General features: G+C 34.9%; 2 protein-coding genes and 1 non-coding gene across 3 annotated transcripts; all 3 read left to right on the top strand.

Moving 5' to 3' along the window:
- The first annotated feature begins 31,427 nt into the window (after positions 1 to 31,427).
- LOC114411248 lies at positions 31,428 to 34,411 on the top strand. The gene is made up of 6 exons (XM_028374987.1): positions 31,428 to 31,591; positions 31,650 to 31,678; positions 31,730 to 32,178; positions 33,759 to 33,892; positions 33,968 to 34,159; positions 34,247 to 34,411. Exons 1-6 carry the CDS (start codon positions 31,448 to 31,450, stop codon positions 34,409 to 34,411), a joined length of 1,113 nt encoding a protein of 370 aa, XP_028230788.1. The 5' UTR covers positions 31,428 to 31,447.
- Positions 34,412 to 41,648: 7,237 nt separating this feature from the next.
- Positions 41,649 to 41,755, top strand: LOC114413859. Its single transcript, XR_003667004.1, has one exon. It is a non-coding gene; the product is annotated as a small nucleolar RNA R71 (small nucleolar RNA).
- Positions 41,756 to 49,248: 7,493 nt separating this feature from the next.
- On the top strand, positions 49,249 to 52,377 carry LOC114412440 (probable receptor-like protein kinase At2g23200). Its single transcript, XM_028376340.1, has one exon. The coding sequence runs from the start codon at positions 49,421 to 49,423 to the stop codon at positions 51,935 to 51,937; it is 2,517 nt and encodes an 838-aa protein (XP_028232141.1). The 5' UTR covers positions 49,249 to 49,420; the 3' UTR covers positions 51,938 to 52,377.
- Positions 52,378 to 68,832: the final 16,455 nt, after the last annotated feature.

Genomic DNA, 68,832 nt, shown 5'->3' with positions numbered 1-68,832 from the left:
AAAATCACAGTCAATACTTCAAAGATATCAGTCCAATAAAAAAAAGGTCATGTAGAGAGGCATCAAGATATCAGTCCCATGAAAGAAAGGTCATGTAGAGAGGCATAACATAAGTTACAAATATACCAGTAATGCATACAACAACAATTTCAAATTAGTTTTCGAATGAAACATATAAATACTTGAGTTCGAGGCTTCGGCACAATTGACTTTCTAGCAATGACCGCAGGACCAGTTTGAATTTCGAAACAACAATGACCACAGAATCAACAATGGCTAAAATCGCTCCCAATGGAATCTGAAAATACTATGGCAACATAATTTAGTGTTTAGCAAATTAATTTGAATGCAACAGGAGATAATCAGGATATTCAAGAAAACCTATAGAATGATGTAACAAATTCATCAAATGAAAGGTAAAATATCCATTCATAATTCTCATAATTTCAAAATCAATTTGAACCAAAATCAATTTTGCCTCGCTCATCCAAACTTACACTTAATGAATGTTCTGTTAGTTTGTTCTTATTGACAAGGATATTACATATGCTATTGCTGTTATAATCCAAACTTGCATTCTTCAATCAGGTACACATGAAAATAACATTGTTATGGATTCATCATTAAACTGCATATTTTGTTGTCATAAGAGGAGTTATTGAACTGGTGTTGTATCTATGTTCACAGAAAGCTCATGTTCAACAATTTTTGGCTACTGAAGATGCACTAAACAAGGCTGCAGAAGCAAGGGATATGTGTGTAAAACTTATGAAACGTTTGCATGGAGACACTGATGTTTCATCACGCTCACTTGGTATTGGAAGTAACTCCCAAAATGTTGGAAGTCTCAGGCAACTTGAGGTATTATTATGAAAAAGTTACAGTGCATTAGGTTCTTTTTTAAGTGAGTTATAAATTTTTTGAATCTATTGTCACCTTTGCTCATGATTCTATCACTTGCAAGCTTTCTTTGAATAATTAACCAATAGTTAGATTACATACATTTATGGTGGGAAGAATTAGCAATCATTGACAGCTCATTAGAGAAATCAGAAATGTTGGGCCTGGAGTATTGATGGATATTGTTTTGGCAGCATAACTTATGCTAGGAAGAATTGATGGTTAATATTAAACCACTGGAAATTCTTTTTCTGATCGAGTCTTACAAATCAAATACTTAGAATATGAGTAAAGCTTACCCTTTCAGGAATAAAGATACCAAATAGATGGGTGTTAAGTGGGTAACTGTGTTAGCTGTATGACTGGTTAGTCATTATTGTCTCTCTTTGGGTTCCTAACTTTTATTATTTTGTTTTTGATAAAATTTTGTTTCCATACATTCAAATGTTATCTTAAGCTTCATTGAGCCATGAAGTACTCTTTTGGTAAAATGTATATGTATATTGTTGAGCTATTAGTGCTTAACATGTGTGTGTACACAATTGATTTGTTTATATGGCATTTTTCCCCCTGCAAATGAGAAATACAATCAGCTGGGAAAACATTTACCACACGAAATGATATTTTGTAAATGGATTACTAGACCATAATTCATTTAAAAAAAAAGTTTAGCTATCAGCAAAACCTTCAACGACTTCAAACCTTCTACAACATGTAACAAAAGCACAATGAAATCCCATCAGCAGAGATGCAGACTTTAGATTACAAGTTGTTTCACTTTATCAGCATAGATCCCTAACGGAACTTAGCTATACAATGGGGGGAAATTATAAAAGATTTCAACACTTCGGGTTAAGAGAATAGAATCATAACAACAAATGCATTTATTTTCTATCAAAGTTAAGTTTTTTAGTCTTTGCTGATCAAAAAAAAGTTTTTGGTCTTTTTTCTCATCTCAGAAAATTGGGTACTTAATTTCAAACACAAGAACCAAAAAATTGCCTCCTAACAAGAGATGAGACACATAAAAATAATAAAAAAGCAAAATAAAAACAAATTAGTAAATTAGTATAGTTTAAAAAAAATTAAAAACAATCCAGACTTGGCTAAAATAATTATGAAAAAAATCGTTAAATTTAAAATCACTCATTTGCTTCAAATACTTCTCAGGTTGGAGTTCAAAATAAAGGAGAAGCCATACAAAAAATAACACAAACAAACAACACCCTTTAGCATAAATATGCTTCATACCCACCATTTTCCCAAACTTTAAATGACATAAAACTGAAACAGAAGGGGGAAATAATAATAAAATACCAAAAAAAAAAATTGAAACAAAACTCCTTATACATTCTATTTTGGAAACCATATCAACATCAGGGGTTGGATGTTCTACAAAATGAAAAGATCATGATCTATCGCTGTGATTCCACACTGGAACAAGCTTCTTCCAAAGCTGGAAACTAGTAATCAGATTTCTTTTTCAGCTCAACAAAAAACTCGTTAACTTAATTGGACTCACCAAACAACAACAAAAAAGGCAAAAAAACACTATTCTGGAAAATTCAATGCAATTTTTCTTAAAACTGGCAAGTAAGTCAAGCATGTTAAAAAGCTAAGAGGTTTCCAATTATTTTGGTTTAGTTTATCTAACATTGGCAACCTTCTCTGTCATGCACAGAAGCACGGAAAAGAACAACCTAGCTTCGAGGACTAGGAACCTCCATAAGAAAGAAGGATAAGGAAGAAAACTTGTATTATTTTTCTACTGCCTCTATTACATACTAAGCATCCCTTATATAGAGGCACTAGCCAAGGGTGCCGCTACGAAAATAGAAGGTGCTAGAATGCGAAAAAAAAATAACAGAAAAGTGGAAAATGACGACAATGCAGTGCTGCACGATGGGAAGCAACATGCCAACAACATATTTCCTATGAACCAGTATCCTCCTGACAACTCAGCACCTTCTAACAGATTCTGTTAAAGGGAATCCACCAAGGGTTTGTGCCTTTAGTGGTGCTTTTGCTGGTTTGTTTTGTCCCTCCTAACATTCTCCCATTAGAATTCTAAGGGAGTAAAAAAATAAAAGTAAGCTTTATTATATAAATTAACTTCAAATTACCACTTTTACTTCTAAAAACTGAATTTATTTTTGTCCAATAACAAGTTCAATTTCTCTTGATTAACTCAAATAGCTTTTACACAAATCATTTAACAATTTTCTTCAAAACTCTTTTAAAATTAAATTCCCCACCTTCTTTTCTTTCCTACCCAAATTGATATATTTTAATATATCTTAAGATATCTTACACATTATATTTAAATTACAACTTATTAAATTCCAATTTCTTTCATCCACACCAAACCTCCCCCCATCTCATATCCAACTTTTAAGAAAATTCCTTAACTGATTCAAGTTGAATTAGAAAAGGAAAAGGTCAAAGAAGATTGGCCTTCCCCCACCTCTTGAGAATGATACCCAACACCGAATAAACACGGGTATAACTCAAAAGCTATTTTTTTAATGTCTTTCAGATAAAAGCATCTGTCATAAATTGGATAAAGAATATTCCTAGTCTCCTTTTATTTCCTTGTTGACCAAATCGCCGTCAGTTTTTATTCATCAAAATTGTCTCACTTTTATAGTAAAAACCTTGCATAGTAAAAGATATTTAATGTCCCATTTTCTGTTGTTAGACTGGAAGTCGAAAAAGGAAAGAGAGAAAAAAAATGTTTTGGATTTATATTGTTTACTTTCCTCACATAGACCAATTTTCTTGTGTAGCTTAAGTGATAAAAACTGAAATTTATGAAGTACCAATAATACAAAACAAAACGTAAATCTTTTTCCTAGCCAAATTATTCATAAAAACATCACATCTTTTAACGTTTCACTTATGGACAAATGGAAATGGGAGTTATTTCAAAGGCCGGGGGAATTGTGGGCAAGGTTACTTGATTCAAAGTATGGTGGATGGAGAAGATTAAATGAAGAACTGAGACCTTCTAAAGAATGCACGTGGTGGAGGGATTTGAAGTAATTGTGTCAACATCCACAGCAGGGGAAACTTTTGAATAATTCAATAATATAACAGGTTGGGTGTGGCGACCAAGCTAAATTTTGGGAGGATTCATGGACAGGAGGTGGGAATCAACTAATGGAGAAGTACCCTAGGCTATACACCATATCGGAACAGCAAAACCAATTAATTCAGAACATGGGAACTCACAAAGATACTGGCTGGGAATGGGATTTTAAGTGGCGGAGACCATTCTTTGACAATGAGATTCAGATGGCAGTTTCATTTATCCAAGAAGTGGAGGGACTCAGAATCAGACCTTCAATTGGTGACTAGTGGGTGTGGGAATCTGACCCAACTGGTCAGTACTCAACTAAGAGCGCATACAATGTGCTGAACAGCAGGTACCTATGGAGGCCCAGGGGGAAGAGTTCAAGGAACTTTGGAAGCTCAAGGTTCCATCTAAAGCGGTTGTGTTTGCTTGGAGACTACTCAAGGACAGGCTACCAACTAGAGACAACCTGAGGAAGAAGCAAATAGACCTGCAGGATTACACTTGTCCCTTTTGTAAAGGAGTGGAAGAGAGCGCAACACATATGTTTTTTCACTGCAGGAAAATAATTCCAGTTTGGTGGGAATCATTGTCTTGGGTGAATTTGGTGAATGTCTTCCCATTTCACCCAAGACAACATTTTATTCAGCATGTGTCTTATATCATGGAAGGAATGGTTGCATCTAGATGGAAAGGCTGGTGGATAGCACTGACTTGGATCATATGGAAGCACAAAAATGATATAGTTTTCTCCAATAGCAGTTTCAATGCAAACAGATTGATGGAGGATGCATTGTTTTTGGTATGGACTTGGATGAAACACTTAGAGAAGGATTTCACCACTCAATACAATCAGTGGTCTTCAAATCTGACACAAGGTTTTAGATGTAGCAATCATTAGGAGTGCAGGGAAATCACTTGTAATAGGGCCTGCTATGTGCCCCATCCTGGGGTGGACCAAATAGCTGGCTGATTTCAAATTTATCACACTTGTAATCTTATTCCTGTACCTTTTTAGTACCTCCGGTACTCACTTAATATAATTATATATTTATTTTGGCTGATAAAAAAAAAATCAAATCATGAACTCTATACCAACTGACTAAAATTGTAAACTACCATAATAAACAATTCAATTGTGCTTCTCATTTTTTCCCATGTGGTTAGGGGAAGACTCTAATCTTCAACAGAAATACAATCAGCTATTTCTCATTAATAGAGAGCAATCTCGGAATCCTAGATTTAACACTAGTTTTAACCACTGGTCTTCCAATATCTCGGAATCCTTTGGTTAATCTGTGTGGGGTAGCCTTTCTAGTTGGGTCAGCTTGGGTTTTTTGGAGGGCAAAACCAGAGGTGCTTTGTATTTTCTTTTATCCAATACCCCTTGTACTGTTTTGATTATACTAATAATATATATACTTTTTGCCTTCCAAAAAAAAATATTGGGTTGTTACGTGTTATACAGTTATGTTTTATGTTGTGGATAGTTATTGACTTATTGTAGTACAGTTTTTAGGGGTCTGTTACTGTAGACGAATTTAGATAGGATACGGCTTGTTGTTTGTTATTCATAAAGGATTGGAAGACTCCTTGTTAGGGGGAAACCCTGTGAAGTTTTGTGTGCACTTGTTATCTGGCCTATAAACCAGATTATTTCAGTATTATTCAAATAAATTCTGTGTTGATCCCTTGAGTCCAACATCCATGAAACTGGCTTAATATTCTGGTTTTGTTATAAAGCAACACAAATATTTTATATTTGCTTCATTGGGGAAGATTCTAAAATTTGATGTTCCCAGTAAAATCAAAATTCAGAAAACTTGGGGATTTTAGAAACACTTGTCCATCTAAGTTTTATTGTTGTTGTTGTTATTATGACTAAATTTGGGCTTGGTATTAAAGACTTGTCCAAGTTTAATGAGGCCTTGCTTGGTAAATGGGGTTGGGAGTTCGCAAATAACCAGGATCAGCTTTGGGTAGAATATTAATGTCCAAATATGGAGGGTGGAATGCATTATGCTATGGCAGAAACAGAGTTGACTTCTCTCCTTGGTGGAAGGATCTAAGATATGTTTTCCAGCAGCATCATAGAAACAACATCTTCAATAACTTGAGGTGGAAGGTGGGTGATGGGGCCAGAATCAAGTTCTGGAAAGACAAGTGGAGGGAGGATGATTTAAGTCTCCAAGACAAATACCCAACCTTGTATCAAGTGAGCACTCAGCAGAATTATACTATCAACTCAATGGGCCTCTTAGTTGGTAACAGATGGGAGTGGAAGATCTAATGGAGGAGACATTTCTTTGATCATGAAATTGATATGGTGGCAGCATTCATGGTTGACATTGATGTTGTTCAGATCCAATCTTCAAGTACGGACTTTCTCATCTGGAGGGTTGATCCTGGTGGATCTTACTCCACAAAGTCAACCTACAATCTCCTGAAAGATGAGGGCAATTCTGTTACTGAAGACAACGCTTCCAAGATTATTTGGAGACTGAAAATTCCCCCCAGAGCAAGTGCTTTCTCTTGGAGAATCTTCAAGAACAGACTAACTACTAGGGTTAATCTAAGGAGGAGACATGTGGAGCTGCCCTCTTATAATTGTCCTCTTTGTGATCAGGAAGAGGAAACTGCTAGTCATATCATGTACTCTTGCAGAAAAACTAGGAATCTTTGGTGGGAAAGTTTGAGATGGGTCAATAGAGTGGGTCCTTTCCCTATTGAGCCTAAATGCCATTTTCTGCAATTCTCTCAATGGAGTGGGAAAAGCAATGTAGACAAGCGATGGGAAGCTTTTTGGATAGCTCTATCCATGACTATTTGGAAGCATAGAAATGCCTTGGTGTTTAACAACCAGAATTTCAGCACCGAAAAAGTCATGGACGAAGCTTTATTTCACACTTGGTCTTGGATAAATTGCATGGAGAAAGATTTCCATACACATTTTAATCAATGGTCTACTAGCTTAACGGAAGAAATGTCCTAGGGGTTTTCTTTTGCTTTGTGGGTATCCACCTACTGTGCTATTATCTTATGTAGTTGGGTTTGGCAGGTTTCTGCCTTTGTATCTTTTGATATACTTCAGTACACCTAGTATTGATCAATTATTAATAATATCAGATTTTTGCTGTGCAAAAAAAAATAAAATTGGGGCCAGCTAGTTCGCAGTTTGTCCTAGAACAAAACTTCTCTGACCACTGTCCAGTATTATTTAAATCTAAAAATGTACATTGGGGGGCAAAACCATTCAGAGTACTCAATTGTTGGCTCAAGGATAAGTCTTTTGGGAAGATAGTGAAGGAATGTTGGACTCAAACACAGCTGAGTGGTTGGGGTGGTTTGGCACTCAAAGAGAAGATAAAACGTCTTAAGGAAAGGTCGAAGTCATGGAACAAAGAGCAGCTCGAAGATACATTTAAGAGGGTCCAGCAGCTAGAGGCAGAGCTTAATAAATTGGAATCTGAAGCAGCAGATAGGCAGATGACTCCCCAAGAAATTACAATTAGAAAGAGGCTACAACAAGATCTATGGGGAGGAGGAACAGATCAGAAGAAAATAGCATGGGTCAAATGGGACACAATTTGTCTCCCAAAACAAAAGGGTGGACTGGAAATAAAAGACATCAGCCTGTTCAACAAAGCATTGCTGGGAAAGTGGTGGTGGAATTTGATGCAGCAAAATTCAGAAATATGAGCTAAAATACTGGATTCAAAATATGGTGGAAGGACTTACAGTCGGTGATACATGAACAAAAGATGAATACTGTGTTGCAAACTGAAACAGAATGGAAGCTGGGCTGTGGGGATAAATTCAGATTTTGGGAGGACAGATGGCTACGAGGAAGGGAAGCATTAATGAGGAAATATCCCAGGCCGTATCAAGTCTCCTGCCAACAGCAAAGACTCATTCAGCAAGCGGGGAGACAAACCGAAACAGTTTGGGAATGGAATCTTGAGTGGAGAAGACCCCTATTCGACAATGAAGTAGATGCATCCTTTGATTTATGGATGACATATCACAGATACAAATCCAAAATCAGATCACTGATTGCTGGATATGGAAACCAGAAACTACAGGACAGTACTCTACTAAAAGCGCATATTACCTGTTGCAAGAAGCCACAGTAGGGGACACCCTGGATGAGGCACTAGAGGATCTATGGAAGCTAAAAATCCCAACAAAAGCTCAAATTTTTGCATGGAGACTGATCAAAGACAAACTACCAACCAAAGCTAATCTGAGAAGAAGACAAATCCAGATGAATGACACAATCTGTCCTTTTTGCAGAAGTAAGGAGGAGGAAGCCTCTCACCTATTTTTTGATTGGCCAAAGACACAACCCTTATGGTGGGAATCCCTCTCCTGGATTCAAACCATGGGATTTTTTTCTATTAATCCAAGACAACATTTCATGCAGCAAGCAATTGGAACAAATGGTGGAAAGCAGTATTCTAGATGGAAGTGCTGGTGGGTGGCCCTAACCTGCTCTATTTGGCAGCATAGAAATCGAAACGTGTTCCTAAATGAACCTTTTAATGGAAGCAAGTTGCTGGAAGATGCAATATTTCTAATCTGGTCATGGCTTAGAGGGTTTGAGAAAGATTTTGTTGACTCATATACCTACTGGTCTAGTAATCTACCAGTAGCTTTACGTACATAGGATAGAAATGATGGGTATTTCACTGTAGTTATATATCGGGTCTGCAATCTGGATCTTCACACTAGTGGATCCAGCAGCATACCTAGCATTAATATTGTACTTATAGTACCTTTGGTACTTTCATTCATTTATAATATAATATATTTTGGCTGATAAAAAAAAAACTTATATATCAAACAAATTTATATGGAAGGCATTTGGAAAATTTGTGACATACCAAACAAGTGCCCCAAACTCTAAAATAATTGCAAGAAGTGTCAGTAACTTGTTATGAACCTGCTTAATGCAAAATAATGAGATAGTGAGCCAAGCAGGATCCTTATCACTAGTTATCTCTACTGGTGCTCCAAGCATTCGATAGATTTAACAGAGACAAACTTCAACATGTTTCCTAAGTAAACTACAAATGAAAAAGAGACCAAGCTTACCTCGAACCCAAACAGTGACAATGGCAGTGAGATCAAACAAAATGGCATGAAACTTTAAGCTTTCCTCGTACCTCAATCAACAATACTGCAACTGAAGACGTATTATTATTATTATTATTATTATTATTATTATTATTATTATTATTATTATTATTATTATCATCAATAAAACATGAACACCCAAGGAAACTTAGCATACACGAATTTGACCTACGTACCTCGCGGAGAAAGCTTTGACCTTTGAGCACCCACGAGTGTTTCAGCACCCTAGTAGCAACAGTGTATGTAGGGTTTTCTTCGAGCCAGGACAATGTGGGTTCTGTGGGGTTTGAGCGACGACAATATGGGTTTTCCGACAGTGTAGGGGGTTCTGTGGGTTCCAACGAGGACAATGTGGGTTTTCCGGCAGTGTAGGGGGTTCTGTGGGTTCGACTGACGACAATGTGGGTGTCGAGGGAGCGATTTCCGACAGATTTCAGGCAAGAGGAGAAAGAGAAGAGCAATTTCAGGCAGGAGGATGACAAAGAGAAGAGGGAAGGCAAGGTTTTCGAGTGCGCACGACTTGTGAAATCTCAATTTTTATTAACTTATAAACATAACAACATCGATTTTTTATGGATAACCGATGTTAACTGAATATAGTTAACATCAGTTTTTACAAAACCGATGTTAACATCAAATACATTACATCGGTTTTTTAAGAAACCGATGTTAAAATCAACTCCTTAACATCGGTTTCCTCAAAACCGATGTTAACTCTATGAAGTTAACATCGATTTTGCCCAAACCGATGTTACCATATTCATCTTAACATCATGTTAACATCGATTTTTTAAATAACCGATGTTAACATGAATTAGTTAACATCGGTTTTGCTAAAACCGATGTTAAGTAACTCCATTTAATTACAAAAATGTCACCGCGCTTTCGTTAACATCGGTTTTAGCTATAACCAATGTTAATAGGGCGATGTAGAAAGCTTTTTTTTTTAATAGTGATTAATTGAACTGTTGGACAATAGTTTAGTGAACCTATTAAATGAACAGTTTTGAGAGTTCTACTCAAATTATTAGAAAAATTAACGGAATCCTCGTGGCAGCAACATGTAGTTGTACAGAAAAAAAAAAAAACAATAGTTGTAAGCAAAGGCAAGTTATAATGGGTATGTGTTACGTTAATTCCTTGTGGAATTGAACATGGGATAATATGACTTCGAGACTATGATTCTATATATACCATTTTTGAGTGTAATATTTTTGTTCTTAAATTTGATTCGAGGTTGAAGGTTAGTTGTAATTTGTATCCGAAGTGAAGCATGAAATAAATAAAACCATAATAAGGTTTAATTTTAACTCTTTGGAGATGGTATATATATTTAACTAAAGGAGTCTTCATAAGTTTGAGATTATTAGAAAATTTATCAGAATCGTGACAGAGCTCTTGGTTATGTTTAATATCAACTTAAAATTCAGTGCAGGTTAGTTTTCTAAAATTTGTTGCGAAACCAGTTCCGAAAAAAGAATTGTTAAATCATGTAGTTCTGTTAACAATTCAATTCGAACTTTTACAACTGAACTAAAACAATAGTTGGGTTTGGTTTGTTTTATCTGTTTTTTATTTCAGTTCAAGTGAATTGTTTTCTTCTAATTCAAATTAGTTTTCATATAGTTCAACATTTTTTAACACACTGAACGCGAGTTATTATCGTGGTGTTATAAACCCCCCTTACGGTAATGTGGGTTTCAAGATCACGGGTAAATCCAAAGTTTCTGAGGATTGCTTAAAATCGCCCGAAATAGTCACGGACATTTTCCCGACGTAATGGCCAACCGCAGGAAACTTAATCAGATATGTCTTTTGGAATCGATCGTAGATTTCTGTTTTATATAGATATGGCAAAAAAATTCGTATCCGTAGGTACTCGCTCAAATCCGTCCCGATTTTGACGGGTAATATCCGAGTTGACCGGGTATGAGTTCGGGTTCGGGTTTTTTCCGATAACCAAAAGTCGGGTACGGGTACGGGTATGAGATTACTATACTCGTCCCGACCCCGAACTCGAACCCGCCCCACCACTTAGAATCTTTAGAATTTTTGCATAATTTAATCAAAAGGCATATAATTTTTATTATTAGTTAATTTTATTTTAAAATTTTTACATAATTTAATATTATTTTCTTAACTATTTATGTAGACACACGCGTTATAATAAATTTATTGATATATAAGTAGTTAAAAATAAATGTTTAACAATCAATTTATTTTTTTCTAAAATCAAATTTTTATAAAAAAAAAATATTTTTCTAAATGGTGTGTGGAACGGGGTTGGGGATACCCGATACCCGACAGGTACGGGGATAAGACAATAAACTTAAATCCGTCAGATATCGGATACGAGTATGAGGATATGTTGAGGAGTCGGAGAATACCCGTACTCGACCCGCTCCATTACCATGTCTAGTTTTATACCCTTCCAAGAATGTCAGGACAAAATATATGCGTGTGTATACTCGTGAAAAAATTTCATGCCTCTAAAAGATATTTGTACTCTATTGCCTTGCCATTTGGGTTTGGCTGTATTATTAGTAGCCGCCTTAGTTCATTCTAGGGACTATGTAATTATTATCAATAAGTTTACAAGCATTCATTCCTGCTTCGGCAATTGATTGCAGATAAGTTATCGCAAGTCTCAAACCAAGCATATTAACGTGAACAAGACTTTTATATTTTATTTTATTTTCATTAGTTTTCATGGTTCAATTAATTTTGGTAGTTGATAAATCAACGTTTAGAATTAAAAAAAATGGAAAAAAAAATTAGGAAGACAAAAATAAGAAGAAAAATCAAATCTGACAACTTGACGTAGGCAAGTCTTCCACAATCTCATTCGAGTCCAATGCTGATTCAATTAGTTCACAAACATTAGTTTCAAAAAGATGCAATCATCCTTTACTATAAAATTAACATTTAACATCAATATTTTTAGACATTTAACATCAATTTTAAATCAATATTAAAATGATCATCATTCAAAGTAAGTTACTTTTTACATTGATTATAAAAATTAATGTTAAAATTCATTATACAACGTGAATTTACTCTAAAACTGATGTGGTATAATAATAAATAGACAAAAAAAAGGCAAAAACAAAATTAGTTCTGAAAAAATAAATATGAAAAAATAAATATTGTAAGTACTTACAACATTGATTTTTTCAAAATCCATGCTTTTGAAAAAAAAATATTTTATTTATTTGTTAAATGAATCCAAACCTATAAATTTTTTATATTATATTCAAATTATTATTGAATAAATACTGTTAAATAATGAAGGCACAAGAAACAGTAATCTCAATGTAAAAATATCATCTATAACCTAAGATTTACATAATTCTAACAATTGTAAAAAATTTGCCTATAAATAAAGTAAAGCCACTTTTGTGGCAAGAGTAAAAAATTGAAGTACTGAGGGAAACAAATTTCTTACCTACTGTATATATGTAACTTGGTTATGGTAGAGAGCAAATGCTTGGAACCGTAAATAATTAATTAAATGATGAAACTCAAAACTTGCCTATAAATAGAGTTTTCCCTCATTTACTGTATCCTAAAATTTTGGTAACATTCTAACATTGGAGAGAAAATATTCGAAAAGAAGATAGTCTCATAAGTATATTATCCTTTTTTTTTTCCTTTATGAGTTGAAGATTTTTCTCGTTATTTCAACTCTAATTTTTGGTGCGTGTTACTATTATATCATAACTCAACAAATAATTATCTCGATATGTATTTTTGGTAGTATACATTGAGTCCTTAGCTAGACAAGAGAAATAGAAAAAAGGTGATGATGCAGCTGCTGAAGTTACCAATACAAAACATAAGCAGTGCTTTTGTAAGGAGTATGGCTAGCAAAAAATAAAGTGAGGTGAAAATGGCATACCGGTATTCTACACAAATTGAAGAAGTGTGGTTCCTCTTGATCACAAGGCTTGATCTCCTTTGAACACTGAACCTAAGTGCCTATCAACCATGTGGAATGCATGTGGAACCTATCAATCCCAAACATTGAATTAAATAAGTAGTGCAAATGGACAAGTCAAGGAAAACATTTTTGTTCTTCTGATTTTTCCAACAATTTAAGTAGATTTAAACTGTAAATGGTATATAGAAAAAAACTTATTATTCAAATTAACTAGTAAAGACAAGTGATATATATTTGAAAAAAAAATGTTATTAATTCCTGTCCTTTTTGTCAAACATAATAGTCAAGATGTATCAAAAAACATAATAAGGCAGCGAATAGTATGAGTAAGGAAGCTGCCTTTTTGTGGAAGTCAGTTTGTTCACTTTCACCCTCAACGGATCTCCCTGTCACCAATAAACACAGTAAAATAAACAAATGTAGAACTGAGGGTGAGGATTGCTTTGAAAATCACACAGAACATGGCTACCTTACATAAATTAAATTATAAATATTCTCCTATATGTTGCTGGCCTTGAACTACAGAACTGACATAACAGAATAATCACTATAAAGGAATTCCTAATAATATAACATTATTATAAAATATTAGTTTTAAAGTAAATAAAATAAATATGTTTTTAGAAAATAAAAAGATATTTTATTTATTCATTTGATAAGGAGTAAAATAAAATTCATTTTTATAAAATAATAAAATAAAGAAAAATAGAGTAAATAATAAACTCAGAGTATCTTAACTATAAATAGAGACATATTAGGTCACGTTTTATATTTAAGATATCTTTATATGCTCTCTTCCTCCCAAATTCATTTTACCTTCTTCCTCTCCCAAAGTGTTCTTTTTCTCACTCGTATACACTCAAACCTATCTCATTATAACTATGATCTTGGACTCGTTAACCGTTGGATCATCCTGAAATTTAAACACCAGGTTTGGAACGCATTTTCTCATATTCACACCGTTGAGATTTACAAAATAATGTTTGTAGAGAGAAACGCCCCTCACACTAAGACAGTAAAATTAAGGCTATAATCTCTTCTCCTTCTCTTCAATGCTTAGAAACCCTAGTAGATCAACGAGAGGAAAAACTTGAGGAATCTTAGGGAACCACTAGATATACTATTATTACAGCTAGATTACGCACGTGAGCCCGCTTAGAGGTAAGGGATGACTTTATCACAATTGGGATTAGAATGAATATGTGTAGGAATCCTCAGCGAATAAAATTGGGGTTTATTTTAGGATGTTTACTGTATTGTAATTCTGCCTTTATGATTATAATTACAAAATTTTTATGTTTGACTAGCCAATTGATGCCCTAATGTGAATTGGTTGATAAAATTGAATGTTCTTGGTGTTTTTGTATTTTTAAACCTATGATTTTGATATGATTATATGCCTTAAATGTTGGAAGATTGCTATCATATGATAATGTGTTAGTGACACTACTAAAAAATTGTTTTTCTACGCCGCACATTCTAAGACGGTTATATGTAACCGCCTTAGAATGTCACGTGATAGCAATTTTGTAATTAAGAAGAATTTATGACACACATTCTAAGACGATTTTACGGAACCGCCTTAGAATGTACTAGGGGAACCTAAACGACAACGGGTTTATGTATAGAAACGTCGTTGTTTTTCTTCGATGCCAACAGTCACGTGTACTTTAATTTAAAATTCCTAACCTCCTTTAACTAGAACCCTTCACTCTCTTACGCTTCCCTTGACTCTTGCTTTGGCCACCAGCTCACGCCCGCACAAGAGCATCACCCGCTTCCGCGACGAGCTCGACGTCGTCCTCGACTACCGCTTCCTTGCCCTGCCGCACGTATTCGTTGGTGGCATCTACGTTGGCGCCCTCGTCCCCACCCTCCTAACCTGCCTCCAACACATCTCCACTGCCGACCTCCGCCACCGCACCCTTTCCCTCCTCCTCCACCTCTCCCTAGACGACGACGCTAAGGTCGGCCTCATTGTCGAGGACCTCCTCTCCCCTTTAATCTCTCTCCTCCTCTCCTCTGCCTCCCCCTCCGACTGTCGCGCCCTCGCCGCCACCCTCCTCACCAGCCTCACTGTCCTCCATGTTAACAAGGCCACCATCGGAGTCTTCCCGGGCTCCATCCACGCCCTCGTGACACTCCTCCACAATGGAAGGGGAAAGGAAAGAAAAGAAGCCGCCACGACGCTCTACGCCCTCTGCTCCTTCCGTGATAACCGGCGTAAAGCGGTGGAGTGCGGCGCCGTTCCCATTCTGCTTCGAAGCACCGATTCTAGACTTGAGAGGAGCGTGTGCAGATTCTTACGCGTGTTTTGCGGGTTTTGTCAAAATCCAAAGAGGGGAGGGAGCAGATGGAACGGTTTTGCGGGTGTGTGCAGATTCTTACGCGTGTTTTCAGGAATGGAAGCTCAAGGGGAGTTCAGTATGTGTGTTTTCACGACAGTGGTATATGTGCTATTGAGATTTTTAAGAATTCCAGGTTTTTCTTCATGTTTTCCTTATTTTTTTTTTGTTGTTGACAAAGTCTAAGGTTGCAACTTTCAAAGATAACTGCTTATACAACAATAAATAATTTGGCAACGGATCTATTCAGTTCATGGTTTTAAGTGAGGAGCATTATATCAACCACTTCAATGCAGAGACATTTGATCTTTTACATACTTTGCAATTCGATTGGCCAGTATTTGTAAGTACTTCAACATAGTTTTAAGACTAATTAATTTAGAATTAGCATGACTTTGCTAATGCTAGTTTGCACTCCTTTAAGAAACGATAGAATGAAACAAGTGAACTAATACAATTGTTTTAAAATTGAGTGCTTGACTACGATACGATTTGATTTATGTTCTGTTTATACTTTTTATTTAATTTTTGTTTTTTTGTTGTTTTGAAAATTCTGGTCTAGCATTCTAACTGCAATACTGTGATCATCAATTTATCTTGAATTGTCTAGTAACTAGATTTTTGCCTGCATTCTACAGTTAGCTAAAAAGTATAATTAAGATTGATTAGTTCTAGCTCATAGTTTTAAGATAAGATTGATTTGGTATTTGACCTGATAGGACTGGGATTCACAATTTGTCTGCAGTACTGTGAAAGTATGGAGATGTAAGCCGTAAGTTACATGTTAGCTGACTTCATGGATTAGTGTTTAAGTTGTTGTGCCCGGAGGGAGGGAGGATGGGCTAATTATATTTGACATATTATGTACTATATCTAACTATGTTGACTTATTTTAATTTGTTTAATATTTATTTGTTAATTTTTATTTATCAAGTTATTCAACTTATTAAGTTATTTAAAATAAATAAATATGTACGAAATTAACTAACTTCAAATTATTTTATTTATTAAATTATTCAACTCATAAAATTTGTTAAATTTAATAAAAAAATAAACACGTAATAGCTAAATTTCTATTTTTATTTATTTTTAAAACATTTTACTCTTTTCCTTTCTTTCTTTTTCTTGCATTTTTTTCTTCTTTTGCTAAAAATCCGTGATCTGCTCCTAGAAGAAACTAATTTCTGTAATCATCAAATTTTTTTAAATTAATATGTTTTGGAAATTAGTTTTGAAAAGAGTATTTTTTTACTTGAACTACTTTGTGATGATAACATACAACTTAGAACAAAAGAAAAAAAAAAACACACACACATAAAACTTGATAGCATTTGTTAATTTGACTTGGACTTTGTCCTCAGAAAAAGGGAAATGAGAAAAAGAAGGAAGATTTGGTTAGAGCAGTTTGCCAGCTTGAAGCTTCTATGATTCAAACTTGCAACTTAACTCCAGAAGGAGCTTGTGGTAAGCTTAGTCATGATATGAAAGCTATTCAGCATCAGGTAATTAGGGTGTGTTTGGTTTACATTTTCATTTTCTGTTTTCATTTCCTGTTTCCATTTTCTGAAAACTGTTTTCATTTTCAAAAGATTTGAATTCTGAAAACATGTTTGGTTTGATTTTTTGTTTTCTTTTTTCATGAAATAAAAATACTAAAAATTTATGATATATTGACTTCATATATTTTTGTATTTTTAGATTAGTTTAAAATTATATTCATTGTCCCCATAATTTCATTTTAACCGAAATGAGGTTTCTGTTCTCAACTGAAAACACTGAAAACGAAAAATTATTGTTTTCATTTTCTAGTTGTTTCCTGTTTTCATTTTCACTGAAAATGTTTTCAGAAATCAAACCAAACACATTTTCATCACCGTTTTCTATTTTCAGTGAAAATGAAAACAGAAAACAACCAAACCAAACACCCCCTTAATTTTTGACATCATTAGCTGAGTTTTCTTCGTGAAACATAGATGTTGTTGATGAGCATTTTTTATAATATCATGGAACATTAACGATTTCAAAAACTAACTCTGGTATTTTCACATCATTAGCTGCTTTATCATATATGCATTCATACCCGTGATGCAACAGTGAATTTGCAACTGTTAGCGGTTTGGTTCTGCGGTTCAAAAGAGATTGCATGCTATATTGCTATCTACAATACACACAGGTTAGTTGAACAAAATGGCATTTTTAATTAAATGCTGTAATCTTTTGGTACTACTAGTAGTATGCATTATTAGCAGAGACACAGAATGCGAATTTTCTACAAGATAAACCTATTGTCCAGAGGTTAGTTGAGTTACCTTTCTTACATATGGGAAAAAAAATGCTTTCAAGACAATCCTTTGGTGGGCCTTTGCCTGCTCCTCTAGGTACTTTTGGGTAAGTTTTAAGACTTCGTCTGCAACATTTTGATTTAGTAGTTTTTTTAGGTTTTTTTTTTATATTTAGTACTAAATATAAACATCTTTTTCAAAAAAAAACTTAAGCCTTAATTTATCACCTTATAAAAAGATTAAATTCATTCTGAATCCCTACCGAATTAGTTTCATCTTAATCTTTAGATTTTGCACACTTCCTCTTTCTTTTTCTTTTAATTTTTTTATTGTAATATTGGAATAGACTAATTTTTAATAAAATAAAATATTTTTTCAACATAATTTATTTCATATTTAAAATAAATCATTTATTTAAGAGATATAAACTATTATTTTATTGCTTGAATCAATCTTTATTGGTTGATATGTTTAATTTTCTATCTAACAAAAAAGATAGATTATATATTTCATATAAAAAAAATTGTCTTTTTATATTTATTTATTTCTCTTCCATCTTCTGTAAATCGTAGATGATCATTTTCACTTTTCTTTCAATCAAGTGATTCTCTTCCCACCTTGATCTGCCTATAAATCCACCAATTACACGCTCAAAGGACACAGTCACATTTAGATATATAAAAAAAAAAAAATAATAACGTCAATGGAAATGATGGCAACCGCAAGTGTTTGTTATGTTCACTGCAACACCATTTTGGCGATACAACACACACTCTCTCTCAATTCTATCTTTCCCTTTCTTCTTACATTTTTATCTTCTTTTTTTTCCATATTCTTCTACGCTTTCTGTTTCCATCAGCTAATTTGGCAATTTGGGTTTTCTTTAATCGAGATCGACATCGTGTGTATATATATAAATATATAAGGGTAGCTTAATTAATTCCCTTGGAAATTAATCATGAAATCCATCACTGAAGTTTAACTGGGTCTTAATTTGCTCCCTAACCTCTACCATGATATGTGTGGTGCTAGGTTGGTTTCTGAAATTATTGAGATGTTGTTTTGGGCAGAGAAAACTGAATGTCTTTTTGACGTTCTTGCTGGCAGTTATGTTTTAGACTTTTAGTTTATTGAACATGTAATTGAGTATCATGTTGCTGCAGATCGCAAACGACCAAGGGCATTTGGATAGCCAAGTGTGCTGGGATTGAGCCAAGCACAATTGCTATGGATTTAGAGGGCACTCATGGAAGAGAGAGAGGCGAGGTAATTAATACCGGATTAGAAGTTTTTTTTTTCATTTTCTGTCATCCAGTGAGATAAGGCTTTTGTTGTTTGTTTTATTTTTCACACAAGTGATTTTTGTCTATGTATAAAACGTGTAATGTTCACACCAGTTTGGTGATTTGTTAGTCATTTTAGCCTCCTTTAGAGCATCTAATAAGAAAGACCTGATAGTGTAAAAAAATTCCAGCCTTATCTCATGTTTTTAAAAGTCCAACAAGGGAGGTTTTGGTAATCGATTACCAGTGTCTTTGAACGCTAAAATTCAAATTTAAATGTGAAGAGTCACATCCTTTCACGAAAAACTTTGTGTAATCGATTACACTGATTTGATAATCGATTACCAGTGGTTGTTTCTGAATAAATCAAAAGATGTAACTCTTCAAATGGTTTTTGATTTTTTCAAATTGGTTTTAAGTTTTTCTAAAAGTTATAACTCTTCAAAATGGTTCTCTTGACCAGACATGAAGAGTCTATAAAAGCAAGACTTTGTTTTGTATTTTCAATCAATCTTTCTAAGAAATCTTTCTATCAATTCATCTCAATCATTTCTTTCAATCATCTTTCAATATTTTCTTTCATCTCTTTCAACAGTTGTTCTGTTTCATCTTCTCTTCATCTTTCTAAAAGTTTTTGTTCAAAACTCTCTTCCAAGAAAATTTCTTTGTTCAAAAACTTGTGTTATTCATCTTTTTCATTCCCTTCTCCCTTTGCCAAAAAGAATTCGCCAAGGACTAACCGCCTGAATTTTTTTTGTGTCTCTCTTCTCCCTTTTCCAAAAGAACGAAGGACTAACCGCCTGAATTCTTTTGTGTCTCCCTTCTCCCTTGTCAAAGAATTCAAAACGACACAGTCTGAGAATTCTTTTGATTCTTCCATTTCCCTTATACAAAAGTTTTCAAAGGACTAACCGCCTGAGAATTCTTTTGTATCCCCATTCACAAAGTATCAAAGGTTTAACCGCCTGAGATCTTTGTCTTAACACATTGGAGGGTACATCCTTTGTGGTACAAGTAGAGGGTACATCTACTTGGGTTGTTGACTGAGAACAAGAGAGGGTACATCTCTTGTGGATCAATTCTAGTGGAGGGTACATCCACTAGGTTCAAAGAGAACAAGGGAGGGTACATCCCTTGTGGATCTTTTCTTGTAAATGGATTTTTACAAGGTTGAAAGAAATCTCAAGGACCGTAGGTCACTTGGGGACTGGATGTAGGCACGGGTTGTTGCCAAACCAGTATAAAAACTCTTGTGTGTTTGTTTCCTTTTTCCTTACTCTTTTACTTTCCGATGTGCATTTAATTTCCGCTTTTACTTTCTGTTAAGTTTCTCTTCTACTCCTCATTCTCTTAACAATTTAGTAAAAGCCTTAGAAGAGTAATTTTTTAATTAGTAAAGGTTTAGGAATAATTAATTCAACCCCCCTTCTTAATTATTCTGAGGCCACTCGATCCAACAAAAAGTTGATGAATTATCATATTGAAACTGTCAGGCCCTATTTTCGTTTGGGGAATATTGTTCGTGATGTTTTGATCATTGCTAGTCGAATTACGGTCTTTGACACTGATTACAGTGCGAAGCCAGGGATCACTCTGGGTTTTGATCAAGAAAACAAAAAGATACAAGGGAAAGGGGGCAAAAAGGTCATTTTGTGGATTTTTTTGGACCCAAGCTCGCCCAAGCTAGCATCTGGCTCGTCTAGACTATGAAATGCCTTCAGGCCTATGCAACCAGCTCGCCTGGGCGAACTAATTCCTTCAGCCATAAGTAACCAGCTTGCCTTGGAGAGCTTTCCTTGCCCCAAATGGTCTTTTCCTATAAATAGCCATGCTCGGGAAGGGGTTTAGGGGTTTAGAAAATCTATGGAGGAAGAAAAAAATGAAGGAAGAGGAAGAAAAAGGAAAAAAGTGAAATCGAGGAGCTGCCGAATCGCAACCGTGGATCATTCCCTACATCACTTCTCTTGCTAGCCTTGTACCCTGTGCAACAGTCGGTTAGTTTTTCCTCCTTTTCTTTTCTTTTCTTTCCTTAAGAGTTGAATATAATCCATGTACCCTTATGGGTCCTCTCTGACATTATGTATGTATTCATCTTCTCCCCTTCTTCATTGGTAATTTCATTTTATTTGTAACGCTTAATTCTAGCCGATCACCAGTGGCGTGAAATCGTTTTCTTTTCTTTTGTGAGACTAAATATCAATAAACACAAATAAATAAAAAGGAAATCAATTCACAAACCAAATTTCTTTTTATCAAATATCACTTGAGATCATTTCAAGGTCCAACGTCTTAACGATTCTCTTCGCTTTTCAAAATTTAAAACGTCATTTCAAGGTCCAACACCTTAAATATCCTTTGTTCGCAATTAAAATAAATCTTTAAAAAAACATAAAATCAATTTAACACACAAACATTCAGACTTAAAGAACTACGTAGATCTAATTTCCTCATCGCACCTGGGGATACGTAGGAGCAAGGGCAACACCTTTGTCGACTTGAAAAAAATAAAAAAATAAAAAATAATGTAATAAAAGAAATTCATTGTTCTTGGGAAAATAAATAATTTTGAAGTCACATTTTGCACACTCGATTAAAGGCTGTCGTCCTTTGTGATGGGGCGCGTGGGGTGCTAATACCTTCCCTATGCGTGGGGTGCTTTTATTTTATTTTCTTTTGTCGTCCCGTCGTGAGGTAGGTTCCGACAGAAACAAATGAACTTTATAAATCACTCAATAAGTTTTCCATAAATAAGGAAAAAAAAGAAATGCCAAATTCCAAAACATATTGTTGGTATCCTCACTTCACTTCAACAAAAACTTTACATACAGAGTTTACTATTTCAAGTGTGCAACTGGCTAACTGTCCACTTAGACATAGCACTCACATGAAAGATAAAAAATCTTCTCCTACATAGTTATTTAACACCTCATGAATAGAGTAACCATGAAGGGAAACTTACTTGAGCCATAAAACCTTTAATTATACGATGAAAGCTTTCTTTATAATGCAAAGGTTTCCCAGTCCATTCTCCAATGTCCTTCTCACCTACAAACAAAAAGCACACAAAATGTGAAACATAACATGGAATTTGCTAAAATGTACAGTGGTAGTAGCTTTAAATTTACGTGTAGCATGTTATAAATCAAGCGCTTCTTCCAAAAGCAACACAGGGACAATGTAGAAGTGAAAAATCTACTCTAGTCCTAGGGTGGAAGGGAATAAAGCTTCATTTAGTTTACTACATCATTACATTTGGTTTTACCCCATCAAAATGATCAAACATCCAAGAAAAACTAACAAACAAGACTTCCTTATCACTCTTGGGACAAAAAAAATCATTATAAGACTACAAAAATGAAGGCCATAAGCCTTCTTGTTTTGATGAGTTGAAAATTAAAATTCCCAGTACAAATAAACAAATGGAAATTCCATAGCACGAGCTATATTCTAAGTCACTCTATTGCTACTATAAGCTATACAATGAAGTCTAGTGAAGATGTAATGTAGTAATAAAGTTTAATTCCTTATACACAATAAGTACTTCCAAATCCATAATGAAAAGCAATCAGTTGCAACCCCTAATGTTAAGAGAATCCATAATTTCAGCTCAGATTTGAGTTTTGTTGACTTTGCACCATAGGTTGACTATGGTTGGAAGGACCTGACCCTAAACCTGGATGTGGCGTGTTTAGAGTTCGAGGATTTTTGTGCTGCTTGTGGCATTAGTTGCGGGCATGTTCCTGCTCTTGTAGAGCCTATACTCTTTTCCTCCATCTAAAAAACTCCACAAGAATAGAACTTCCGCTCATCACCACACCAAAGCCAACAAATGTAGCTAGAAGGATAGATAGAACTGCTTGCACATGAACCTATAGGAGACAAAAGACATTAAGTGTGACTATAGTGCATCATATACTTACATGTATTACAAGTACATGACATTTGACCTTCTTTATTTTGTTGATGTTCTACATGAGTTGCAATAAAAGATTACAATTAGATCAAATGAAATAATATAGGAAAAAATATTAGTTAATCCATCTTAAAAATTGTTTCTCCTTCAATCTTGCTAAAGTTCCATGAAGATGTTAAATTCAAGTAGATTAAATAGTTTAGCATTAATGTTTTGGTTGATTTCATATTTTGGTCAACATAAAAAACAACCATTATACATTGACAGAATTCCATAGTCATTATTTTCCCTAAATTTTGTTGCCAAATGTCAAAAGTAGATAACATTTTAGCCATGGTTCAGTTCTTATAAGTACATTATATCATATTGCTTATATATTGTTTGGTATTCTGATCTTATAATCAAGCGTAAGCTACATGTTTCTTTTTAATCAATAGCCTTCTATATATTACCTTATAAATGTCATAGCAAAATGTGAACTTCACATGGCAGAGCACTCGATGACCCAAAAGAATGCCACTGTGAAAAACCATGCCTCTCAACCATGGCAATTTAGCAGCCAAGTGCAGTGCTGGTCCACTTCCAACTGATTACCCATACAAGATTACATCTTCTTGACTAAGTCATACTTAGTTTCACGACATTCATTTATTGCCTCTATGTCAGCATATGTGTTGGATTCACTAGGCTGCATGATTTTAAAGTATTGGAATTGCATATCAATAATATGGCATCCATAGAATTTCTCATAAAGAAAAAGACCATTTGTTTCAAACTAGATAGATTTCATTGCACAAATTGGAAGAACAAATTCAACAGGGAAATATGCCTCTGTCCTTTCCATTACAAAAGTTAAGAAAATGAAATAATGACATCAAACTGGTCTGATGTTTAGCATCATGACAATCAATGTAGATTTACACTTTTCTCATCCAAGTATATATTAGAGTACCATAAAATCTATCAGTCCACTAGTTCTTACTTAAGACATCATTATTAACAATTCACTACTAGTATCATCAGAAAGTTAACTAGTAACTGTTTCAAAATTAATTTAGTATAAATACACCTCAATAATTAATTATTTTAGTATCCAATCTTCATTAATTTGGTACAAAATTATTTTTTATTCATGTAGTTATTTAAGATATAATATAAAATTACAACATAATTACTAGTGCCACACCCAAACACACTAACATCCAATATCACAACAAACATTTGATGCCATATATAAATTGTGTCATGATAGCCCTTTGGTGCATTTAGCTAGAGCAGAATAATCTATCATCACCACAACTTGAAGAAATTCATCATATTCAATTCGAATCAACAAAAGCAGAGACATGATTGCACCTACAAACACATTCACAACACATATGAAAACGCGACCAACAACCATCACCAATCCATTTCAAAACCCCAAAAACTCACCCCTCTTTTTTTTCTTCATACACAATAATCAATTAAGATTTAGGTAAATAGTAGCATTGCAATCGCAAGTTGAACTAAGTTGTTGAAGAGGAACATGCCTTGGTGTCAATTTTGGTGTTGTAATTGCAAGTTGAATTGAATTGTTGAAGAGGAAACGCCTTCGGTGGGAGCAGTGTAATACCTCTCATATGCTTCTTCAAAAAATTTATTTACTTTTGTTGTCTCATTTATCTGTGCATTCTCTATAGCGAGGAAACACACCACTGGAACCATACAACGACATTGCTGATTCGGCGTTGGCCTCCACCCCTACAACAACTACAATGAATTCATCACCATTGTAAAGGATAGGGTGGCCTGGGCTTTTGCTTCGAGGTCGAGCAAAGTGTTGATGGTGGCATGTGAAGCGGTTCTGGAGTGCAAGGAAAAGAGGTTGGTGGTGGTGTGAAGGTCTTTGGAAGCTTCTTTGTCCTTTCTTTCTTGCTTTCTAGCCAGATCCACACACACTGCATATATGATATATGACTATTCACAACATCGAATTTTAAGAAACCGATGTTGAAATGGTAACTTAACATTGATTTTCCAAAAATCGATGTTAAATGAGTATTCACAACATCGTCTTGTGAACATTGATTTTTCTAAAAATCAATATTAACGATGATATTTTATTTACAAAAATGTCACCGCGTATTTTGTAGCATTGGTTTTTATGAAAACCAATGTTAACAAAAAGATGTTAAAACTTATTTTTGTAGTAGTGATCATAGCTTAAACTAAGCCTCAGGCACCATTTTTCCATGGCTATTCATAAAATTCAACACTCTCTATGTGTAGTACTTGTTTTTCTTATTTAGTTCTCATCATTGCAATTCCCTTTACTTGGGTACACCATCCAAGATAAGTACTTTATCAATTGTGGGTTAGACAACAATGTTACCAAAAGTGGCAAGGTTTATGTTGGTGAATCAAACCTTGAAACCAATTTTCCTAGCAGCAACACAGAAAGGAGTGAATCATTGGTGCCTTCTCTCTACCAAAAAACAAGAATTTTTTTTAATTGAGTCTTGGTATAAGTTCAACATCGACACAAATGGCATCTACCTGGTACACGTCTATTTCTTCACTTTCTCTTTGCATAGTAACCTTTCCTTGGCCATGTTCAATGTTTCGGTTCCTGGTTTCTAGTTGTTGCAAAAGTTCAATGCTACAAATGATACTCATAACAACTTTACTCTAGTAAAAGAGTTTTTCATGGAAATAAGATCCCCGACTTCAAAATCTGATACGAATTGACTTATGGATCTTCTTGAAATCAAGCAAAGGAATAAAAGGAACTTGACCTTAACTGTGACCTGTCAGTAGAACCAAAGTTATCAAGAAGCGTGACCCTAACCGCGACCTATCGGTAGAACCAAAGTTATCAAAAAGCATGACCCTAACCGCGACTTCCCGTTAGAACCAAAAATATAAGATTCTTAACCTAAGAACAAAAGGAAAGATCACACAGTGGAGAAAAACACTTAATTCATCAATATTCCTTATTAACTTCTTGTTTTTTGTTACATGGTTTTCTATTTATAGGGAAGTAGAAAAACAAGTAAAAGAAACAAATCCTAATCTCATCTAAAGTAAAGATAAGAAAATATCCTAATAGAAGAAATAGATCTTAATATGATATGATCCTCATCCTAATAAAGGAAATAAATTCAAAGATAATATAAAATCCTAATAAAGAAACAAATCTTAACAAGATAAGATTCTTATCCCAATAAAGGACACAAATCCAAGCATAAGATAAAAATATATCCTCACCGTATTAATTCTAAATAATAAATGATAAATATTTGTTGATATCTTCAACATAACATCTTCAGGGATATTCTAATATCTTCAAGGATAATAAATGTTAAAAATCTTCAAATATCTTCAAATATGATGCTTGTTGGATCTTTATCAAAATCACTTTCAGACCTTTGCCATTATCATTTATGTTTGTGAATGCTATTGAACTCTTCTTATTCCCCAACCATTTGACTGACGAAGAAGTCATGCATTTCACTTATAGTGGTAATAACCGAGGCTCATCACCTTACAATGGTTTGCATTCTCAGGTGTTGGAGACCAAACTCAGGCTCAACGTTGATAGCCAAATTTTCAACGATGCCTTATCGAGAAAATGGATTCCAAATGATACTTATCTCGAAAATCCATAAAACACCAAGAATAGTTTGCCTTTCACAAGTCGAATTAAGTACTATGTAGGTGATGACTTTGATGGTCCAAACACAACTAGATTTACCATGCCAAGTAATGTGTAGGAAGCTGCTAAAGAAATTAATAACAGCTCTGCCAGTGCCAGAAACATAACATGGGCTCTTCCCGTGGATAGGAACACAAATCATCTTCTTTGATTTCACATCTGTGACTATTGGAATTTAGAGAGTGGTCTTACATTCTTCAATCTATCTATTTACGACAACTTTGTTATGCTAGTAAATAACGACAAAAATGTGCCTAAGTTGTTGTCTGTCCCTTATTATTATGATTTTGTGGTACGGTCTGATGAGTATGGGCTTGTGAAGGTCAATGTAGCACCTGATGCATCTACTCCCAAACCTAATGTGTTTTAAACGAGCTAAAAATAATGGAATTGATTGAGTCATCAAATTTTGTCCCATCTATGCCTAATTTTGGGCACCAATGTCTTGCTATGGTGCTAGACTTGGTTCTTCAAAGGTTTAGTCTTGGCTTATATTGTGATGCTACTTGAGTAGAATTTCTTTGGCATCTTAAAATGACAAAGGAAAAGCTCACTCACAAATTAGAAGTGCAATACAAGCTTACGAGTGGAGGTGGACTCATCCTTAGAGATAATTAGTCGTGAAGCATGCGAAGAACAACCTTTTTTAGTGGTCCATGTATCCTCTTTTTAGTGGTTTCTTGGAATTAAATTTACTGTTATAAATATTGCAACCAAGTTGATGCAACTATGAACCACAATAACAGTGATGTTTTATGTATTTTGTTTTAATAGTTCAAAGTTGTAAATGCTAGTAGAAGTGTTGATGATTATTTTTTATTTTTTTTGTGATCATCCAGATAAAGATATTTCTTTAAATATGGGCATAAGGAAATACCTAAATCTTTAAAGAGTGCATGTACATTACTACGCAATTCAAAGCCTAACTAAGCCCTGCTACACAATTCACAACTCTTCCTTTTTATGATATAAAGTATTGATAAATTGTATCAATGTGATGACTTCAGAGCTTGGACTCTAATGACTTTAGAGTTGTACGGACTCTTAACAATTGACTCACATTCCCACTAGTGGCATTCCTTACACTTGGTCTAATGGGAGAAAAGGGCAAATGATCATTGATAGCCACCTTGATAGGTCTGTTTGTAATGAAAAGTTCATGCTTAGTTAGGACTCCATTAGTTGAGGTGCCCTCCCTCATTCAAAATTAGACCATCACCCTCTCCTTCTCCCTTTGTAGCATCATCATACTACCTATGCTTCTTCTTTTAAATTTCTAAGCATGTGATCAGAGTATCTCGACTGTTTGTAGGTTGTGGCAAATGCTTGGAACTCTTATCCAATAGGTTGTCCTATGTACATTCTAGCTTAGAAGTTAAAAAATGTGAAAAATGCTCTAAAAGCTTGGAACAACACTAGTACAAAACGCACATACAACAACGGTTGTATAAGACATTCAAAGATGGTTTTGAACCATCTTTGTAGCCAACGTCTTTGAAAGTTAAGATTTTCAACGACAGTTTCAAGAAAAACCGTCTTAAAAATGAATATCATTCTAAGATGATTTTTAACTAAAAACCCTCTTAGAAGAGTACTCTTCTAAGACAATTATTCAGAGAACCGTCTTAGAGGGATATTCTTCTAAGACGGTTGTTATATAAGAACCGTCTTAGAAGGTCTTAGAAGGGTACCCTTCTAAAACTGTCTTAGAATGGTACCCTTTTAAGACGATTTTTTAAAGAACCATCTTAAAATATAATTTTTTTAAAAAAATAATGAAAATAATATCTTAGAGCTTTGTCAATATACATTGTTTTTTTATAATGCATATGCATTTATATATTTAAACTTCCTCAAATATGTAAATGGATTCACATAAGTATCATGATTGTATTCAATTTCATATTCAATTTATCTATGAATATCATATTCAATTACCTTTCAAATCAAAACAATAAAAGAAAACAAGAAACTAGGAAGTAAAAAATTAAATAATTCCCAACATGAAAAATAATTCAACAAGCTACAATATAGTGTCTCGAAAAATGTAGCCAACCTTGTTGGCCATATAGCTTGTTCATTAGTGCTACCATTTTCTTTTGCTTCATTTGTTCCAATATTATCCACCTATAGATTATAACATACAATATTATGAATAAAATGTCTAGTGACAATTAACTTTGTCTTACAAATAGTTAAGAATAAATAAATGTTTGTATACAATTACCAATTCATGTATGTGACTCTAATGATTAAATATTAAAAGTGTTTAATAGTATATATATCATAATATTATTAAAATATTTAATTGTATAGTTAATTTTATTTTACAAGTAATTAAAAATAAATGAATGTAAATATTGTATACAGTTATTGATTACACTTTTGACACTACTATAGTTAAACTTAAACATGTCTCACAAATAATTAATACTATATCCCGCGAAGCATAATTCAATATTTTATACCTGACCCATGAATGGATCTAGATGTCCCCCAATATGTATTTGCGGCTCCAAAAAGAAAATAGTTCTTCAAATTACCGCCATTTCCAACTGTAATTGGATAGGGTGGCAAAGACAACAAGAATAGGACCAATAATTGTCAAACTAACCCGTTCAATATGTTTTCATTCCTCTATATGATTGCTGGACCAAATAAAAAAAAAAAAAGCAAAACTTGACTAAATAACTTTAACACATACCATTTGGAGAAAAATTTCCAATAACTCTGGATGGATTACAAAGACCTATTACATAAGACATATTACAAGACATACCTCCAGAAGCAATTTATTTTGAGGCAAAGTTCTGACACCATTAATTAAGACATCCCCGACAGCATCCACATACTTTTAAAACCAAGGAAGGAAAAAATGATTAAAAATATAGTTAACTACACCGGACAACAACATTCATCATAAAAGTGATAGATTTTTTATCTTCTCATTTTAAAGAACTCTTCTTTAATTTGTATAATTATGATATGATATACCTCTCTATTATTCTCAATGATATAAAATTTTAAATATGAAAAAATAATTGTCATTAAATTAAGGAACTAAAAGATGTACCGTGTGCTTTTAGCTCAAATTTCTCAGGAAGTATAGAATATAGATTATTCCCTCCAATGAACTTTTCTATTTTACTTGTATTCTCAATAGTTCTAATTGGATTATCATTACTAGTGACATCCAAATAACTAAATTGCATCATTACAATCTAGAAGGAAGAAATAAAAGAAAAAAGGACTCTAAGAGTAACTAAAAAAGACTTTATCATTGCATATATGGGCCTAACTTACTGAGTTCAAATAAAAAAATAACAGCAAATAGGTGACTCTTGGTCTCATTTTTTTTGTTTAGAAATAGAGAATTTTGGGAGAAAATTAATAAAAGTAACAGAGCCAAAGAGGATCTAAGGTTTTAGAGAATACTCCTAAAAATCAATCATGACATAGCACCAAATAGAAGCCAATAGCATAAACACATTCTAAAGCCATAAAAGTAGGAACAAAGCAGACATAGTCAAGAAATAAAGTTTGCTTTTAGACTCTATTAAATATTTTTAAACTGAATAATTTAAAATGAACAAATATTACATGACTAAAACAAAAAGAATGATATATGTTGTAAGAATTAAAACAAAATAACCAGGACCAAAGTTAAAAAAATAAAAATTATAAAGTCCATTTAAAAAATAATTTTATAAGGACAATTTTTTTTTTTAAAAAAAAAGGTATTTTTAAGACAATTTCTAGATATTTCAATTTTACACTGATATATCATAATCCATGCGGTAAAAGAGTTTATATATATAAAATGACGCTTTAATATTAGAAAGGTAAAACAATAAAATGATACATCATTGTTCTATTGACACAAAACACGTCAGAATATTCTTGGCAAATATTTATATTAATCGGCATTTTCTTTTAATAGTGTTAGTGAATGAAAACATTGGTAAACCTTTCAATTAAAAGAATAGTAACTAAAAAGTTTTTCTTCAAAAAAAAAAAACTAAAAAGATCAGTAGGACCAAATTAGTAGAAAAGGGGGGTGGGAGGTCAAAATAAATGCCAAAATTATTAACATTTACAATTTTGAAAATCTAATTATGTCAATAAATACCTGAAATATGTACGAGTTAATATGCTTATTTATTTATCTAAAGTTACCTCAATAATTTTCTAACTCAAACTGCATTAGGCTTAGTTTAACTCTATGCACTTGGACATCCACAATTCTCAAGAATCTTCTCTAAGACTGAAAAGAAAGTCTCTACGTCCTCCGTTAATATCAACCAGATGACAAGATCTTCCTAGAAGAACTAGCTACGCCATAGGGAAAAGAGTGTTGCTAGGTGCACTCAGTATTTTTGCTGGTGCACCCAGCAAAAATTTGAAATGCCAAAATTACCCCTATCACCTTTCTTCCTTAAAAATGACATTTCTTTTCCAGAACAGCTTCTTACTCCATTTTTAAAAAGCTTTCTTCTCGTTTTCCACTTTTTCCTGCGGCATTGTCTCTGGTTCGTGGGGGTAGCAAGGTTGAGTGCAGCGGTGAAGGTGAAGTTTCCAGCGTCAAGCTTTGCGGTGGTCGGTGGCGGCAAACATGGTACGCCGATGGCGTCTATTCGTCGCGGACGTACGGATGGCTTCCGGATCAACTTGATCCGTAAGCTACGAATCAAGTTGATCCGTAACATCCTTCCGGATCAAGTTGATCCGTAAGTTCCGGATCAACTTGATCCGTAAGTGTATTATTTTTGGTATTTGCATCTGTTTTTGCATTTTTGCATCTGTTTTTTCATTTATTTTCCTTTTTTATTTTAAATTACTAATTTTTTTGTATGGTCATTTTTTGTTTGATTTGGTTAGATGGATGAAGATGAGTGGATGTATGAAATAATGTCTGAACGAGCGGATATGGATTATGAAAATGCAGAATCATGTGGTGCGAATGAACCACATGTTGATTGTTCGGATGCGTTCAAGACTTCTCAGATTATAATGTTAATGCTTGTCACATATTTAATAAAATGAATACTGGTAGAAAACTTAAATTATGTGGATTTTGTAGGTGTTTGAGTGCCGAGAGGATGTTTTGCGGTGGGCTCGATCCGTGGCTCATGAAAACGGATTTGTGGCGGTGATTTTAAGGTCAGACACAAACACAGGTAGTAGAGGAAGGAGTACGTTTGTGTTAATTGGCTGTGAAAGGAGTGGCGAGTATAAGTGTAGGAAAAAAGAATTTATCAGAAGAGACACTGGGACTAGGAAATGTGGGTGTCCCTTCAAGCTTCGTTGCAAGCCAGTGGCTGGAGGAGAAGGCTGGATGGTGAAGTTGATTTGTGGAGTGCATAATCATGAATTGGCCAAGTCATTAGTTGGACATTCATATGCGGGGCGATTGACTAAATCTAAAAAAACACTTATTGCTGATATGACGAAGTCCATGGTGAAGCCAAGAAGCATTCTGCTAACTCTGAAGGAACACAATGCCAATAGCTATACGACTATTAAACAGATATACAATGCAAGAAGTGCATTCCGTTCTACCATAAGAGGAAGCGATCTTGAAATGCAACATCTGATGAAGCTTCTTGAACGTGATCAATATATTTATTGGCACAAAATAAAGGATGAAGACGTGGTTTGTGATATCTTTTGGTGTCACTCTGATTCAGTGAAGTTAGTCAACGCATGCAATTTGGTGTTTTTGATAGACAACACCTACAAAACGAACCGGTATAGACTCCCATTGCTCGATTTTGTTGGGATGACACCGACTGGGATGACATTCTCTGCCGGTTTTGCATATGTGGAGGGTGAACGCATTAATAATTTGGTATGGGCTTTACAACACTTCCGAGGCCTTTTTTTAAAGCGTGATGCCCTCCCTGGAGTTATTGTCACTGACAGAGACCAAGCATTGATGAATGCAGTGAAAGATGTATTCCCTGAATGCACAAATTTGTTGTGCATCTTTCACATAAACAAGAATGTGAAGGCTAAATGTAAATCACTAATTGCACAAAAAAATGCTTGGGATTATGTCATGGTTTGCTGGGGATCTCTGACTGATTGTCCTTCAGAATAACAGTTTGATGAATGCCTGAAGAAGTTCGAAGTAGCTTGCGCACCTTGGCCAATATTTGTTGACTATGTCAAGGAAACATGGATAATACCACACAAGGAAAAATTTGTTTCCGCCTGGACTAATAAGGTGATGCACTTAGGAAACACAACAACAAACAGGTATGAAATTGTTGAACTATTTCTATTAACGTTGAAAAATTTATGGAATTGTATTATTGTATATGTTTATTTTCATTTGTGTATTTGAAATGTAGGGTTGAATCTGTTCACTCGTCTTTAAAAAGACTGTTACAAAATAGCATTGGAGACTTATGCAGTGTGTGGGATGCCGTGGACAACATGATGACGTTCCAGCACACACAGATTAAAGCATCATTTGAAACAAGTACACATGTCGTTGGACATGTGTTCCAAAAAACCTTATACAAGAGGCTGCTTGGAATGGTTTCAAGGTATGCTTTAAATCAGATTGCTGCTGAATTTGAGCGTGTTCACTATGCTGGCAAGAATCCCTCAAGTTGTGGTTGCATGGTGAGAACCACGCTTGGTCTTCCTTGTGCTTGTGAGCTATCCAAATATGTTGGTGGTTGCATCCCACTAGATTCAATTCATATGTTCTGGAGGAGACTCAGTTTTTCAGACCAAGGGTTATCTGAGCTCGAGGTGGGCATCAAGGACGTAATGGAAACAATATACCAAAAATTCGAAGAACTTGATGTTTGTGGCAAGTTTACTTTAAGAAGTAAACTTTGGGAAATTGCACACCCTGATCAGAATTCGATGTGTCCTCCTCCAGCAAAGGTTAACACAAAGGGGGCACCAAAGAAAACTACGAGTAGGAACCCAAGGTCAACAAAGCGCGATCCATCTTACTGGGAGTATGTAGATGCCTTTGAATCACAACAAAATAGCAATTCGTCCGTGAGATGTACTGCATCATCCTCTGAGCAACCGATTCGAAGAACGATGATGCCCATGTTGGACCAGTTTCAGCCATTTATGCACAACTTCATTGATAAGATTTTTGATGTCAAAGGTGATGGTAACTGTGGATATCGGTCGGTTGCCGGTTTATTAGGTATGGGTCAAGACTCTTGGTCGGTGGTCCGCAACCATCTGCTTAAAGAACTTGCCAATTTCTCAGAAGACTATGTCAAGCTCTTTGGTGGCACGGAGAGATTTGAGGAATTAAGGATGTCACTACTTGTTGATGGGTTAACCAAGGTATGCAATTTATGAATTTGATTTTTAAGACTTTAGTTTGAAATTAAGTTTGACGTGTATATTTGTTTTATTCAGGTGACAACGGATAAGTGGATGGATATAACGGACATGGGACATGTCATTGCATCAAGGTATAACGTAATCGTTATATCCTTGTCTAAACAACAAAGCATGACATTCTTTCCCCTTAAAAGTCAACCGCTAACAAATTCTTCATTGCATCGTATAATTTGTATCGGTCATGTGTATGACAATCATTTTGTTGAGGTACATTGTAGATATGAAGTGTTTTTTTTATGATTATGCAATGACTTTTGTAGGATTGAGTTAACATTTTTTTCGCATACACAACAGGTTTATTTAAAAGAACGTTGTCCCTTACCGCCTGTATCATTGTTATGGTCTAGCAATTGTCATCCGCAGGCGAAGTCATGGCCAAATCCATATATTAGCAGAATACAGCATTACAAGAGCTTCATGATGTTCAAGAGAGACTATGTTGACTTAAATGATGATTGAACATGTAATTTATAAATGTCTGATCATTTTGAACATGTAATTTATTTGTTACGTCCACAACAAAATTATTACTTAATTCTAAAAAAGCATGTATGATATATCGTTGTCTGACTTGACTACACATTGTGGAAAACCGTGTTTGATAAATTGTTGTCTGCATTAACATAAAGCGCGTGAAAGGACCCTGCACAACATGACTACACATGCAGATCTGATGCAAGCTAAAGCATGTCATGTCATTCGTGTAGTTGACAACACATACAGAAAGCATGTGCATGCGTATTTTCAATCTTTAAAAAATGCAGCTCTAATTTTAAAACTCATCTATATATATGGCACAACCTAACCTCGTAAGAAAGCACAAGTTTCAGTATCAACCCAAGTCTTACAAAAAACTATGGCATTCTTGGGAGAGACAAGCAGTCAGACAGTTGTGAACTCCACATTAGGTTTTATTTTTCCAAATGGATCCATTGTTCACAACGACAGTGGTGTTTCCTTCCAAGCTTCCACTCCAGTTCCCATTCGAGTACCTAACGGGTGTGATTTTCAAACGTTAAAAACCAGAATACACAATACCCTTAAGCTAACCGACAAGCAATTTTTGGATGAAATTTACTACTGGTAGCCTTTCACGTATGCAGGTAATCAATTTCGGTTTCAATGTATGCAACTGAAAGATGATGCTGATGTTAACACAATGTTAATGTGTAATCATGAATTTTCGTTTGTTGGTCTGATTGAGTTATTATGTAGCATTGCTAGAACCCCAGATGGTATTTTAAACTTACTTGAAGCTACTATGACCCCTACTCATGATGCCCTGCTATATTACAATGGGAGGTGGAACATGTCACGCCAAAATGAGTTTGTAGGTTACTCGTTCATAGGAAAAAATCCCAAAAACTTTGACATTCCCACCGGATGTACCATGGATGAACTGAAGGATTTGATCAAACAAGTTGCGCCTCGTGGGATTCCCCCTTATGGTGTTGATGAAACACAAATGATAACACGATTGTTTTTTCGGATAGTCAATCAGCTCAAGAATGAAAAGTGATAAAGCCTCATAAGACATGCACTTTATCTCTCAAGTGTCTAGGCTACTGTTTACTCTCAGAGCACCCATGAAAACAAACACCACATAGACTTGACAAGACTCTAAAATTGACAACCACATCACAAACACATGCACATGAGGATCAAAAGGTCTTTTAAGGTTGTAATGAGGCCAAGGACAAGGTAGATGAAAGTATGGGATAGTAGCTAAAACCCAAAGGAATAGAGGAGCAATGGGGAATAAGTAGGAAGTAAAAAAAAAATAGTGAACCCGAAAACCAAAATTACAAATTAAGCTTTAAAAAGTAAACCCAAAACAAAATCAACCAAGTCTTCAAACCAAGACCTCATTTATTCAACTTCATTTTTTTTTTAACGTGGACAGTAGCAATTGAAAGCATTTGAAAAATAAAGCAAAAATTATGCAATATATGTATACATCATCAAGCATGGCCAATAAAAACATTTCATCCAATGAAACATACCCCCCTCCCCCCCCTCACACTTATTCCCAAAACAATTCCAAAGCTCCAAAATTCCTTAAGGGTAGGGTGAAATCATGGTTTTTCACTTAAGGCTTGTAATGAGCTTCAAAACAAAGAAAGGGAAACATAGGCTCAAAGGGGCTATCAAAGGAATTAATTCAAGGTAGGCTCATTTGGCTAGAGGCTTATAAGAACAAAATGCCTAAATCATCTCCCAACATGCATGTGAAGCAAGAAGTATCAACAAGAGTCAAGCCAAGGCTATTGTGCAAGCAATCAATGGGGCAAAACACACCGAATAAAATAGATGATGATGGCTCAAATTCTCACCAAGGGTAAATCTATCACTTCCAATTCGAACTTTCAAAACTAACTTGACATGTAGAGAAAAACAAGGGTTTCAATTCACAAAATGCCAAGAAACTCCTATTTCAAAAACAATTACCCATTACCTGTACATAACCCAAAATTCAAAGAGGAACATGTAATGTTGTACACAAAACATAAAACCAAAATAACAAAATTAACCTAGAAAAAAAACCTAATAAAATTAAACTAGAATACCCAACAAAATTAAAGAACAATCTCTCCCCCCCCCCTCACACTTAAACAACACATTGTCCTCAATGTAGCACAATCATAAGATCAAGAACAATCAAACCAATCAATAAATTTGGACAAGTGCAATAAAAGTAAAGAAGGAGACATAAAAAGAAAGCTCCCTAAGTCATGGTGGAAGAGAAGTAGGGTGAAGTAAGGAGGTCTCCTCCACCACTACATCCACTAAGTAGGGATTTGTGAGGAATGGTTTCAGCCGGTGTCCATTGACCTTGAGGCTATTATCTGTGGATTCACTTTTGATCTCAACTGTACCATAAGGAAAAACATTAGTCCCCACAAAAGGACCAATCCACTTTGATCTCAACTTACCACTCATGAGTCCGAGCCTAGAGTTATACTATAAAACTTTCTGTCCAACCACGAAGTCCTTCTTAGCTATCAAGCTGTCATGGAACTTCTTGGTCTTCTCCTTGTAGAATTTGGAATTCTCATAGGCTTCTAACCAAATCTCATCTAGCTCACTTAGTTGCAACTTCCTTTCCTCTCCAGCCTGATCAATAGAGAAGTTGCAGGTCTTTACAGCCCAATAGGCTTTGTGCTTTATCTGTACAGGAAGATTACATGCCTTGCCAAAGACAACCCGATAAGGAGACATTCCTATGGGTGCTTTGTAGGCAGTCCTATGCGCCCAAAGAGCATTGTCTAGCCTGGTGCTCCAATCCTTTTTGTTCGGCTGCACAATCTTCTCCAAGATCCTTTTTATCTCCCTGTTTGAAATCTCAGCCTGCCCATTAGTTTGGGGGTGGTATGGTGTGGAAATTCTGTGCACGACCCCATACTTTTTGAGCAAGGCATACATGGATCTATTACAAAAATGGGTGCCTTGATCACTAACGATGGCTCTAGGGACTCCAAACTTGCAAAACAAATTAGATCTAACAAAATCCACAACAACCTTAGCATCGTTAATTCTGGTGGGCTTGGCTTCCACCCATTTTGAAACATAATCAACAGCAAGGAGAATATAAACAAAACCAAAAGAGACAGGGAAAGGCCCCATAAAGTCTATACCCCTGACATCAAATACCTCACAGAACAACATGGGTTATTGAGGCATTTGCTGTCTCCATGAAAGTGAGTCGCCTGCTCTCTGACAAGGCTCACAAGTGCTATAGATTTTCCACGCATCCTTGAAGATGGTGGGCCAATAGAAACCGCAGTCAAGCACCTTGCGAGCTGTCCTCTGTAAGCCAAGATGGCCACCTGGTGCGGAAGAATGACAGAATTGCAGGACCGAGTCGATCTCATGGTCTGCAATGCATCTCCTAATAACCTAGTCACTGCACAACTTCCACAAATAGGGGTCATCCTAAATATAATGCTTAACATCGCTCTTAATTTTATCATTTTGAGCTTTAGATGCTAAGGGAGGAAAAATAGAAGCAACCAAATAATTCACAATATTAGCAAACCAGGGAGTGGGGAAGGAATCAGAAATACTATACAGAATGTACAAATGGTCATTTGGAAAATCATCCCGAATGGGTGAGTCCTTAGACCCACGCTCAATCCTACTTAGATGGTCAGCCACGAGGTTCTGCGCACCACTCCGATCACAGATCTCTAAATAAAACTCTTGGAGCCAAAGCATCCACCTGATCAATCTAGGCTTTGATTCAGCCTTCTTCAATAGGTACTTTAGAACTGCATGGTCAATATAAACAATAACACGAGTACCAAGCAAATATGAATGATATTTTTCAAGAGCAAAAACTATCACTAATAGCTCCTTCTCTATGGTAGTGTAATTTGCTTGAGCAGCATCCAAAGTTCTGGAAGCATAGTAGATCACCCGAGGCAGCTTATCAATCTTTTGAGCAAGGACAACCCCCAATGCATAATTGGATGCATCACACATTAGCTCAAATGGGGCTGTCCAATCAGGTGCCTGAATGATAAGGGTGATAGTCACCGCACACTTTAGGCAATCAAAAGCATCTTTGCATCTGTCATCAAAATCAAACTCCACCTCCTTTTGCAGCAGATTGGATAGTGGAAGAGCCACTTTGCTAAAATCCTTGATAAAGCGCCTATAAAACCCTGCATGACCATGAAAAGAATGAACCTCTTGCACGCAAGAGGGGTAAGGTAATTGTGAAATAACATCTATTTTTGCAGGGTCTACCTCTATGCCCCTACTGGAAATTATATGCCCTAAAACTATACCTTGTTCTACCATGAAGTGACATTTTCAAAATTCAGCACAAGGTTAGTTTCAATGCATCTACTAAGAACTCTATCCAGACTATCTAAACATGTATCAAAAGAGGATCCATAAACAGTAAAATCATCCATAAACACCTTTATGCAACTCTCTAAAAAATCATTGAAAATGCTAAGCATACACCGCTGGAAGGTACCAGGGGCGTTGCATAGGCCAAAGGGCATCCTCCTATAGGAAAAAGTGCCAAAGGGATAGGTGAATGTGGTTTTTTCTTGATCCTCAAGAGCAATATGAATTTGTAAATAACCAGAAAAACCATCAAGAAAACAGTAATGAGACTTACCTGCCAAGTGCTCAAGCATTTGATCAATGAAAGGCAGGGGAAAATGATCTTTTCTGGTTACCTGGTTCAGCCTCCTATAATCAATGCAGACTCGCCAGCTGTTCTGCACTCTTATGGGGATAAGCTCATCCTTTTCATTCTTGATCACTGTGAGGCTTGTCTTCTTAGGAACCACTTAGACTAGACTCACCCACTGGCTGTCAGAAACGGGGTAGATGATTCCAGCTTGTAAGAGCTTGGTCACTTCCTTTTTCACCACATCTAGAATGACGGGGTTGAGTCACCGTTGTGGCTGCCTCACTGGCTTAGCTCCATCCTCTAAAAGTATCCTATGCATGTAGGTAGATGGGCTAATACCAGGAATGTCTGCTAAAGTCCATCCAATGGCCTTCTTGTGCTTCTTGAGCACTAGCAACAACTTCTCCTCTTACTCAGTAGTAAGGGAGGCAGAGATGATCACTGGAAATTTTTCCTTGTCCTCCAAGTAAGCATACTTGAGGTTTGCTGGTAAGGGCTTCAACTCTGGTATGGGTGGTGGCTGAACAGTGGGAGGAACCAGGGTAGGAGAAGAAGAAGGTTCCTCAACCTGTACCTCATAAAGCAAGTCAAAAGTATATGTATTTCCTACAACATGGTTAGTGCATTCTAACTCTAAAAAATCGACATCAAGAGGTACAATACCAGACTTAAATTCAAATTCATTCTCAGCATAAAAGTCAGACACAGGATCAAATTCAAACTCAGATTCAGATTCAATGCATAAGGAATGACAAGTATGCAAATAAAATAAAAATGGATGTTTCCTACCATGAAGAACATTGTCAAAATCAAACGTATAATCATCAACAATCCGATCAATTATCTCAGCACGAAAAATAGAATGATCCTCAGATGGATGTTTCATGGCATCAAGAATGTTAAAATGAACAACAATATCACCAAATTCCATAGACAATGTGCCAGCATAAACATATATCTTGGTTCGGGCTGTTTTCATAAATGGCCTACCTAAAATAATTGGAACTGAACCATGGGAAAATCCCTCTTCCATATTAAGAACATCAAAATCAACAAGAAAAATAATCACCAACTCGAACCAGCACATCCTCTGTGAAACCTGCGGGGTAAGCAAAACTTCTATTTGCCAAATTAATCACCACATCTGTAGATTGCAAAGGTCCAAGAGATAAAGAATTGAAAATGGATAGAGGCATGACACTAACTGATTCTCCTAGATCTAGCATGGCATTCTCAACTTTATTGTTCCCAATAATGCAAGGTATACAGAAAGTACCTGGGTCCTTACATTTCTCAAGAATGTGAGGAACAAATTTACCTATCAATGCTGACACATTTCTGCCCATGCTAATCCTTTCATTTCCTTTGAGCTTCCTTTTGTGGGTGCACAGCTCCTTTAGAAACTTGGCATATCTTGGAATCTGCTTGATGGCATCTAGCAGAGGTATGTTCACCTCTACTTTCCTGAAGGTCTCCAAGATCTCCTTTTCCGCTTCTTCCATCTTTTTGTTTGGAATTGCTCTAGGTGGGAATGGAAGAGGGATAAGAGACTACTGTAAGTCAGAATTACTAGAAAAAGGTCCACCTGCATGAAAATTTTTGTTAGGAAGCTTTCTCTTTTGTGCAACTATCTCATCCTCTTTTTCAGGTGTAGGTGCTGCAATTGGTGGAGGCACTTGAATTTGGTTGCTAGACCTCAAGGTGATGGCACTCACATTTTTCGAATTCTGCACAGTTTGTGAAGGAAATTTGTCAGAATTTTGGGACTGAGCTTGGTTCAACTGAGTAGCCATCTGCCCCATCTGATTTGTCAGACTCTGAATGGAGACTCTTGTCTCTTGCTGAAATTGCATATTCTGGATGGTCATTTGCCTCACTAACTCTTCTAAGGAAGGTTGAGGAGGAGCCTCAGTTGCTTGTTGTCTTTGATGTGACTGCTGCTGTATTGGAGGAGGAACATATGGCTTGCTTGGACTAGCAGCATTCTAAAAAAGAGGGACAAGCTGTTGTTGTTGTGGAGGACTTGTCCATCTCAGATTTGGATGATTCCTCCAACCTGGATTGTATCTATTGCTTGAAAGGTCATAATTATTCTGCTATTATTGGTTTTGCTGTTGAGGAGGTCTATTAGAAATGTTTGCAGCATAAGCTTCAGGTTGCTCATTGACTCCAGATTGCTGCAAAGAAGGACAAAGATCTGTATGGTGATCTACAGAAGAACATAGACCACAAACTCTTGCAACAGGTGTAGATTTTTTATTCATGGCAAGCTGAGTTACCAGGTTGACCAAGGCATCAAGTTTTCCTTCAAGCTTTTTATTTTCAGTAGATGAAGATGAATCTGTGGCCGCCTCATGGACTCCTCTAAGAACAATAGCATCATTTCTTGCACTGAATTGTTGGGAGTTGGAAGCCATCTTCTCAATCAAATTCCTAGCTTCAGTAGGGGTCATATCACCAAGAGCTCCACCACTGGCAACATCAATCATACTCCTCTCCATGTTGCTAAGTCCCTCATAGAAATATTGAAGAAGGAGTTGCTCAGAAATCTGGTGGTGAGGACAGCTTGCACACAATTTCTTGAATCTTTCCCAGTACTCATACAAGTTTTCTCCACTAAGTTGCCTGATGCCTGAAATGTCTTTTCTGATGACAGTGGTCCTAGATGCAAGGAAGAATTTCTCCGAGAACACCCTCTTAAGGTCATCCCAGCTGAAAATGGACCTGGGAACAAGGTAGTATATGTAGATGCAATTGCCTTTGATGTTTTGATGATAATCATGATGATATGATGCAATTGATGCAAATGGGCTTTTCAAGATTAAATTCAAGACAATACTTCAAGATTACAAGTCACAACATCAAGATGATCACTAGTATATTAGGAAGGGAATTCCTAATTGAATTAGCAAAAGGTTTGGCCAAGTAATTTAAATTAAAAAGTGTTTTTCAAAGGATTTACTCTCTGGTAATCGATTACCAGAGGATGTAATCGATTACCAGTGGCCAAATATGTTTTATAACAGCTACTAAAATTTGAATTCGAAATTTTAGACTGTGTAATCGATTACACAATTTTGGTAATCGATTACACAATTTTGGTAATCGATTACCAGCAGTTAATAAACGTTTTAATTCAAATTTTAAAAGCTGTAATCGATTACACAATTCCTGTAATCGATTACCAGACAGAATTTTCAGAAAAATAATTCTAAGAGTCACAACTTTTCAAAGGCTTTAGTCATGACCACCAATGGTCTATATATATGTGACTTATAACACGAATTTGCTCAGAGTTTTTATGAACAAAAGTGTTTATCCTCTCAAAGAGCAAAATCATTTTTATCCTCTTAAGAATTCCTTGGCCAATTCAATTGCAATTCATTAAGGAATTATTTGAGTGCTCAATCTGTAAAATCTATCTCTTTCTAGAGAGATTCATTCTTCTTCTTCTCTTCATTCTCTAAGGGATTAAGAGACCGTGGGTCTCTTGTTATAAAGGAATTCTAAACACAAAGGAAGGATTGTCCTTGTGTGTTTAGAACTTGTAAAAGGAATTTACAAGATAGTGGAACTCTTAAGCGGGTTGCTTGGGGACTGGACGTAAGCACAAGGGTGTGGCCGAACCAGTATAAATCTGAGTTTGCACTTTCTCTTCCCTTAATCTCCTTTGTTTATTATTTCTTTATATTAATATTCAAATTGTTTTATTTGAATTAATATTTAAGAAGTTCATTGTTAAGGGAATTTATAACTTGAAAAGAAAGTGAAATAGATTTTAAATTGGGGAAGTAGTTTGGAATATCTTAATTCAACCCCCCCTTCTTAAGATATCTGAGGCCACTTGTCTAACAAGTGGTATCAGAGCTTCATTCTTGTATAAAGTTTAGAAGCTTCAAGAAAAAGATGGCCTCAGCAAACTCCTTATTTCCAGAAGGGAATTCTATCAATAGACCTCCAATCTTTAATGGAGAGGGTTACCATTACTGGAAAACCCGAATGCAAATTTTTATTGAGGCAATAGACCTAAATATTTGGGAAGCCATAGAAATAGGGCCTTATATACCCACCACAGTAGAAAGAATTACAATTGATGGCAGTTCATCAAGTGAAAGTATAACTATAGAAAAACCTAGAGATAGATGGTCTGAAGAGGATAGAAAACGAGTACAATACAATTTAAAAGCCAAAAACATAATAACATCTGCCTTGGGAATGGATGAATATTTCAGGGTTTCAAATTGTAAGAGTGCTAAGGAAATGTGGGACACTCTTCGATTAACACATGAAGGAACTACAGATGTTAAAAGATCTAGGATAAATGCACTAACTCATGAGTATGAATTATTTAGAATGAATGCAAATGAAAATATTCAAAGCATGCAAAAGAGATTTACACATATAGTAAATCATCTAGCAGCCTTAGGTAAAGAATTTCAAAATGAGGATCTCATAAACAAGGTGTTTAGATGTTTAAGTAGAGAATGGAAACCCAAAGTAACAGCCATTACTGAATCAAGAGATTTGTCTAACATGTCCCTTGCTACTTTATTTGGAAAGTTACAGGAACACGAGATAGAATTATTGAGATTACACCAACATGAAGAAAATGACAAGAAAAAGAAAGGAATTGCTCTTAAAGCATCATCCTCAATTCAAGAAGAAAGTGATAAGGAAAATGATCCAGATGATGATGATGATCTAAGTCTTTTTGTAAAAAGATTCAACAAGTTTCTTAAAGTAAGAGGAAATAAGAGGCGACCCAATTTTAAATCAAAGAGAAGGACAGAAACTTCATCCTCTACTTTAAAATGCTTTGAATGTAACCAACCTGGACATCTGAGGGTTGATTGTCCCATCTTCAAGAAAAAGATGGAGAAATCTGAAAAGAAAAATCTTAGTGAAAAGAAATTGAAGAAAGCATACATCACATGGGATGAAAATGATATGGAATCTTCTGAAGATTCAGAAAATGAAGAGATAAATCTCTGCCTTATGGCTAAAAGTTACGAAAGTGATGAAGAGGTAACATCTTCAAATAACTTATCTATTTCTTTTGATGAATTGCAAGAAGCATTTGCTGATCTGCATAAAGAGTCAATTAAACTTGCAAAATTAGTTTCATCTTCAAAGAAAACAATTTCAAATTTAGAAAATGAAATCTCAAAATTAAACAAAGAATTAGATCATCTTAGAAATGAAGTCTCAATTTCTAAAACAAATGAAAAAGTTAATATCTCCACTATTTCTGACAAGAAACTATTAGATCCTTGTAGTTGTTGTGAAAAATATGAAAAAGAAATTAAAGAGTTGAAAAATTCACTTGCTAAATTTTCTTATAGTAAAAATAATTTAGATGTCATATTAAGTAAACAAAGATATGTTTCCAATAAGAATGGACTAGGGTATAAATATGAAAAACAACAAAAGTTTTATAAAAACTTTTCTACTTCCACACAAAAATGTAATTATATAACTTGTTTTTACTGTGGAAGAAGAGGACATGGCATATCAACTTGCTACTTCAAGAAAAATTACATCAACATTAAAATGATATGGGTCCCAAAAGGATCCTCAGTTTATACTAACATGCAAGGACCCAATAAAGTTTGGGTACCTAAGTCAAAAATTTGATATGTAGGTGTCTTTGAGGAAGAAATGGTACATAGATAGCGGATGCTCAAAACATATGACTGGAGATGCATCAAATTTTACACATATCTCTCCAAAGAAAAGCGGGCATGTAACATATGGTGACAAAAACAAAGGTAGAATCCTTGGAGTTGGTAAAATAGGTACAAATTCTTCAAACTCCATTGAAAATGTTTTACTTGTTGAAGGCCTTAAGCACAGCCTGCTTAGCGTTAGTCAATTATGCGACAAAGGCTATCTAGTATCATTTGATTCTCAAAAATGTCTTATAGAACATAATCATGACATTAATATAAAGCATGTAGGACATAGAGTCAATAATGTTTACATGATAGACTTAAGCATAAAACTAGAAAACAATCATTGCTTTCTTAGCAAAGATGATGATTCATGGTTATGGCATAAAAGAATTGCTCACATAAACATGGATCACTTAAATAAATTAATTTCAAAAGATTTAGTAGTTGGTTTGCCTAAATTGAAATTTGAAAAAGATAAATTATGTGATGCATGTCAAAAGGGCAAACAAACAAGAGTCTCATTCAAACCTAAAAATGTTGTTTCAACCACTCAACCCTTACAATTATTGCATATGGATTTATTTGGTCCATCTAGAACCATGAGTTTTGGAGGAAATTACTATGCTCTAGTTATAGTTGATGATTTCTCTAGATATACTTGGACATTATTTATTACACATAAAAGTGATTCATTCCAAGCATTTAGAAAACTTGCTAAAGTCATACAAAACAAGAAAAATCTCAAGATTGCATCCATTAGAAGTGATCATGGGAGTGAATTTGAAAATAAAGATTTTGAATTATTCTGTGATGAACATGGTATTGAACACAATTTTTCTGCACCTAGAACCCTTCAACAAAATGGAGTTGTTGAGAGGAAAAATAGATCATTGGAAGAAATTGCAAGAACTTTATTAAATGATACTTCTCTTCCAAAGTATTTTTGGGCTGAAGCTGTCAATACTGCATGTTACATCATGAATAGGGCCTTAATAAGACCCATTTTAAAGAAAACCCCATATGAGTTATATAATGGTAGAAAACCAAATATTTCTCATCTACATGTTTTTGGTTGCAAGTGCTTTGTGCTTAATAATGGTAAAGATAATCTAGGAAAATTACAAAGCAAAGCATATAGGATATATAATAAAAGAACTATGAATATCGAGGAATCCATTCATGTTACCTTTGATGAATCTAATGCTATCTTGTCAAGAAAGAATATGCTAGATGATATTGCAGATTCTTTAGAACATATGAATATTCATGAACAAGATTCCAAAGGAAATGATAAAGGAAACAATGAAGATCCTCCAGAAGAAGTCAAATCAAATGATGAACTTCCAAGAGAATGGAAAGCTTCAAGAGATCATCCCCTCGACAACATTATTGGTGATATCTCAAAAGGGGTAACAACTAGACATTCTCTTAAAGATTTATGCAATAATATGGCTTTTGTATCTATGATTGAACCTAAAAATATAAAAGAAGCCATAATAGATGATAACTGGATCATTGCCATGCAAGAAGAACTGAATCAATTTGAAAGAAATAATGTGTGGAAACTAGTAGAAAAACCTGAAAATTATCCTGTCATAGGAACAAAATGGGTTTTTAGAAATAAATTAGATGAACATGGCATAATTATTAGAAATAAGGCTAGGTTAGTAGCAAAAGGGTATAATCAAGAAGAGGGAATAGACTATGAAGAAACATATGCTCCAGTTGCAAGATTAGAAGCCATTAGAATGCTCTTAGCATATGCATCCATAATGAATTTTAAACTCTATCAAATGGATGTTAAAAGTGCTTTTCTAAATGGTTTAATTCAAGAAGAAGTATATGTTGAACAACCCCCAGGCTTTGAAATCCCAGATAAACCAAATCATGTTTATAAATTGCAAAAGGCTCTTTATGGTTTGAAACAAGCCCCTAGGGCTTGGTATGAACGCTTAAGTAATTTTCTTCTAGAAAAAGAATTCTCTAGAGGTAAAGTGGATACCACATTGTTCATAAAGAGAAAGCATAATGATATTTTTTTGGTTCAAATATATGTTGATGATATAATTTTTGGATCCACTAATGATTCATTGTGCAAGGAGTTTTCCCTTGATATGCAAAGTGAATTTGAAATGTCAATGATGGGAGAACTAAAGGACTTTCTGGGATTACAAATCAAGCAAACTCAAGAAGGTATATTCATCAATCAATCCAAGTACTGCAAGGAATTGATCAAAAGATTTGGGATGGATAGTGCAAAACACATGTCTACACCGATGAGCACTAGTTGTTACTTAGATAAAGATGAATCTGGTCAGTCTATAGACATAAAACAATATCGAGGTATGATCGGATCTCTTCTTTATTTATCTGCTAGTAGACCTGATATTATGTTTAGTGTATGTATGTGTGCTAGGTTTCAATCCAACCCCAAACAATCACATTTAAGTGCAGTAAAGAGAATCATGAGATATCTATTAGGAACAATCAATTTAGGATTATGGTATCCTAAGAATTCAACATGTAACTTAATAGGATATTCTGATTCTGATTTTGTCGGATCTAAAACTGATAGAAAAAGTACAAGTGGAACTTGTCAATTCATTGGATCGGCTCTTGTCTCATGGCATAGAAGAAACAAAACAATGTTGCTTTATCTACTGCTGAAGCGGAGTATATCTCTGCTGGTAGTTGTTGTGCATAGATTTTATGGATGAAGCAACAATTATCTGACTATGGCATCATTCTTGATCGCATACCTGTTAAGTGTGATAATACTAGTGCCATAAATCTATCCAAAAACCCAGTTCAACACTCTAGAACTAAACATATAGAGATTAGACACCACTTTCTTAGAGATCATGTCCTAAAGGGAGATTGTGTATTAGAGTTTGTTGATACTAAGAATCAACTTGCTGATATTTTCACAAAACCTCTCCCCAAGGAAGTGTTCTTCTCTATTAGAAGAGAATTAGGCCTCTTAGATGTAAGAGATTTAGAAAAATAGGGATTGATTGGTTGATTGATTGATTGATTGATTTACTATTATTTATTGTTTGTATATTATTTTGTTTGATCTTGTTTGAATTCTTGTTATTATGGAAGAATTTATGATTTCTTGTGTATGTAATAATTGAATGATTGAATTAAGTGCATTAGTAGTGATAATTAATCATATTGGATATGTTTTAGCATAAACATAGATATTCTCTTAAGAAACTAGCCTAGGATAGGCTCTGGTAATCGATTACCATCCAGTGTAATCGATTACACATGAACAGGCAGCCTGTAATCGATTACAACATCCTGTAATCGATTGCCAGTAGGCTTATTGGTCCTGTAATCGATTACCAATACCTGTAATCGATTACAATATGTCCTCTTCTATAAAGCATTGTATATCTTTAACCAATAGCTTTAACTTTAGAATATCACATATTTATCGTGAGGCAAATGCTTGTGCAGATTCTCTAGCCTCTTTTGTTGCCCATAACCTAGGATATACATGCATGGACTCTCCAACCTCTTTCATATCCATGGAGCTCCTTCTGTCTGTACCCTTCTTATAGATTTGACTATTTGGCTTGCCTTTGGTTTGGTTTAGTCCCCCAGGTATTTTGTAGATCCTATTTCTCAGTTATATGTCTATAGAGAGAGAGAAAAAGGTCGTATTGACTCCGGCAGTTTTCAATGGAAGAAATTAAAGTACTAGAGATATTGATTGAAACATTTTTTTATTGAATTCTATTTATATTTTTTTTTGCTATTTCTGAATGAATTATATATATATATATATATGTTTGTAAAAAAAATTAAAATCTGCTAGCAACCAAGTTTTTTTGTTTTTTTGATAGGCCAATAAAGTAAATATATTAATAATAGAAACTGGATACAAGTAGTAACAAATTTGAGTGATAGAACAAGAGACTTATATAGATGGTGAAATTTCTTTCTAGTTGTAGAAATGTCATACTATTTAATTTTTTATAGATTGATCTTTCTAATCATTAAATCAATAGTTTAACAACACGAAAAAATTGTTCTTCTTTTAGTTTAGTTATTTATCTCACATCCTGACAATGGCATTTGTTATGTCATTAATTAGATCTGTCTTCTAAAATCTTGGACTTCCAGCTCTCTGTTCCCTTCCAAGAATGTCAAGACAAAATACAAGCTTGGACCTTGTGAAACTGTTCATGTCTCTAGAGATATATTTGCACTCTATTGCCTTGCCATTAGGCTGTATTATTAGCATCCTTCTCAGTTCATTTCGTGGAAAATTTATTTATATTATCACAATAATGAGTCCATAAGAATACAGCATGTCCGCTTCGACCATTGGTTGAAGTCGAGCGTAATAATGAATCTCAAACATCTTAAAGTAAGCAAGATTTTTCAATTTTCATTTGCATGCCTCAAATAGTTCCGGACCTCCCGTAGTGGATAAATCAAGAATTAAAAAAGCAAAGAAAAGAAAATAAAAAACAACAGGAAAGAAGAAGAAAAATCAAAGTTGACGACTTAACCTGTGCTTCAGTCTTCCTCTCATTCGAATCCCATGCTTTGTTGATTCAAGTCCCCATACCATAGTTTCAAAAGCTACAATCATCACAGCCGAAACTAAGCCCCTCTGAACACCATTTTTCCATGGCGATTGCTATGCTCCATAGAATTCAACACTTTCTGTGTCTAATACTTGTTTTTCTTCTTCCATTCTCATCACTGCTGTTCCCGTCACTCGGATACAACGTCCCAGATAAATATTTTATCAATTGTGGGTCTGATAGCAATGTTACCGTAGGTGACAAGGTTTACGTTGGTGAATCAAACCCTGTAGCCCGTTTTAGCAGAAGCAAAACAGAGAGCAATGAATCACAGGTGCCTTCTCCTCTCTACCAAACAGCAAGGATTTTTCGACGTGAGTCCTCATATGAGTTCGGTATCGACACAAATGGCACCTATCTGGTACGCCTCCATTTCTTCTCTTTCACTTCACGGAGTAATCTTTACTCGGCCAGGTTCAACATCTCGGTTCCGGGGTTCTGGTTGGTCCAAAAATTTGATGCCAGAAATGATACCGAAAACAACGCTGATCCGGTAAAAGAGTTTTTCATGGAGATCACTTCCCCCACCTTCAAAATTATATTCAGACCTCTGCCATCATCATTTGCATTTGTGAATGCTATTGAACTCTTCCTACTCCCTCTCAATTTGATTAGCAATAATGTCTCGCATTTCACTTTTAGTGGTTACATGGGCTTAACTAGTTACAGACCAGGTTTGTATTCTCGCGTGTTGGAGACCAAACTTAGGCTGAATGTGGGTGGCCAAATTGTCACTGGTCCAGATAACTTATTGAGAAAGTGGTTTCCAGATGATAGTTATTTTGCAAATCCAGAAAATGCCAAGAATCGTTCCCCTTTCATGGGTCGAATTGAGTACCATGTAGGTGATGACTCAGATGGTCCATACGCAAATAAATTTACCGCGCCAAGTGATGTGTACAGAACTGCTAAAGAGATTAATAGCAGCTCTTCCAGTGCTGGAAACATAACATGGGCTCTTCCCGTGGACTACAACACAGATCATCTTCTTCGGCTTCACTTCTGTGACTATTGGAGTCCACAAATTGATCATGCATACATCAATCTGTTCATTTACGATACCTATGTCATGCCCGTAAATATTTATGACCCAGAAGTGTCTAAGGAGTTGCCAGCCCCTTATTATTTTGATTTTGTGGTACACTCTGATGACTCTGGGTTTATGAAGGTCAGCATAGCACCTGATGCATCCGCTCGCATTCGTGATGCGTTTTTAAACGGGCTAGAAATAATGAAAATAATTGAGAGATCAAGTTCTGTTCCTCCTTACCTGGACGAACCCAATTCTGAGCACAATCGTCTTCCTGTGGTGCTAGGTTCAGTCCTGATTATTTTTATGATGATACTTGGCTTTCTTTGGCGTCTTAAAATAACGAAGGAAAAACCCACTGAGAATTCAGACTGGTTGCCAATGCTCGTTACTGCTGGAGGGAGTTCTCAAAGTAGATTGACTGAGGGAACCAGTCAAGGCTCTGCTCTTCCCAACATAAATCTTGGTCTGAAAATTCCATTGCTTGATCTTCAATTGGCAACCAATAACTTCCATGCAAGTCAGATAATTGGAAAGGGTAGTTTTGGCAACGTCTATAAAGGGGTTCTTCAGAATGGCATGACAGTCGCTGTGAAAAGAGGTGAGCCGGGGTCGGGTGAAGGCCTTCCAGAATTTCACACCGAGATCGTGATTTTGTCCAAGATTCGTCACAAGCACCTTGTTTCCTTAATTGGGTATTGTGATGAAAACTTTGAGATGATACTGGTTTATGAGTACATGGAAAAAGGAACACTCAGAGACCATTTGTCCAATAAAAACTTGCCAAGGTTGTCTTGGAAGAATAGGCTTGAAATTTGCATTGGAGCTGCCAGTGGTCTTCATTACCTTCACAAAGGAGTGGATGGGGGGATCATTCACCGTGATGTAAAGTCTACAAACATATTGCTTGATGAGAACCTTGTAGCCAAAGTTGCTGACTTTGGTCTTTCAAGGACTGGTCCTGTTGATCATCAACCATATGTAACCACTGTTGTTAAAGGCACTTTCGGGTATCTTGATCCTGAGTATTTCAAGACGCAACAGCTGACAGAAAAATCTGATGTATATTCATTTGGGGTCGTTCTTTTGGAAGTGTTGTGTGCAAGAGCAGTGATTGACCCATCGCTTCCAAGAGACCAGATAAACTTGGCTGAATGGGGAATACTCTGCAAAAATAAGGGGATGCTCCAAGATATTGTTGACCCTTCCATTAAGGACCAAATAGATCAAAACTCGCTCAGAAAATTTAGTGAGACAGTAGAAAAATCCTTGCAAGAAGATGGTTCTGATAGGCCAACCATGGATGCTTTGTTGTGGGACTTGGAGTATGCGCTGCAGATTCAGAGAGGTGTGCAGGATGAGGATAGTTCTATTAGTGTTTCTGCATCACTTCAATTGCCCAGTGTTCGGCGTCTTCCATCACTCTCCACACTAAGTGAAGTGGCTGAATTTGCTATTGTGACCGGTAATGAGTCCAATTGTGCTGCGGATTCTGTTTTCTCTTTATTGAAAATTGATGACGCCAGATAGAATATTGATCCCTTCAATAAGGGTACTCATTGTACACCTAGATATTCAATTTGTCCACTGCCTGCATTACTTGCCCGATTCGAAGATGGACTCTATTTTAATATGTATTCAAAAGGTAATAAGAAAAAACGGGAGGAAGAAGGAGGGACAGATTCTAGAGCGCATTCTTTTGGCATCAATTTCTCACAGAAAATGGTTAACTTCTCACCTGAGGGAAAAGGAACACGTACTCAGTTGAAGGAGTCATGCTAGTTTTCTTTTTTGTTTATTGGTCTTCTTCCCTCTCTTCACTCCTCATGTGCATTTCATACCCAGAAAATATGTCCATTCTATGTATTTGCTATTTGGCACCACTTTTATGATTTACCATGGTTTTTGATCATTGAAGGGGGAATGCAAGGATAAAATTCGTTGAGTAATTTATTCTCTTTCTCACATTATCCCTTTTAAGCTATTTGAGTTGTGGTTAGGTGGTGACTAATGTGCTTTTATCTTGTGTTATGGAAATGTAGCTAGGTACGAAGGTCATTTATCATACCGGTGACATGAATGTTATTCGTAGTTAGTACCTTTGGAGTCATAACAAAATAACTAAACCAAGCTCTCAATTAGTCAGTTATTCTGTTATGACTTCGTTGTATATATGTTGTTTTTAATTTGTGTGTTTACATAAAATTTTAATCTTTACAATTTTTATTGGTTTGAGTTCTAATTAATAATTCTATTTTGGTTATCGTGCTTATAGATGTGCATAGTAGTGCCAAGGTTTAAAATATTAACAATTTTGGACTATGACGAATCTCATACCAAACAAATTTGATTCTATCTATAATTTTAAAATTGTAGAGAGAATCTATATCACGTGTCTTAGACATGACAGAATAATGTTTCAACCATAACAGATTTTGTCTAGAAGTGTCTTTGGCTTCCACAGTCAGACTCTTCACAACTTAACGTTCATCCTTTGATGGGTCATAATGTACAACCATTGTACAACTGCTTGGTGGCTTTGTTTGTTTCATTTTTGCAGACGTTCACAGGCCTTTCATTGTGTGGTCGTGCATTTTTCAGTATTACTTTGTCAACCGTAGTTGGCCAACCACTTCGACGGTAACATTTCATTTTTTCGTAAATAAAATTTTAGAGAATAATAATATTTTATAATTAAATAAATAAAGAAAAATAGTTATAATAAAATAATAATTTGAAAGAAAATAAAAAAGGGTATTTTATTATTCATTTGATGGAGAATAAAATAGAATTTTTTTTTATAAAATAATAAAAATAAATAAATAGAGTAAATAATAGGTCGTGAATACCCCTAGTTATAAATAGTAAAATGCAAGATCAGTTTTCAGACCGTCTCCTCTGCTTCTCAATTTCATTTTTTTTCTCTTCTTCCAAAACCCTCCTTTTTTTTCACAGGCTACCAAACCTGTCTCAGAAAAATGATGCTCCCGGACTCATTCACCGTTGGATCGTTGTGAAATTTAAACACCATGTTCACAACCCAATTCCAAGCATTCTCACCGTTGGGAATTTTGATATCATGTCTGATCTGAGAGAAATATCTTTCGCATTGTAGTCTTTTTCATTCCCGTAGAAACCCAGAATTGTCTTGGTAAAACTACGATCCCGGTTTTGATAACCGTTGGATTGTCGTGAAATTTGAATATGTTGTTCGAAATTCAATTGTGCACGCTTTCACCGTTGGGATTGTTGAGATAATATTCATGGAGGTAGAAAAAGGAATCGCATGAAGATAGTACAAATGGAGACTTCAATCCCTTCCCTGTCTCTCTAACGTTTGGGAACTCTATCGGAGTAGTTGGAGGAAAAACTGGAGGAATCTTAGGGAACCGCTAGAGATGTCGTTATCGCTGTCGGAAGACACGTGAGTTCGCTTAGAGGTAAGGGATGATTTATTCACAATTGGGGATTAGTGAGAACATGTGTAGGGATCCTTAGAGTATCAATTGGAATGAGTTTTTGGGTGTTTCTGTCATTTTTTTATTCTATCCTTATAGTTATAATTGTGAATTATATATGTCTGACAAATCAATTGTTGTGAAATTGATATGCTATTGTGTTGAGCGTGAACTCTATAAATCGAGCATTTTTCTAATCAGCATGAATTGATGAAATAAAGTAAGGAGAAATTTAGAGTCAGATATTGATTTTGTATTTTCTCTTTTTCTTGCTTTTTAGGTTTTTTATATATAATTTAAAAATTAATATCATAATTGAAATTGATCAAAGTGTTCATATAATTATTTAGAATTTGTGCATTGAAAGTTTACTTTGAAATTTGTGATTCAATATGATGTATGCTAGTTTATATATATAGAAGTAGTTATTTATATTAATAATTTATGTAAATAATATTGTAGAGTGTTATAGTATGATTCCAAAAATTATTAAGTGTTGGAGTTTGAGAATATTATGGTTAAATTTGATGACCATGTGTATGTTGTATCTTATGAATATCATTAGGAATGTTATGAGATGGTTGATGTGATGTTATGAGATGTTAAAGTATGGGCATGATATTCGATTGTGAATATGTGGATGTGTTTAACACTTGATGTTACATTAATTATATTGTGAGCTATGAATTATACAATAATCCGACCAGTATTTATGCGCAATGTTAAAGAGAAAGTGTAGGTTCCTAGTTAGGAACCAGTGTTAAATTGTAGCGCAATGTGTTAAACGTGTTTGAAATATGAGTGTGAGGTCGTGGTATTGTGTAATTCATGAGCAGTGTTTATAAATGGAATATGTGATGAATTGTGGAATAACATGTTGCTTTGAGATTATAATATTGTTATTAAGATTGAGTATAAGTGTAAATTTGAACACGTGTTAATTTGTGAGATACGTGTAAACATGTGATGGTGGATTGTGACACTATGAGATGTGAAATTGTGAATGAGTTTTAGTTGTGGATAAGTGTGTAGTTAACACTTGATGTGAAATTACTTGTATTGTAAGCTATGAATTCTACAATAACTCGACCAGTGTTATCTTGAGAAAAGCGTTGATGCGCAGTGTTAAAGAGAAAATGTAGATTTCCTATTTAAGAACCAGTGTTAAATCGTAGAGCAATTGTGTTGAACATGTTTAAAGCACGAGTGTAAGGACGTGGGTATTGTATAATTCATGAGCAGTGTCTGCATGCAAAATTATTTTAGGGGTTGGACTTGAATTAGGAGGGAGAGGCTCTGACAGACTCTTCGGAGTGTAGGCCTTGGGGGTCACCGGGTTTGAGTGCTCCTTTAAGCCTATGCTGATCCCATATGGTTGGAGCATTCTCGCAAAACATCGTGACCCTGACTGGTCTCCCTATGATCTTACTTAGTGAGAGTGACCTGACAAACCCATTGTGTGGTGTGTCTTGTTATGCACTCTTAAGCGCCCTAGGGTGATTTTTCACTGACATGGTACCACATTGCATATAGAATTGAGTCTTAGCATAACTGTTGCATATGCTTGCTAATTGTTTATTATGAAATTCATGTGTTATTATATCTTGATCGGAGTGTGGGATTCTTGTGTAATGTGATTGATGATTGAAAAGTGAATTTTAAATGACGAAGTGGTGAAGTTACGTGAGCTATGTTTAAGCAAGTGGTATCTCATTTATATAATATGTATATTTAATTGTCTTGTTTCTCTATTAACTAGGAATGTGATAACTCACTCCCTGTGTGTTGTTGTGTTTGGATCCTGTGATGATCTTGAACTTGTGTTCGGGGGAGTAGATGAATAGGTGGATGACTATGAAGAACCTCATGCTAGAGGACACAAGAACACAACGCTCTGATAGGATGTGACATTAGGATATAGGTTCTATATTAATTGTATGAAGTTTAGACGACTTTGTTTGAGTCGAGAATATTTTATTGTTTATTTGGACAAGTTTGAATATGTTGTAAAAGAAAATGAATGTGATCTTTTTTCCCCTTTGAAAGACTTGTTTAAAAAAATGTTTTAAAAATACTTTTAATTAATATTTGAATTTTTTATTCCTTATTAGTATATATGTGAAGGGTAAAGGGTGTCACATCCACTCCATCAAGGAAGCTTAGTGGCCGCCAACAGCAAGGTGGGAAATGAGAAAGAGAAATAATAATAAAAGGGTAGGACGAGAATGGAATGATTCTACTTTTTCATTCACAACTCACCAGAGGGAAGAAATTTTGTAAGAGGAAGGGGGGAATGGAATAATACTACTTTTCCATTCCCGACTTTTTGTGTTTGATTCCTCATAAATTTTTCCTTCGAATCGGGCCTCTGATATTTGAAAACTTTTGTCTAAGCTCCCTACCGTTAGTTGGAATCCGTTATCTACTTATGTGGTCGATAACCAGACACATAGGCATGCGACATGTGATGTCACGTGTAGTCTTTGTCTAAGTAGGATTACACATAGGAAAAAAAATTAAAAAAAAAAAACTAAAAACGACATTGTATTATTTTCGTGCTTTCTTTTAAAAAAAAGTTTTTTATCTTTCAAAATGACGATCAAGACTTTTTCTTTTTCTTATTTTTTTCCTTCTTTTCCTATTTTGTAACTTTCTTCTTTCTCCTATCTATCTCCATCACCCTTCATCTTCCTCATATCCCACCATTGTGTCATCGATGGTGTTTCATTTATTTTTTTTCCCAGTGGCAAGACTAAATGAAAACAAGCTAGATGAAATAATAGATATGAACCAACAAAATCTTAACAAAACATCAAACCACAAAATCAAGAAAACAAAAACACCAATTTAAACATATCTCCACAAAAAAACCCAAAATCCCCCCAAAAAACATCAAACCACAACAATAGTAACAACAAATCTAAATATGAAAGCAAGAAAAGAAAAATCAATTTTTTTTGGCGGCCTTCAATGGGTTTCATGTCTGGGTTTGTAGTTGGATTTCATGAGGGGTTTCATGATGGGGTTTGCTGTGAGTTCATGGTAGGGCTCGTTGGGTTTCACAGCAGCGGTGGCAATGGAGATCACAGTCGTTGGGTTTCATGACAGGGTTGCGGTTGAGATCATAGTGGGGTTTGCAATGACTTACTATGGGTTTCATGTTTGGGTTTGTTGCGGTTAACGGTGTGGTTCATGGAGCAGCATGACGATGTCATTGATGGTGAAAATAGAGAGTCGGTGGTGTCAACGCCATTAGCTTTTGTTTTCTTGACACTCTCGGTGGAGTCCCTAACAACGAGTGGGAGCTTTGTGACAAACTCGACGCGGTGGCCACGGGAGGGGATGGAGGAGGCAGTGATGGCAAAGACGACGATGTAGCGCTTCTAGTTCACGTTGATTTTCTTGTGCCAGATCTTGGTCGGGGCAAACATGCGTCCGCCACAACACATGTTTCTGAAGGCTCCCTGGCCGGGCGCAGTGTGTTTTGCCGCCGGGAACACGGGGGATACGGGAGACGACATGACCAGTTCCCTGCGACTTGTTGAAGGTCTAGTGGCTAGCGCAGTGGCTGACGACGTAGGGTTGTCGATTGTTCTTGGAGATGTTGGAGTGTATGAAGTTGATTATGTCTGAGCGGATAGAGGACTACATGACATCAAGGATAGGGACGGTGGCATAGTCGTCGGTGGCCATGTCACCATCAAGGGCCTACAAGGTGATTAGAGGACGTGTTGTTGCAGCCATTGCAAATGAGGGTGAGGAAGAGCTCTCTACCTAGGGTTTTGGGGGGTTCGAGTGAGTTAGTACATGTGACACCACACATCGTATGCCTACGTGTCTAGTTAATGATCACGTAAGGAGATAATGGATTCTAACTAGCGGCAGGGACCTCAGACAAAAGTTTTCAAATATTAGAGACTCAATTCAAAGAAAAAATTCATTAAGGATCAAACACAAAAGTCAGATATATATCAAGGAGCAAAAACATATTTAAGCCTAATTGAAAAAAGAAATCCATAAGAAAGATTCATGCATACCTACATACAACAAGCTATTTGACACTTGCTTATGTGGCACTATCTAGTAGCAAAGAAAATACAATTGTTAACCAAGGTTTTAAAACATGGTGTGTGACTGTGATTTGGGTCAAAAACATAAGGTTTTTTAACTGTATGTAATTACAATTGAGATCACATGGGTTGTATTTATCTGCAATATCAACAAACACGACAAAACTGTAACGCAACTAATATTTAACTCCAAACCTATTTCACTGCACTGTGGTTGTCTTGTTTTAGTCACACTTCTTCGTTTATGGTTGTTCACTTTTTTCATCGTTATGGTTTTGGTTTTCTAAAGCTGAGGCTGACTTGGGTTCTCAAACAATGAGAAGCAAATCAATCTTCGAACACTGAACTATAAGATGCGTGGGAGACAATTTTGTGAAGGACAAACAAGTGATTTTTAAGGTTTACTCACAAATGTTCTTTTCTTTATATTTTTCATTGTTTTTCCCTTGTCATTATGCATTGTAATCGAGTTGATCATGTTATCAATATTATTGGGCTTTGCTGTTCCCCTTATCATTAGACGTTGTAATTGGTTTGACCTTGTCGTGGGCTTTGATTTTGCAAAGAACCAGCAAATAGAATGAAAAACTCGTATAAATTTTTGCCAAAGACCTTGTGTTATCTTGTATTTTGTGACTAAATGAGTTCTTAAATATGTATTAAAGTGTGTGACCATGTCATATACGGGTTTAATATTTTTTATAAATATTTATATTAAATATTTTTTAAATTTGTATTAAAAATTATTTAGGATAAAAGTATAATATTATTAATTATATAATATGCTAGACTATGATTTTTAAAATGCAAACTAATTATTTTTGTATTTTAGAGTATGTGTTAGGTAAGATAATAATTTAAATAATTATTGTGAAATAATATTTCAAACAATCTAAAATAAGAGTTTAGTTACATTAAAAAAAATATTTTTAGAAAATGAAATTTTTAATTATATATTTTTAAATTAAAATTTAAATTCAAGCTATGCATGTCATGTATAAATTTGTGAAAATTTGAATTAAGGATTATGAATTAAAAATAATAAGAATTTTGTGCTACCATGCAGTATAAACAATTGGTTGAACATCCTATTAATTATTATATTTAAACCAAACATGAGGAAAAATAAAAATAAAAATTTAAATTATGATTAATATTTCATATAATATATATATATATATATATATATATAATATTATAATGTTAAATATTATTTTATAATTATTGATGACAATGAATAAGATTTGAGTAGAATACTATAGTACAAGTTCCCATAGTTGTATTTAAAAAATAAAAAAAATCATACTCGGACTCGAAATTGAATCCATTCCATACTGGACTCTTATTACCATTGCAATCTGTCAAAGCTTGGCAAATTTACTGTATAGGGTTTCTTTTAAAAACAATTTACGAAACAGGGTCTGTTTCGAAACAAATTACAATAGGGGTCTTTTATTTACGTTGATTCCGCCATTCCTACTGGCGACAAGCATGTATCGCCATTGGCAGCAGCGGCATGAAGGCGGTATCGCCAGTAGCACGAGCGAGATAGGTGCTGACTGGGCAAGAAGGTGGTATCGCCAGTAGCACCCGGGCATTCCGCCAGTGGCACCAACGAGACCATCACGCACGCGCCAGGCACCTTCTTCACGTCCTTCTTCACGTCTTGCATAGCTTCTGGCTTACACACAGCTTAGGCCACTGTTGTTTGCAGGAAAGGTTACATCCAGGCTAGGGTTCTATTCATTTGCAGGTTAGGGTTCTGCTCATTGCAGGTTAGGGCATGGCATGGTAAGGTTCACATGGATACAGTTTCATTCACATGCGCCTGTAATTATTGTAGAGAAGATTATGGGTGTAAATTGGCTTTAAATAGGAGTATTTCTAACAAAAAAATTTCACACAATCAAAGATAGTCTGAAGAGAGAAACAAAGAGATACAAAGCATCTGAAGAGAGAAACAAAGCAGTCCAAAGAGGAGAGAAACAAAGCAGTCCAAAGAGGAGAGAAACAAAAGGGCAGTTTCCAGAATTTTGCTATTTTATTCAAAGTTAGTGATTTATTTAAAATAAGAATATTTTGTATTTATTTAAAAGAATGATTTTTTATTGAGTCAATTTTTTAAAGCCTTCTTTCATTTTGTTTGAAGTGTAGTAATTTTGTGAATTAGATTTTTTATTTAAAAATAATTTGCAGTAATTAATTGTAAGCCTATATTTTTAATGGTTTTTGTGTTTGAAATTTTTTTAAGTGTAATTCTTCCATTTATAAGCCTTCCATGTTGTGTTTGAAAATTTGTTGAAGTTGAGGAATTTTTCATAGAGCAACCAAATAGATTTTTGTAATTTTATGATTGACAAAATATTTATTTGAAGTAATAATTGTTTTTTTAGAGAAAAAAATTGAACGTGAAATTTAAGCGTATTAATTATTGTAATTAGGTGTTACAAATATTTAACTGATTGTCTTATAGTTTAAGCGTATAATTTTGTGAATTAGATTTTTTATTTAAAAATCATTAGCAATAATTAGTTGTAAGCCTTTTTTTTATGATTTTTGTGTTTGAAATTTTTTTAAGTGTAACCCTTCCATTTATAAGCCTTTCATTTTTTGTGTCTGAAATATTTTTGAAGTTGAGCAATTTTTCATAGAGCAATTAAATACATTTTTTTATTTTTATGATTGACAAAATATTTAATTAAAGTAATAATTGACCCTGTTAGAAAAAAATTTGAACGTGAAGTTTAAGCGTATTAATTATTGTAATTAGACCTTAGAAATATTTACCTGATTCCCTTATAGTTTAAGCGTACTAATTTTGTGAATTAGAATTTTTATTTAAAAATTATTAGTAGTAATTATTTGTAAGCCATTTTTTTATGGTTTTTGTGTCTGAAATTTTTTTAAGTGTAACCCTTCCATTTTGTGTTTGAAATTTTGTAGAAGTTGAGAAATTTTTCATAAATTATTTAATTAAAGTAATTTTTTTAGAATAAAGTATGAATGTGTAGCTTAAGTTTAATAGAGCAAGCAAATAAATATTTTTATTTGTATGATTGACAAAATATTTAATTGAAGTAATAATTTTTTTTGTTAGACTAAAATTTGAAGGTAAAGTTTAAGTGTATTAATTTTGTGAATTAGAATTTTTATTTTAAAATTATTATGAGTAATTATTTGTAATCCTCTTTGTTCATGGTTTTTGTGGCTTAGAAATTTGACGTGTGATCGTTTCGGTTATAAACTTTTGTTGATGATATTTGTGAGTTAAAACTATTTAGAGGTGACTCTTGAAGTTTTTGAAGTTAAGGATTTTTTTTTGAATTATTTAATTTGAGTAATAATTTTTTTGTTAGAATGACGTATCAATGTGTAGTTTAAGTTTAATAGAGGAAGCAAATAGATTTTTTTTATTTTTATCATTCTCAAAATATTTAATTGAAGTAATAATTGTTTTATTTAGAAAAAAAATTTAACGTGAAGTTGTAGCTTATTAATTTTTGTAATTAGCTTTTTTAGTTTGAAGTTATTTTAATAATGTTTAATTATTTACAAGCCTTAGTTCATGGGTGGACAGACCTTACAAATAATTACCCAATTCCCTTCTAGTTTTTTGAAGTTAGAATGAAATTTGAATTTGTAGTTTAAGTTTAAGTTAGTAGATGAAGCAAGCAAATACAGTTATTTATTCTAAAACTACTGTTGTTATGATTAATTATTTTTAATTTTCTTCATGTAGGTATATCATGAATTCAATTATTACAGTCTTGTATTTCAACAGAAGAGTATTTGAAGACAATGATGCTGTAATATTTGAAGGCAGTAAAAAGGCCATTCAGATAAAACGCGGAATTAGTTTCAATGCTTTGAAAAAAAAGTTGGAGATAAGGTAAAGTTAGAAAATGATGAAATTATTTCTACTATAAGTTGTAGATTTTTAGTTTCAGGAAAATATGTTGCGTTGCAAATTTTTGATGACGAAGATGTTGAAACTATGATCGAAAGTTTTCAACAACAACAACAAATGTCAGTTCTAGAATTATACGTAGAAAAGGATGTTGCTGGTGGTTCTATGTTTCATCCTGCAAATTCTGTTACGTCATGTGGACATAATGTACCTCATCATGAGTCGGAACTGCCAAGAAATATAAGCAATTTACATGATGATGAAGATGATGATGATTATTATCTGGCATCTAACTCATACGTTGAAGAGTCTTTCGATGAAGATGATAGTGACGATGGAATATCTGATACAGACGATGAAGTCACCGACATCGTTGAACCAGTTTTAATTGTTCACCCAACCGAAGGTAAATGTTTGTGAAATACAAAATTAGTTGAATACATCTATCTTTTTATGAGAATTGTATTTAATGGTAACTAAATAGGAGTAGTTTGTTGACGTGATTTTTTTTTATAAAATATTAGGTGTACCAGAAATTCAAAATCCATTTTGGAATGATGCTATGCATTATAATAATATCAATTGGAGTCATCCGGACGAGGAGGACATTTGTGGTCTGGACATGCCAACGAATTTTAATGTTGGACAAGAATTATATGTTGGCATGGATTTTGACAGTAAAGATGCGGTCAAAAATGCACTGAAACAATATGTGATGAAGGTGCATCAAAGTTTTAAGGTTGTTGAAACGAAATCACACAAATAAATTGTTTGTTGCCCCAACAACACCGAAGAGTCTCCTAGCCCTTTTTATATGAGGGCAATTTTATCCAAAAAAACTGATGCATGGAAAGTGACACAATGGGGTGGACCGCACACATGTCTAAATATGACTATGACACAAGACCATGAGAAGCTTGATTCAAATTTAATTGCGACTTGCGTAGTAGGTACGTTTTTTATGTTCATATTATCCTACTTTTGTGTTATTTGTTATTTTAATTTGTAATTTTATTTTATGATTTGAATTACAGGCATGATTAGAGAAGATCCATCAATAAAAATTTCTTTGATTCAAGAAAGGATAAATAGTGAATTTTCCTATAAGGTTTCATACAGAAAAGCATGGATGGCCAAACAAAAGGCGATTGCAATTGAATATGGCGATTGGGAAGAGTCGTATGCGAAACTCTCGTCATGGCTAACACACATGCAAAATCATTCTCCTGGCTCTTACTTTCAAATACTACATGACGATTTTATTGTTGGTAATAGGGTGAGTCGCGAACATCGTCAGTTTCATAGAGTATTTTGGACATTTGGTTAATGCAAAGAGGCTTTTAAGTACTGTAAGCCAATCATACAAGTTGACGGCACACATTTATACGGCAAATACCGTGGGACCCTGTTAATGGCCACATCGCAAGATGGAAATGGTGGTGTTCTTCCTCTAGCATTCGCCGTGGTCGAAGGCGAGACGCTAACAGCATGGTCATGGTTTTTGGCCCACTTGCGTGAACACGTCACAGATAAGAATGGAATTTGTCTAATATCTGATCGTCACGCGAGTATAAAGTCTGCTGTCACTAACGAAGCACTTGGTTGGCAACCTCCCCACGATTATCATGTGTACTGCGTCTGACACATAGCCAGCAATTTCAATCGCAAATTCAACAACGCGAAACAAAAAGAGATGTTCAAGAAATTGGGTAAGGTTTATTTTATACATTAATTTAATTTGAGTTTCATGTCTACGTACAACTTTTGATGATAACAAATTTGATGCAACATACACTCCTTGCAAGCATGTGTTTGATCAAAACTTAGAAAAATTTCGTCAATTGAGTCCAGCCATAGCAAGATGGATTGATCGCATTTCAAAAGAAAAATGGAGCATGGCTTACGATACATCTGGACGACGATATGGTCACATGACAACCAACCTATCAGAATGTGTGAATAAGGTGTTGAAAGATTGTCGCAGCATTCCAATAACAGCGTTGGTCAAGTCAACATATAGTAGGTGCCGAAAGTACTTTGTTGATCGTGATCGCCAAGCCCAAAGACAATTAAGAGAAGGCCAAGTTTATTGTTCTAAGCTTGTTACAGAACTTAGGAAAAATCAAGAACAAGCTTGTTCGCACATCGTTCGCGTGTATGATATCCACTCGACAAGGTTTGAAGTGGAGGAGACCTTCAATCCTATAACGCAACGTGGCAGACAAAAATGGGCAGTTAACTTGAATGGTCATTATTGTCAATGCGGAAGGTATTCTGCGCTTCACTATCCATGTTCACACATTATTGCAGCTTGTGGTTACGTGAGCATGAACTACTACCAATATATAGATGTTGTTTACACCAATGAGCACATCTTAAAAGCATACTCCGCACAATGGTGGCCTCTTGGGAATGAAGCGGCAATTCCTCCTTCTGATGAGGCATGAACACTAATCCCTGACCCAACTACAATTTGTGCGAAAGGTCGGCCAAAATCAACTAGGATAAGGAATAAGATGGATTGGGTCGAACCATCTGACCACCGACAAAAATGTAGTAGATGTGGAGCTGAAGGGCACAATAGGCGCCGATGTCCAATGCAATCTGACCGTGGGAGTAATTCATTTAATTGATTTATGTATTGCTTTAGGTTTTGTTCAATGTATTTACTTGTTAGTCTTCAATGAAATCGTCAGTTACTTTTGGTTGAATGTGTACTTCTAATGAAATAAAATTACATTTAGAAGTTGAAATAAATGGAGTGGATCAATCGAGGTTGAGTGACATTGGTGTTGATCGTTAGTTAGAAACGTTAGTTATTTTCTTTTGTCTACCTTAGTTTTTTTTTTAACTATCTACAATGACAAACTATGGACTTAGTCATTATGGTTTAGTGTCTAAGTATTTTGGTTTAGTGTTTAGGGTCTATGCCTTAGGTTTTAGTGTTTAGAATTTTTGGATTTAAGGGTTTATGGTTAAGGGGTCTGGGTTTAGGGTTTAAAATTGAGTGTTTAGGGTTTGGGGTTTAGAATTTAGTATTTAGGGTTTATTGTTTAATTTTTATGGTTGAGGGTTTAGATTTGATATTTTAGTGTTAGGGGTTAGTGCTAAGTTTTTTTATTTTAGGGGTTAGGGTTAATGTTTTTTATTTTAGGGGTTAGGGCTAAGTTTTTTATTTGAAGGGTTAGTGTTTAGTTCTTATTTTTAGGGGTTAGGGCTATGTTTTTTATTTTAGGGTTTAGGACTAAGTTGTTTTATTTTAGGGTTAGGACCAAGTTGTTTTATTTTAGGGGTAGGGTTAATGTGTTTTATTTGAAGGGTTAGGGTTTACTTCTTAATTTTTAGGGGTTAGGGCTAAGTTCTTAATTTTTAGGGGTTAGGGCTATGTTTTTTATTTTAGGGTTTAGGACTAAGTTGTTTTATTTTATGGGTTAGCATTAATGTTTTTTATTTTAGGGGTTAGGGCTAAGTTTTTTATTTGAAGGGTTAGGGTTTACTTCTTAATTTTTAGGGGTTAGGGCTAAGTTCTTATTTTTTAGGGGTTAGGGCTATGTTTTTTTATTTTAGGGTTAGGGTTAATGTTTTTATTTTAGGGGTTAGGGCAAATGTTTTTATTTGAAGGGTTAGGGCTAAGTTCTTATTTTTTAGGGGTTAGGGCTATGTTTTTTTATTTTAGAGGTTAGGGTTAATGTTTTTTATTTTAGGGGTTAGGGCAAATTTTTTTATTTGAAGGGTTAGGGGTTCTTAATTTTTAGGGGTTAGGGCTATGTTTTTTTATTTTAGAGGCTAGGGTTAATGTTTTTTATTTTAGGGGTTAGGGCAAATTTTTTTATTTGAAGGGTTAGGGGTTCTTAATTTTTAGGGGTTAGGGCTATGTTTTTTATTTTAGGGTTTAGGACTAAGTTGTTTTATTTTAGGGTTAGGACTAAGTTGTTTTATTTTAGGGGTAGGGTTAATGTTTTTTATTTGAAGGGTTAGGGTTTACTTCGTAATTTTTAGGGGTTAGGACTAAGTTCTTATTTTTTAGGGGTTAGGGCTATGTTTTATTATTTTAGGGTTTAGGGGTAATTTTTTTTATTTTAGGGGTTAGGGTTATTTTTTTTATTTGAAGGGTTAGGGTTTAGTTATTATTTTATGCTTTAGGTTTTCTTCAATGTATTTACTTGTTGGTCTTCAATGAAATCGTCAGTTACTTTATTTTCAATGTGTACTTCTAATAAAATAAAATTACATTTAGAAGTTGAAATAAATGGAGTAGATCAATCGAGGTTGAGTGACATTGGTGTTGATTGTTAGTTAGCAACGGTAGTTATTTTTATTTTAAGCGTTAGGGTTTAGTTCTTTATTTTTAAGGTTTAGGGCTAAGTTCTTATTTTTTTTAAGGGTTAAGGCTATGTTTTTTTTATTTTAGGGTTTAGGGGTAATTTTTTTATTTTAGGGGTTAGGGTTAAGTTTTTTTTATAGGGTTAAGTTTTTTTATTTTAGGGCTAAGTTCTTATTTTTATGGGTTAGGGTTTAGTTCTTATTTTTAGGGTTAGGGTTTAGTTCTTATTGTTTAGTGTTAGGGTTAGTTTTAGTATTTTAGGGTTAGGGTTTAGGGCTGCACATTTTTGGGGTTAGGGATAGTTTTTATTTTAGGGTTAGGGTTTAGATCTGAACATTTTAGGGTTAGGGTTAGTTTTTTATTTTAATGGTTAGAGTTTAGTTCTTATTTTTTAGGGTTAGGGTTAGGTTTTTATTTAAGGGTTAGGGTGTAGGTTTTATATTTCATGGGTTAGGGCTAAGTTCTAATGTTATAGGGGTTAGGGTTAGTTTTAGTATTTTAAGGGTTAGGGTGTAGGTTTTATATTTCATGGGTTAGGGCTAAGTTCTAATGTTATAGGGGTTAGGGTTAGTTTTAGTATTTTAAGGGTTAGGGTGTAGGTCTTATATTTCATGGGTTAGGGATAATTTCTAATGTTATAGGGGTTAGGGTTAGTTTTTTTTTATTTGAAGGGTTAGGGTTTAGTTCTTATTTTTTAGGGTTTATGGCTAGGTATTTTATTTAAGGGTTAGGGTTAGTTTTTTTTATTTTAAGCGTTAGGGTTTAGTTCTGAACATTTTAGGGGTTAGGGTTAGTTATTTTATTTTAATGGTTAGGGCTAAGTTCTTATATTTTAGGGGTTAGGGTTAGTTTTTTTTATTTTAAGGGTTATGGGTTAGTTTTTATGTTCATCGTTACTTAGAAACATTAGTTTTTTCCTTTTGGCTACCTTAGTTATTTCGTTTAGGGTTCATTGATTATTATAGTTTGATACGTGACATAAATTGTATCCATAAGTAAGCCTTAATAAACTGAATATCATACATTACGTGTGAAATTCAAATGAGAAATATACAACAAAGTCTTAATAAACGGAGACATACAAATCATTCATTTTGGTGTCTGTGATGCCGTGAGGATGTGCCACATGATCGATCCCATCTTCGTGCTTGGTGATCAGGATTTCTTCTGCCCCGATGTCTCCCCGCTTCTTCTTCGTTAGCCTCCGCAAAAAATGCGTTACGCAAATCAACACCGAATAAGTCACCGGTATTAGGTATTTGTCCCGGTACATTCCATTGTGTTCCTAATGGTGCATTAGGTGTTGGAATTGGGCCATGATATTGCTGTGAAGGGATCATTGTGGGCCATGAAAAATGAGTTTGTGTTTCCGCAACACCACCAAACGATTGCTGGCTTGCAGAAGTATCAGTGTGATGACCCTGAAAAGGATACTGATACATCTGTGTCGGATACTGAGCAAATGTTTGTGGCGTGTAATACATTCCATGGCCACGCTCCGCCATTTGTTGGGAATATTCTTCCGCTTCAACAGTCTCCCTTCGTCTGTCTATGCCCTGAGTTTCAACACTTGACTGAAGTATGTGAAACTGTTGTGCGGGAAATTGACGCTCTGATGCAGGACCATGTGACACTGGCTCAGTGACTCTCTCTTGCTCTTCTGATAACATTGTAATTTTTTCCACATAAGGCACGAGATCATCAACTGTCCATGTATTCCTCCCTTGAGGAGACACCATGTATTGTAATGTCTCTGCAACTTCAGCCTGCAATTATAAGGGTCAGAAAATTAATGGCCATCATTAAAAAAATGTTCAACTTAAATATTCAAAAAAATTAAAAAATACCAATGTAGCCGTCTTTGCATTTTGTGGGTCAACAAACATCTTTGTCTTTTGCCTATACCAGACCATGTAGTCCGAGTTAAAGCTCAATAGGCCTTCTTGTCGGGGATAAGTGTCGACCCTAAATGCATGGCGATTATTCCACTGATGAATCATTGGGGCGAACAATTGCCCCCAATTTTCGTCATGTTTCCCTTTTAATGTTATGTCATGAATGTTTAAGGGTTGTGAAGGAGACTCTGGAACTGGTTGCTGCATCCCAAATCGTCTCAACACTCTGTCCGGTTGGTGCCACTCAATAACTTGGAAACAAATTAGTGGCACCACCGCGTACCACGCGAGACTTCTGACTAAACAAACGGGAGGCAACAATGATATAACGGTTGATGGGTAAGGCTCCCACACAAACTGCATATAACAACATAGTTGTGAACATTGTAGTAAAATAACACATAATTTTTTATTTTACAAATATAATAGCATGTTCTTACCTCATGACGTTTCATAATATCCAGCTTGCGACGAAAATCTCTCACATCATCATTGTCGATATGTTGGTTTCCACGTTGCAGCCACCTACAAAGATTAAAATTTAACACATGTCTAAAACCATTTATTCTATTGAAATGAAAGACGCTGTTAAAAATGACTAACATGTGCCCCAATGGTGTATTTTCTACTTGGGAAGGAGTCCTCTTTGGAGCCAAAAGGTTGGACATCGTTCCCATGCCCACAGTTGTAGTAAGATGCACATACCTCCGATTGATTTAGTATTATAATCGGTGGCACTGCACATCTCTCTATATAGAAAACCAAGTACGG

Source organism: Glycine soja, chromosome 5 (assembly GCF_004193775.1).
Source record: "Glycine soja cultivar W05 chromosome 5, ASM419377v2, whole genome shotgun sequence".
In the NCBI taxonomy this organism is placed as follows: domain Eukaryota; kingdom Viridiplantae; phylum Streptophyta; class Magnoliopsida; order Fabales; family Fabaceae; genus Glycine; species Glycine soja.
Note: the sequence above shows the minus strand (reverse complement) of the source record. Positions and strands in the feature narration are given on the sequence as shown.

Bases quoted from the DNA above. Each gene is read 5' to 3' on its own strand.
- LOC114412440 (XM_028376340.1), top strand. From the start codon at position 49,421: ATGGCGATTGCTATGCTCCATAGAATTCAACACTTTCTGTGTCTAATA.
- LOC114411248 (XM_028374987.1), top strand. From the start codon at position 31,448: ATGGATGAAGATGAGTGGATGTATGAAATAATGTCTGAACGAGCGGAT. The intron at 33,893-33,967 runs GTATGCAATTTA...TGTTTTATTCAG, and splicing joins TTGTTGATGGGTTAACCAAG to GTGACAACGGATAAGTGGAT. The intron at 34,160-34,246 runs GTACATTGTAGA...CATACACAACAG, and splicing joins ATGACAATCATTTTGTTGAG to GTTTATTTAAAAGAACGTTG.